The sequence below is a fragment of the Caretta caretta genome, chromosome 27, assembly GCF_965140235.1.
Source record: "Caretta caretta isolate rCarCar2 chromosome 27, rCarCar1.hap1, whole genome shotgun sequence".
Classification (NCBI taxonomy): Eukaryota; Metazoa; Chordata; order Testudines; family Cheloniidae; genus Caretta; species Caretta caretta.
The window spans coordinates 15,419,544-15,480,758 of NC_134232.1; the positions used below are offsets into that span (position 1 = coordinate 15,419,544).

The 61,215-nt window shown below is 58.5% G+C and overlaps 2 protein-coding genes and 1 long non-coding RNA gene across 5 annotated transcripts; all 3 read left to right on the top strand.

Annotated features, from left to right (window-relative positions):
• Positions 1-2,993: 2,993 nt before the first annotated feature.
• Positions 2,994-10,345, top strand: LOC125626729 (uncharacterized). Its single transcript, XR_007353830.2, has 4 exons — positions 2,994-6,320; positions 7,747-7,894; positions 9,130-9,295; positions 10,160-10,345. It is a non-coding gene; the product is annotated as an uncharacterized LOC125626729 (long non-coding RNA).
• Positions 10,346-12,719: 2,374 nt separating this feature from the next.
• COASY (Coenzyme A synthase) lies at positions 12,720-28,086 on the top strand. Of its 3 annotated transcripts, none has more exons than XM_075123529.1 (10): positions 12,720-12,814; positions 15,873-16,541; positions 17,641-17,855; positions 19,109-19,240; positions 20,005-20,194; positions 24,625-24,689; positions 25,540-25,624; positions 26,316-26,413; positions 26,505-26,651; positions 27,390-28,086. In XM_075123529.1, exons 2-10 carry the CDS (start codon positions 15,878-15,880, stop codon positions 27,435-27,437), a joined length of 1,644 nt encoding a protein of 547 aa, XP_074979630.1. In that variant the 5' UTR covers positions 12,720-12,814; positions 15,873-15,877; the 3' UTR covers positions 27,438-28,086. The 3 variants fall into 3 exon arrangements, 2 of the variants coding, with proteins under 2 accessions (XP_074979630.1, XP_048685965.1); XM_048830008.2 differs by lacking the exon at positions 12,720-12,814 and adding an exon at positions 14,163-14,266; XR_007353821.2 differs by lacking the exons at positions 12,720-12,814; positions 25,540-25,624 and adding an exon at positions 14,162-14,266.
• A 4,128-nt stretch (positions 28,087-32,214) lies between these two features.
• On the top strand, positions 32,215-35,097 carry LOC125626716 (coenzyme Q-binding protein COQ10 homolog B, mitochondrial). Its single transcript, XM_048830060.2, has 5 exons — positions 32,215-32,350; positions 32,915-33,073; positions 33,344-33,536; positions 34,151-34,252; positions 34,600-35,097. Exons 1-5 carry the CDS (start codon positions 32,265-32,267, stop codon positions 34,765-34,767), a joined length of 708 nt encoding a protein of 235 aa, XP_048686017.1. The 5' UTR covers positions 32,215-32,264; the 3' UTR covers positions 34,768-35,097.
• The last annotated feature ends 26,118 nt before the right edge of the window (positions 35,098-61,215 follow it).

The window sequence follows — 61,215 nt, forward strand, 5'->3', positions numbered from 1 at the left end:
GACCTTAAAAACCTCTAAGGAAGGAGATTCTACCACCTCCCTGGGTAACGCATTCCAGTGTTTCACCACCCTCATAGTGAAAAAGTTTTTCCTAATATCCAATCTAAACCTCCCCCACTGCAACTTGAGACCATTACTCCTCGTTCTGTCATCTGCTACCATTGAGAACAGTCTAGAGCCATCCTCTTTGGAACCCCCTTTCAGGTAGTTGAAAGCAGCTATCAAATCGCCCCTCATTCTTCTCTTCTGCAGACTAAACAATCCCAGCTCCCTCAGCCTCTCCTCATAAGTCATGTGTTCCAGTCCCCGAATCATTTTTGTTGCCCTTCGCTGGACTCTCTCCAATTTATCCACATCCTTCTTGAAGTGTGGGGCCCAAAACTGGACACAGTACTCCAGATGAGGCCTCACCAATGTCGAATAGAGGGGAACGATCACGTCCCTCGATCTGCTCGCTATGCCCCTACTTATACATCCCAAAATGCCATTGGCCTTCTTGGCAACAAGGGCACACTGCTGACTCATATCCAGCTTCTCGTCCACTGTCACCCCTAGGTCCTTTTCCGCAGAACTGCTGCCTAGCCATTCGGTCCCTAGTCTGTAGCTGTGCATTGGGTTCTTCCGTCCTAAGTGCAGGACCCTGCACTTATCCTTATTGAACCTCATCAGATTTCTTTTGGCCCAATCCTCCAATTTGACTAGGTCCTTCTGTATCCTATCCCTCCCCTCCAGCGTATCTACCACTCCTCCCAGTTTAGTATCATCCGCAAATTTGCTGAGAGTGCAATCTACACCATCCTCCAGATCATTTATGAAGATATTGAACAAAACCGGCCCCAGGATCGACCCCTGGGGCACTCCACTTGACACCGGCTGCCAACTAGACATGGAGCCATTGATCACTACCCGTTGAGCCCGACAATCTAGCCAGCTTTCTGCCCACCTTATAGTGCATTCATCCAGCCCATACTTCCTTAACTTGCTGACAAGAATACTGTGGGAGACTGTGTCAAAAGCTTTGCTAAAGTCAAGAAACAATACATCCACTGCTTTCCCTTCATCCACAGAACCAGTAATCTCATCATAAAAGGCGATTAGATTAGTCAGGCATGACCTTCCCTTGGTGAATCCATGCTGGCTGTTCCTGATCACTTTCCTCTCATGCAAGTGCTTCAGGATTGATTCTTTGAGGACCTGCTTCATGATTTTTCCAGGGACTGAGGTGAGGCTGACTGGCCTGTAGTTCCCAGGATCCTCCTTCTTCCCTTTTTTAAAGATTGGCACTACATTAGCCTTTTTCCAGTCAACCGGGACTTCCCCCGTTCGCCACGAGTTTTCAAAGATAATGGCCAATGGCTCTGCAATCACAGCCGCCAATTCCTTCAGCACTCTCGGATGCAACTCGTCCGGCCCCATGGACTTGTGCACGTCCAGCTTTTCTAAATAGTCCCTAACCACCTCTATCTCCACAGAGGGCTGGCCATCTCTTCCCCATTTTGCGATGCCCAGCGCAGCAGTCTGGGAGCTGACCTTGTTCGTGAAGACAGAGGCAAAAAAAGCATTGAGTACATTAGCTTTTTCCACATCCCCTGTCACTAGGTTGCCTCCCTCATTCAGTAAGGGGCCCACACTTTCCTTGGCTTTCTTCTTGTTGCCAACATACCTGAAGAAACCCTTCTTGTTACTCTTGACATCTCTTGCTAGCTGCAGCTCCAGGTGCGATTTGGCCCTCCTGATATCATTCCTACATGCCCGAGCAATATTTTTATACTCTTCCCTGGTCATATGTCCAACCTTCCACTTCTTGTAAGCTTCTTTTTTATGTTTAAGATCCGCTAGGATTTCACCATTAAGCCAAGCTGGTCGCCTGCCATATTTACTATTCTTTTGACTCATCGGGATGGTTTGTCCCTGTAACCTCAACAGGGATTCCTTGAAATACAGCCAGCTCTCCTGGACTCCTTTCCCCTTCATGTTAGTCCCCCAGGGGATCCTGGCCATCCGTTCCCTGAGGGAGTCGAAGTCTGCTTTCCTGAAGTCCAGGGTCCGTATCCTGCTGCTTACCTTTCTTCCCTGCGTCAGGATCCTGAACTCAACCAACTCATGGTCACTGCCTCCCAGATTCCCATCCACTTTTGCTTCCCCCACTAATTCTACCCGGTTTGTGAGCAGTTCCTAACAGCCAGAAATTTTCTGTTGTGACTGAAGCCACTGACTTTCCTGTTGAAAGATCCAGTGTGGATAGCTTTGAGAAGGTCTCAGATGAAGTGAAAGCTGTTAAGAAAGTTAAAGAGTCCCACTTCGTCACAACCGGTCTCTCCGCTGGGCTCGTTTCCCCAGCGTGGCGCAGGGCACAGGAGTGGAACGGGGAGGTGCAGAGGGCTGTATTTCATTTCTCCTGAGGGCTGGGTGTGACAAAGTGGGACTGTTCTTAATGTTTCCTCTGAATAGTGTGGGGGTGCCTCAGTTTCCCCTAGGCAGTTCTTAAGTATCTAGGTGGTGGGGTAAGGGTGTATGATCATTGCAGAGCCCTAGAGGGCAGGTGTGTGCAGGAGTCTGGACACAGAGAATGGCCAACACCCTGTTTCCTGGCAACTGATGGCCTGGGCCCTTCCCCCCTGCAAGGTGAGAGCTAAAGGGTTGGAGAACAAAAGAATCAGGTGACCTCCTGGCCCAGGAAAGGAACAAAGCCCAGAGGAGGAGGGGCTGGAGGGAGTTTCAGTTTGGGGCTGGCTGGAGACATGGAGTGAGGGGCAGACGTGGTTGTCTGGCTCACTGCCCCCCAAAATGGACCCAGCTGAGGGGTCCTGTTCTCTGCACCTGCAAGCTCTGTGTTAGACCATGTTCCTGTCGTCTAATAAACCTTCTGTGTTACTGGCTGGCTGAGAGTCACGTCTGACTGCGAAGTTGGGGTGCAGGACCCTCTGGCTTCCCCAGGAGCCCCGCCTGAGCAGACTCGCTGGGGGAAGCGCACGGAGGGGCAGAGGATGCTGAATTCTCCGAGGTCAGACCCAGGAAGGTGGAAGCCGGGTGAGCTGTGTGTCCTGAAGACAGGCTGCTCACAGAAAGGCGACTGCCCCAGAGTCCTGACTGGCTTCATGGGGAGCAGTTCCAGAGCATCGCCCAGGGACTCCGTGACACTGGGCCATACGTGGGGGACTAAACACTCCTAGCCCCCCTCCTCCCACAGAGCGGGGCTGGTGCCCGTGGCACGTTCGAGGGGAGAACTGCCCTTTCTGATGCCCCAGAACCAGACTGTCCCATGCAGTATCAATCTCCCCCCATTAAGCTCCCGCTCTCGCGGCTTCTCTCCCTTCTCCAGCCCCCCAACCCATGTCCTGTACGTCATTCCTCCTCTCTTCCCTCTGCCCTTCCTCCCCCATGGCAGCTCCCATCTGCCCCCACATGGGCTTCAGTTCCCCCCACAACCGCCCCCTCTAGGCCTGGGCTCAGCAATGCTAGAGTGATGCTTCCACTGGTGTGTCATGGCTGAACTTCAGCATGACGCACCCCACTGAGGGCCATGGGGGAGCTCACCCTTGGCCGAGCTCTTGTTTCAGGCTCTCTGCAGACACAGGCAGATGTCATGATCACCTTTGAAGGGTTTCTTCGCCACCAGAAGGGCTAGATGCTCAGATTCTGAATATGGGCCCGGGCCACATCACGGCACCAAGCGGGTGAGATGCAGCCTGTGGGCGGCTTGACTGGCAGCCCCGCAGGGGATGATGCTGGAGCTGCCTTCTGTCCGAGGAGCTGTTACACCTGGGTCCTCACCACTCCTGGGCCCTGAAGATCCTGTCGCGCTTCCTGCAAGGAAGGTTCATCGTGTGGGAGCCACAGCCCAGCCCAGCCCAGTGGCATCAGCTCCTCTCGCACCAAGGCTGGAGCTGTCTCTATGGGCTTCCCTGCCTGAGGAATCTGGTGCTGTGCCCTGGGTGGAGAATGGCTGCTCTGCCCCACCCCAGGAGTAGCTGCATCTCCGGAGTCAGTAAAGCACGCGGGGCTCCCGCCGCATGGCAGGTGCTCGGGCAATAGACGGGCTGCTTATTACTGGGCATGTGAGAAGCAGACTCGTGAGCCCCTGGTTCGGAGATGAGCCTGAGCTGGCTCTGAGCGGGTCCCTCTGGCCTGGCCGCTCCACGGGGCTGGGGCTGTTGCTCCTCGCTGTGTGGCTGCGGGGTCAGACTTGGCTCAGGGCAGGCAGTGCAAGGGCCCAGGGGTCATGCTCTGGGATGACTCAGAATTTACCTCAGTGGGTCCCTCTGCCCGGAGGCCGAGCAGTTGTTGCATGGCACCAGCCTGTCACAGGCGGCAGAGCAAACACATCAGCGGGCTGGGGGAGCGGGGTGGGGGCATCCCTCCGGCACCTGCCGCTGCAAGGCAGCGGTGTGATGGCTGGGCACTGTTGGCATGTTCTGCTGCCAGGCAGGCGAGTTATACCAGCCCCAGGCTGGCACATGCAGCAGATGGGCAGGTGCGCTCTACTAAAGCCAGCCAGGCAGTTGCATTACACTCCGGTGAGCCAGGCACCGCAGGCTGGGGTTGGCGCTAACCGAGCACGGTCTGGGCCCCATTCCACGTCAGCTTCAGCCTCTGCAGCGAGGCTCTAGCCACCTGGCGCCCGGCTGCAGCCCTAGTGGCTCACCCCGTCTCCGGCCTCCTGCCCTGGCACTTTCATTTTCCCCCTGCCTGCTGGGGCTGGAGGGGCCGGAGTCACCTGGGTCCTTGAAGCAGCGAGGTGTGGGAGGAAGGTATGGGAAGGCGGGGGCAGGGAGGGATATTCACCAGTCCCTCATTCACCTCCGAGCACTGAAAGTCCTGCCTGGTGCCTTGTTAATGCCCGGCCCGATCATGGCCCTGGCCCGGCAGCCAGGGCTCTCCAGGGATCACAGAGTGGCAGGACCGGGTGAAGCTGTGCTAATCCTGCTGCTGGGCTCGGGCGTGGGGTGGGCTCAGCCAGGACTCCCCGTGCAGACCCGCAAAGAGCCAGAGTGTCCCAGGCCCACTTGTTTGTCTCTTCCACGAGAGGCTGATGCAGGTGAGCAGCCGGGCAGCTAGGGCTGCGTGATTCAGCCCATGGGAGGGGGAAATGGAAACACAAACAACTGCTCCAGGATGGCCGGGCACTCGACCCGCTGGGCAGAGCTGAGCCAGGATGCTTCAGAGCCTCCAAGGGCAGCAACAAAGGCTAGGGATTGGCAGGCCACAGGGGCCAGTCTGAGCTCCTGTGTCCCCCAGGCCAGCGAGTCCCCGCCAGTTCCAGGGGTCAGGTGTGGGCTAGGTTCCCATAAACAGAGACCAGGGTCTGGGGGGTTGGCAGAAGAGGCTGTTCCAGTGCTCTCAGCCCCACCCCCAGCAGGGGCAGGACCTGGCCCATGGGCGCTCTCCTGCTTTTCTTATTGTTTGTCTGTTCTGGGGCCCGAGCCTGGGCCCAGTGCGTTTCTCCCGCAGAACAGCCTTCTCGGGGGTGATGAGTGCCTATACCTGCCTCCGCCCCTGCTCCCGCTGCACCCTGGAGCCATGGCCATTAAAAGGCTCCGGCTCCCTAGAGCAATACAGATGTAACCAGCCCCCTCCCCTTGGGACTGGAACGTTGGGACTGAAGCCACGAGAAAGTGGTCTCAGTCCATTGGCAGAGCTGTGGGGAAGGGGGAGCCCAGGGCTGGGATAACAGGGGTCTGCGGGTCGGGATTGAGGGGCACTAGCAGAGCCGGGGATGGGTAGCTTGCACAGTCCCTGCCCAGCTTTGCCTGGCACCTGCTTGCGCTGTGGGCCCCTCACTTTCACAAGCACCAAATCCAGGCGTTGCAATAAACCAAGTCACGCGGGGCGTGGAGAAGAGGGCAGACCCCCAGCCCCACCTGGGCTCAGGGCTGTGCCCCTCTGCTGCCAGTCTGGCAGGGCAATGGCTACCTGCACCTACCTGGGCAAGGCGTGTCGCGGTGACACTGTCCCCAGAGCCCAGGCTTCCCTGCTCTGGCCTGGGAGGCTGATTTCCCCGTGCCAGGGGACTGGGCGCTCACGTTTTCTGCCTGCTCAGTGAAGGAGCCTGTGACCAGCTCCTATTCAGCCTGAGCGTGGAAGATTAACTGCAAGACCTCCCCATCGCTGTCCTCCCAAAGGCCAACACCACTTGCCTGGCGAACAATACCTGTCCACCCACCACCCACTGAGAAGGAGGAGGAAGCTTGGCGGGGTGATGGCTCCCTCTTTTCTGACGTACCCACTGGGAACGCGGGGTTGTATATAAGGAGGGGACGCGCTGCCTGCCTGACACTTCACTCAGCAGCCAGGACAGCAAGCGCCAGGAAAGAGCAGAGGTAAGTGCCCTCTTTGTGTGTCCAATTTGTAATGGGGACAGAGCGCACCCGAGTACCACGCTCCCCTAGGAAAGGACGGCAGGGTGGGGGACTCCTGGAACCGGCTCTATCAACCCCGCAGCAGTGCTCAAATTACAGGGGGGCCGGGTCGCCTGGCTGCTTTTTGGGGCTACCTCATTGCTGTCTCATGGCCCCGTCCTTCTCACCACTGTTCCAATCAAAGCAAGCTGCTTGACATGCAGGGCCCCCCTGCTTTTTCCCCTGAGCTGAATCTGCCTGCTGGCTGCAGGGTTTAGCAAAGACTCTGTGCTTAGGAAACTTTAGGACTTTTTCCCACTAAAAGGCTCCAGGAGGAGATGCTGAGAACTCGGCAGCCCCTCACACAAATCACATCGCTCGGCTGACCTTCATGCAGGGTCTTCCGGGGCAGTGCTGGGGCAAGCTGCCATGCTGAGAGCAAAGCCCACAGCCAGGAAAGGCGGAAGCAGGCAGGTCCCACAAGCAGCCACGGGAGGATAATAATGAAAAAACAGAGAGCTAACACACACCCCTGTTAGGCAGGGGACTGGCCACAGGGATAGCCACTGTCCACCCCCTGTCCATGCAGAGCTGCTCAGAATCGCCCGCTCGCTGCAAAGCTGCTGCCGCTGAGGATGGAATTCCTGCTTGGCAGAAAATGACCGGCCCTTAATGCTCCCCCCAGGCTTCAAAGCCCAGGCTGCAGCCCGAGCCGCAATGTCGAGTCGCACAGCTCTTTTTAGCGTGCTGGCGTGAGCCCTGCTGCCCAGATCTGTGGGTTGTGCTGACATGCCCTGAGGTTCACTCCAGTAACTGCCCAGGTCACCAAGCTGGAAATGCGCTGCCCCACCTCTCCCAGCAGCATCTGGCCTTGCTGCATTTCGGTCCCAGCCCCCTGGTACCAGTGACCGCGCTGCCTGTGGGGTGAACAAATCTCCCCCACGTCAGGGCTGAGTCCCATGTGTGGACAGTGCCTGTGAAGAGCCTGGTGAAAGCCCCTAGCAGGCCCGTGGGTGGCCTGGAGAGGGCCTGGGGCTCATTCTGCCCTAGGTTTGGTTCACTCTGTCCTGTCTGTCTGGAGTAGTGGCCAGAGCAGGGACTTGGAGTCCACTCCCAGAGCTGTCACCATCCGGCTGTGTGACCGTGGGCCTCGCAGGGAGCTGTTCATTCCTGGCTGGGAGGCATTCCAGCAGGGCAAAGGGCTGCTGCTGTTCCTCTGGCTCAGTCCGGCTTAGTAGCACTGCCTCTCCCTGGCAGTGCGAGGATTTCAGTGCCAAGGCTTTTCTCTACCCCTGGGGCAAGTTCCACGCTGCCCAGGCACCCCCAGGAGAGTGATGCTGCTGCTCCAGGCCAGCCTTCGGCTGAGAACCCCCCAGGGTGTAGCATGGCAAGTTCTCTTCTGTTACAGCCAGCAAAGGCTATTTCCAGAGATGAACCTGATGCTTCAAGTCACCTTCCTTGGTCTCCTGTCCCTGCTGGTGCAGGGCTGGGTTCAGAACCGATCCCTGCAGAGTGAGAGATGGAGCATGCTGGACCTGCCGCAGAACAGAGAACTGGTGAGCTGGGGGGCTGGTCTCGCTCCTAGATCAGGGGGCTGAGGCTGTTTGCACATGGCATTCCCACGATGCCGGAGCTGAGCTGGGCTGGAAGCGGCTCTCACTACCACCGGGGGGGGGTGGGAGGGGCGTGGAAAGGCTTTTGATGAATAACTGATCACGTCTCCCTTGTAGCTGTTATATGGAGGAGCGGGGGGGGGGGGGGGGAGTGTCTCTTTCTTTTCCATAACACAGGCTTGGGGAGGGGGCGGCTGGGATCGAAGGCAGCGAGATACCTCTGCGGTGAGGTTACATTAGCCAAGCCCTTGAGAGGGGCCTCGGCCTTTCTCTGCCGTCTCTGGAGCTCAGGAAGTTTCATTTCAAGTGCCCATTAGGGCCTCACTAATGAGCCACAATACCGGTGCCAGATGAATTCGCTCTCGCCGCAATGTCTCATGCCACGGCGGGCCCTGCAGGGCCGCCCGGCTCCCGGGCTGCAGGAGGCATTGTCTGGGGGAGCGCAGGTAAAGCCCCCGCCCGGGGAGTCCAGGCTCAATGGGGGCCTAAAAGCAAAGGGTCACGTGCTAACGTGTGTGTCTGTACGAGACAGAAGGGCAAGGACGTGGCCTGTCGCCCTCCCGCTGGGAGCGGATACCGCTCCTCAGCCTGACTGTGCAAGGAGCCCTCTGCTGCTCCCCGCAGGGTCCCCCTGGGAGGCGGCTGGGGGCCCATGCCCTGCGGTGAGAGCACTCTGAGCGTCCCGTCCAGACAAAGCGGGTGAGGGGGGTGCCCCCGGGATCGGAACGGGCCAAGCCCCTTCAGACTCAATGAGAACAGACCCAGATGGCACCTCAAGCCCAGAGCTGTTACCCCTTGGGACGTTCTCCCCGGCGGCCACTGCTGGACAGAGAAAACCACTAACAGAAGGAGCAAGCTAAACCTAAGGGCAGCGCAGCCCCAAACACAGCGAGGTGGAGCGGTATCAGAGCCCTGGGGCTGGCTGTCCCAGGGGAGGTGAGCTCCAGCGAGGCAAGGGGCCTGGGAAGTGGGTTTGTGGGCCTGAGCTGCTCACTTCCAGCAACCTTGCAAAGCCAGGAGCTGCAGGCTGCTCCCTGTTCCACCTGGCGCACCATGTCCAGCCCCTCCTCCCCGGGACTGGGAGCAGCTCCCCGCGGGCCCTGTGGAGCAGGCACTAGCAGTGAGCAGGACCCAGCTTGTTAATGCACCAGCTGACTCAGGCCTGGTTTCCCCCACAGTTCCTAAGTGCCCTGCAGAGCTACTTCAGCAGCAGAGGGATCCACATAGAGAAAACTGGGCCGGCCTTTGTGCTGTCCACGAGGAATCGCAACCTGGGGGACCAGGGAGAACGAGAGCTGGTGGCCCCCGAGAGGGGGGTAGATGACTAGGAAGAGCTGATGGCAGGTAATTGCTCCCTTTCCTTGTCTTTGCTCAGGACCGGCTGGCTTGGCACCGTTAAGACAGACGACGCGGGGCCCCTGTGAGCATCGCGTGGGCAGTTAGTTTTGTCCTCTCTGTCGTGCATTAGCCCGAGTTACCCGAACATCCACAGAGGCAGCGAGGGCTAGTGGAGTGGAAGTGGGACTGGGACCCAGGAGCCAGCAGGTTTATTGTCAGCAGTGTGGCCTTGCGCTTCTGACGGGGATGATGATCCGGGTGGGGCTTCACTCAGCAATGTCTGCAAAGAGCGCTCAGGGTGAAAACCCCAAGCAAGGACTAGGCAGAGTTGGTCCACTGTTTGCTTCCCAGCCATCACATGGTGACTGTTCGAGCCCTGCTCTGCCCCAAGCGTCGGCCCCCGCTCTGCATTGCTTCCCAAGAACCTGCAGTAGAACAGGTACCAAAGTGTTACCCTGGGAGCCCTTAAGATCGACTGGAAGGGAGCCCGTGCAAGGGAGGGCAGGCCCAGGTGCCACACCCACCTTGCCCTGGTGAAACGAAACATGCAAACTTCCAGACCATTTTCATGATCGACCAGGTGCATTGTGGGGGGTTTATGCCTCTGTGAGCTAACAGGCCTAAGCCATTGCTGGAAGCGGAGCCTGGACGAGAGGAGTCTACGTTCTGGTCCGCACACCAGGAGGCAGGATACTGGAGACGATGAGAATAACAGGCTCTATGGGCCTGGGGGGCAGAGCCGGTGCAGAGGGAGCGGGATACCAGGCTCGATGGGACAATGCTCTGTCCCAGTGTGTATGGTAACTCTCTGTTACCCGGCCTTCCGGAGTCTAGCACTGACTGCTTCCCCCTTGGTCCTTTCCTGTTCAGGTGGAGTCTTGGCAATACGATCTCGTCGGCCTCTGAGTACGTCACAGTGATTCACTGACTCTCTCCTGCCGCTGCGCTGCTGTGCACACAAGCCGCACACGCACACGAGTGACCTTTTTACATTTGCTGGGCTCTGCCTGCAATGCTGCGCCGTAGGTTTTGGATTCAATAAATTCTCCTCTCTAACGCTTGTCATGTCACCTTCTTTGTGAATAGCTGCCATTTGGCTGTGTCTCCGCACGTGAGATACCTGCTCCTTCCCCCCTCCCCCGGACCACTCCAGGATTCGGCAAGAAGGATTCACACTGTCTGTCATACAAACAGGAGAATTCAAAATTATGTGTTGAAAAGACAAGACAAGAAATAGCCACCATCCCTGAGCTACCTCCCGGGAGTGAGGAAAGCATTAATATTATACAATGAGAACACTGCTGCATCCTTAAGGATGGAGTAGCCGCCACTCCATCATCACAGTTATCTAATCTACCTACTGTTTATAGTGCACCCATCACCATAGTATCTGGTCACTGCCCGCCTCCCCTGTCTTTCTTGGGGACACCTGGAGCTCCTGCTTCAGCGCTTGAACTCAGAAATTTTGTCTGGCCCTTTTAAAAGTAGGTTTCTTTCGTGTCTTTGCTGCTGTCATGGAAGGACTTAGAGCAGATTCTGCCCAAAGCCCCAGAGAGCACCATCCCTGGGGCAGGTTTCTTCCCCATGCCCCTGCCCGACAGCTTCTGCTGCCTTGATCTCACCCCCTGCCCTGGATAAGCCCTCCCGGGCCCCTGCAGTCAGGAATTCCCCAGGCCGATGCACCGGAGCAGGGCACAGTCCTGCAGCCTGGCATCGCAAGGATGTGACATGGTGCTGCAGAAGAGGGTTATCAGAGTAATTTGGGTTTGTTTCTGTAGTGAGATAAGGAGGTAGGGTGTGCCCGCTGGTACCAAGGCCTGGCCCGGGCCACGCAGGGAGAAGAAATGTCTTCGGAAGCATTAAGAAAGCTGCCCTAAGTGTGGAAAGAAGCGGTTTCAGAAAGGGCTGAGGCCAGGTGGGAAAGGCTGTTCCCAGAGCCTCATCTCTAGGCAGGGACACAGTAGTTAGGGATGGAGAAGCCTCAGCACTCACAGGACTCATTCCCTCAGTGTCACCCACACATCCTGTCCCATCCCGGAGCCCATTCTCCAGCACTACTGGCCTGTTCTGCGGAGAAGCTTCACGCGCCCAACTCCAGGTGGCTGAAAAGCTCCTGCAGGTGCTGTATAGGTCAGCTGCAAGCCCCAGACAACACAGTCGCTTGCCCAAGAAGCTTCTCGGCCTGGCGAAGCGACTCGAGGGCCTTTTCCTGTCTGTAATGCAATGACTTTTGAATACCGGGTCTGATCAATTCCGAAGGTTCAGGGAATGTTCTAAGCACCAATGGGCAGACCCCTGTTGATTTGGGGAAAAACTGGAAAAAGCAAAAGGGGAGAATGGGGAGGGGGGGTCATGGAGCCCTTGGCATCTGGTCAGCAGAGCAGAAAGAAAAGAAATAAGAATAGTGGGAGGAATGGGGGTGCACAACAGCATCCCTGGCATGTGGGAAAGGGAACCCTGGTATGAGGGGCATGGGAGCAGGGAGGCATGAAGAGCCCCTTCCATGTGTCAGAGGGGCAATGGGGGAAGGGAGGGCACCCAGAGTCCCTGGCATGAGGAAGTGGGTGGGGAGAAAGTGCAGGGGGTCCCTGAAGAGAGGAGGGTGACACAGAAGGCGCGTGTGGGGGGGAATGGAGGAATGCAAGGAGCCCCTGGTATGTGCAATGAGTTTGGCTCCAGAAGCAATGAAACAGGTGAGCCTCTAGGTTACCATCGATGCTGTGACATCTAAATGGCTAAAAAATCACGTCTAATGGGGGAAGAACAGGGGTCAGACTCTTGGGGTGGGTTTAGGGTTCCTTGTTGTAGAGGGTGTTTATTTCTGGTCTGTTGGATGGGTTCCCAAGCAAACTGGGGTTCCAGAGCAGGGCTCAAGACCTCCTCTCTTTTTCCGTGGCTAGAGGGTGGATCTCTGAAAGGCAGCTCTTCCATTGTCACAGAGGTAGCTGAGAGTCTCCGTGTCACCTTCTGGGTTTCCAGTGAGTTGTGATCGGTCTGAGCCAAGCACAAGCAGGTTGGTGAGTGTTATAAAAAAGGGCTTATATGCTATTTTATATGAATGTTCAATAAGTTTGTTCTTATAACTTAGCATAAGTGATTTAAGTAGTTGAAGCCTTAGGCTGAGGTCAAGCTGACCTGAGAGGAATGCTGAAGAAGCAGCTTCAAAACCCGCTGAGACTGCCCGTTATCACTGGAGATAAGAAAAAATGCAAGGAGTAGGACTGACTGTCTCCCGGAGCAAATCCAGCACCCGGCAATGGACTGTCCACTCAGCAACAGAACTGTCCAATGGAAAAGAGCAGAGACCCCTACTCAAATTAGGGGATTGGACTTTGGACATGGGCGAGGGCGGTGTTACCAACCGTAGAGGGTATAATTGCTTGCAATTTCTGTGGGGCGGGGTCCCTCTCCGGAGGCACCCAGCTCGAGCTGTATTTCTGTACACCAGTAAAAGATGCCCATGTAGATTGGACTCTGAATCTAGAACTCTGTGGGATCCTAGAGTCGAACCAAGCACCTAGAGGGGTGAGAGCAAGAGCTAATTGTTTTTTTCCCTTAACAGTGAGCTGCAGTGGATCAGCAGGGACCACTGAGCCCAACCGCCACCTCCCAGCCCAGGGTCTGTAAGGCCCTCAGATCCCTAAATGGGTCCCAGGACTCCCATCCACTTGGCAGGGTAGTCCTGGTGATGCTTCGTGACATGGGGGGCATCTTGACACCCTTTTCCCCTACCACTTGCCCTGTCAAGAGCCCCACCCTTAACTTCCACCATTAGCTACTCCCCCTCCAGGTAGGGTGACCACCTTTGTTGGATGGAAATATCACATGAAACATAAGGGACAAAGTTTTATTTTAAGGGACATTGTAGGGAGCCCTGACTTCCAACAGCACAGCATGGGTTGTCCTCCCCAGGGTACATTTCTGCTGCTCTCGCCTACACAAGGCAACTAGCATTTGCTTCAATCCCATGTTTAAAACCCTCCCTGCTGTTATCAGTTTTAATACAGCTCAGTCCATCTTAAAATAAGTGGGGTGATGGGTCACTGCAGGAACCCCTCCCCACCTCTCCCCTTAGCCCCACCCCCTGCAGGAGCCCCGCCCCACCTCTCCCCTTAGCCCCACCCCCTGCAGGAGCCCCGCCCCACCTCTCCCCTTAGCCCCCCCCCCTGGCAGCAACCCCTCCCCACCTCTCCCCTTAGCCCCCCCCAGCAACCCCTCCCCACCTCTCTCTCCCCTTAGCCCCGCCCCCTGCAGGAACCCCTCCCCACCTCTCCCCTTAGCCCCGCCCCCTTCAGGAGCCCCGCCCCACCTCTCCCCTTAGCCCCGTCCCCTGCAGGAGCCCCGCCCCACCTCTCCCCTTAGCCCCGCCCCCTTCAGGAGCCCCGCCCCACCTCTCTCTCCCCTTAGCCCCGCCCCCTGCAGGAGCCCCGCCCCACCTCTCCCCTTAGCCCCGCCCCCTGCAGGAGCCCCGCCCCACCTCTCCCCTTAGCCCCGCCCCCTGCAGGAGCCCCGCCCCACCTCTCCCCTTAGCCCCACCCCCTGCAGGAGCCCCGCCCCACCTCTCCCCTTAGCCCCACCCCCTGCAGGAGCCCCGCCCCACCTCTCCCCTTAGCCCCCCCCCCCGGCAGCAACCCCTCCCCACCTCTCCCCTTAGCCCCACCCCCTGCAGGAACCCCTCCCCACCTCTCCCCTTAGCCCCGCCCCCTGCAGGAGCCCCGCCCCACCTCTCCCCTTAGCCCCGCCCCCTGCAGGAGCCCCGCCCCACCTCTCCCTCGTGAGCCCGCCTCCATGCCCCCCGGAAGTCGCGCCCCCTCTCGCGAGAGCCCGGGGGTCAGAGGTCGCCCGGAAGGTCGATAAAATTGTTCCTGTAAACGGAGATTTTAAAAATGGCGACGACACACTTCCGGCGGGCTGGGGTAGCGCTTCCGGGTCAGGCGCGGGGCGGCGGCGAGAGGCGGACCCTGGCCCGGCCGCTCGGTGAGTGAGCGCGGCCCCGCCCCCGTGGCCCTGTCCCCGCTGGGGGGGCGCGTTACCCAGCATCCCCCGCGGCCTCCCCGCCTGCCGCCCCCCTACCGGCTGGTCACCCCGAGCGGGGCCTGAGCCGCCCCCCCGGGCCGGGCCGGTTGGGGCGGGGGGCAGAGTGGTGGGGGAGACGGGGGGGCGGGGAGCAGAGGGTGGGGGAGATGGGGGGGCGGGGAGCAGAGGGTGGGGGAGATGGGGGGGGTGGGGAGCAGAGTGACAGAGGGTGGGGGGGACGGGGGCAGTGAGGCGGGGGCGGGGGGCAGAGGGTGGGGGAGACGGGGGAGCTGGGGGCAGAGTGACAGAGGGTGGGGGGGACGGGGGGGCAGGGGGCAGAGTGGTGGGGGAGACGGGGGGGTGGGGAGCAGAGTGACAGAGGGTGAGGGGGACGGGGGCAGTGAGGCGGGGGCTGGGGGGCTGGGGGCAGAGTGGCAGAGGGTGAGGGGGATGGGGCAGTGAGGCGGGGGCTGGGGGTAGAGGGTGGGGGAGACGGGGGGGCTGGGGCAGAGGGTGGGGGAGATGGGGGGCGGGGAGCAGAGTGACAGAGGGTGGGGGGGCGGGGAGCAGTGAGGCGGGGGTTGGGGGGGCGGGGAGCAGAGTGACAGAGGGTGGGGGGGCGGGGAGCAGTGAGGCGGGGGCTGGGGGCAGAGTGGCAGAGGGTGGGGGGACGGGGGCAGGGGGGCTGGGGACAGAGTGGCAGGGGCAGGGGGCAGAGTGGTAGAGGGTGGGGGGACAGGGGCAGTGAGGCAGGGGGCTGGGAGCAGTGTGGTGGGGGCAGGGGGGATGGGAGCAGAGTGGCAGAGGGTGGGGGGGACGGGGGCAGTGAGGCAGGGGCTGGGGGGCTGGGGGCAGAGTGGCAGAGGGTGAGGGGGACGGGGGCAGTGAGGCGGGGGCTGGGGGTAGAGGGTGGGGGAGATGGGGGGGCTGGGGGCAGAGTGGCAGAGGGTGGGGGAGACGGGGGGGCTGGGGGCAGAGTGGCAGAGGGTGGGGGAGACGGGGGGGCGGGGAGCAGAGTGACAGAGGGTGGGGGGGACGGGGGCAGTGAGGCAGGGGCTGGGGGGCTGGGGGCAGAGTGGCAGAGGGTGTGGGGACGGGGGCAGTGAGGCGGGGGCTGGGGGGCTGGGGGCAGAGTGGCAGAGGGTGGGGGGGACGCGGGCAGGGGGGCTGGGGACAGAGTGGCGGGGGCAGAGTGGCAGAGGGTGGGGGGACAGGGGCAGTGAGGCGGGGGCTGGGGGCAGAGTGGCAGAGGGTGGGGGGACGGGGGCAGTGAGGTGGGGGGCTGGGAGCAGTGTGGTGGGGGCAGGGGGGATGGGAGCAGAGTGGCAGAGGGTAGGGGGGACGGGGGCAGTGAGGCGGGGGCTGGGGGCAGAGTGGCAGAGGGTGGGGGGACGGGGGCAGTGAGGCGGGGGGCTGGGAGCAGTGTGGTGGGGGCAGGGGGGATGGGGACAGTGGGTTCTGGGTGGTGAGGCTGGGGGTTAGTGATGCTCAGAGACCAGGTCACTAGAGCTCACGCTTTGCTGTCACCTGCGTAACCCCCTCCCTTGCTCCTGTGTGTCCGTTCCAGGTGCCATGTCTGTCTTCCGCTCCGGCCTGCTGGTGCTCACCGCCCCGCTCTCTGCCCTATCTCTGCGCCTTGTGCCCATCCTGGCCTCGGCCTCCCGGATCGTGGAGGACACGCTCTACATTCACTTACAGCCGGGCCTCAGCTTGACAGGCTCTTCCCAGCCCAGGTCCACGTACGTGCCAGCCACACCCGAGGTCTATAGCCTCATCAACAAGCTGTATGTGGATGCTGACACCCACAGCCACCTCGACGTGCGGGTCCTGCTGACGAACATCCGCAACCAGAGCCTGACGCCACAGTCGCTTTCCTCCGTGCAGAACCTCTCTCACCCGCCCGAGGTGATCCTGACCGACTTCCAGACCAGTGATGGGGGCCAGTACAACCCGGTGAAGCAGCGCCTGGAGCGTTATGCCACCAGCTCTTACAGTTGCAGGCCCAATCTCATCTCTGTGCTGCTGTACCCAGAGTATGAGCCCATGGTGGACGAGAGCGAGCTGCCCCCTTGGGAGCCAGACTTGGATGGCGGGGCCCTGCAGAGTTACAGTGATGTCGTTGTAGGGGGCACTTTCGACAGACTCCATAATGCTCACAAGATCCTTCTGAGTGCATGCTGCCTGCTGGCTGAGAACCGGCTTTTGGTTGGTCTCTCTGACAAGGGTCTTCTGGAGAGTGAGTGAGAACCCTATTCCCAAATTAGGAAGCAAAACCCCAGTTATGCTTGTTCTCCTTGGGCCGTCACTGCTCCAGTCCTTTTGCTCCCGATGGCAGGGAAGGGACCTGTTTGTATCACTCTGTAGCATTTCCCTTGGGCCAGCTTAGGACCAGCCTTCATGGACTCTGAAATGGGTGTGCTGTCTAAGCATCTAGTTTCTTTAAAGGTGGAGTGTGTAAATTGTGGGAAAGGGGAGATGACATGAGAGGATGAAAGGGGAGAGTAGGTTTCACATCAGAGGAGATGTAAAGCACATTTGAACCATGTGGGCACAGTGGTAATTTAGAAGCATCATTTATTAACGAGACCAGAGAGTCATTTAGGCCCAGCAGTTAGGCTTGGTGGCTTTTATGAAGAGATTTTGTAAACCTTCTAATAGAATTAGCAGTGTTTGGTGGTTTGTATTGCTAACCCTTCCCTGGCAGTACTGCGAGCACAAGCAGTAGCCCTGGGTTTGTGCCTGAGAACTGGAAACTGGCCAAAGCTGATAAGTGAGACTCACCAGACTACTCCCACTGCCTGAGCCAAGGTGGAATGTCATCCCTGGTGAAAAGATGAGATGTCTGAATGTCCCAGGGCCATCACTTGTGGGGGAGGGTTGTCATAGTGATTGGTATCTTGCTTGTGTCCCTTGAGCGTGTTTTGCTGTCTGTGTTTTTATGATGGATGCCTCTGAGTTAAATATTCCCTGCCAAGCAGCACAAGGCTGAGTCACTTGTCTGTGCTCACTGCTGCTTTGTGCAGAGATGATGCTCCTCTGATAGCAAACCCAGGGAATTGCAGCAGCAGCATCTTGCCAGAGTGGCTCCTTTCTCCAATGCACAGAAACCTGGGGAGAGCAATGTCCTTCGGGCACTGGGGAAGTGAGGGCTCAATGCACAGAAACCTGGGGTGTGCAATGTCCTTCGGGCACTAGGGAAGTGAGGGCTCAGATCATTCTAGAGATTGCTAAAGCCTCTGTTGGCCCCTCCTTTAACTGTCACTATTTGCTGCTAGCTCTGGGTGCGGGGAGCTGCACACTGTTGCTTCCTCCCTGTTTCTTCCCTTCCCTTCCAGATAAGATGCTGAAGGAGCTGATCCAACCATATGAGCAACGAGCGGAGAAGCTCTGTGAGTTCCTGGTGGACGTGAAGCCCTCTTTGCGTTATGACATTGTGCCTCTGGTAGACCCCTATGGCCCATCGATAACGGACCCTGACCTGGAGTGTATAGTAGTCAGTGAGGAGACCCGCAAGGGAGGGGTGGCCGTGAACAAGAAGAGACTTGAAAATGTAATGCCTTTAAAGCTGACCTAGCGGAATACACCCCCTCCTGCTATTCATTCCTTACTTGTGTGGCGAAATCTGGTGGCATTGAAAGTGAGGGCCTGGGAGTTCTTGACAAAGCCAGGCATGGGCAGCAGGTGCTGTGCAAGCACCCCAGTTTGACAGTTCCTGTGAACACTAGTCCTGATCTGCACTCCCCCTGCTGTTCCGGGCCTGGGCTTCCTCTCCCCTCCCCACCCCCCCCAACTCAACTCTGCCAATGCCCCTCATGTGCTGGCTGTCCTTCCTGACTGTGTTGCGAAGGGAGGGTGCAGCTGTTCCAGAGGAAAAGAGTGAAAACTCAGATAGCTGTGAGCGAAGAGTGCAAGGGATAGATGGGACCAAACAGTTTATTGCGTTCTGTTCTCCTCTGAGCTCCACAGAGATGGCCCCTCCATGGCGGGGACCCTGCCCCTTAAGGGCAGCCCCAGTCTGGGGGAGGATGTGGCTGTACCTCTTCACTGGGGTTGGCCTTCTGCAGAAACCTCCCCCAATCTGTGACTCATGCCATGAGGTATAAAGCCCTGCCCCTCCAGCCATACCCCCTCGGGAGCAGTGCGGGAAGCTACCCAAGGGGGACCCTTTCCTCCTGTCATCTCTTCTCACTGGTTGAGCAGGAGCACTCCAGTGATGCACCTGGGAGCTCAGCAGTCCCCGTTGAGGCTCTCTTTCTCTGTCCACTGTCATGTGTAGGAACTGCCAGCCCCATCAGATGGGCCCTGGGCCCAGCTGGGGATTTCTGTCTCCAACAGCAGCTGGTGCCCAGTGCATGAATCCCCTGAATGGACAATTCTGGAATATCCTGCCCCAGGGGAGCTCTCTCCTGGGCCAAGGCAGTTACTGGTTGGCCTGGCCCAAAGGATAGTAGGGGAGCTGTGTCCTGTAGGTGGAAAGTGGCTCCTGATTCCTAGAGACCCTCCCCTTCTCTGGCTGCTGCTTTCACGCCTGACTCCAGAGTCCCTTTCTGTCATCCCAGTCCTTGCCCAGCAGTGGCTTGTAGCACTGCCCAGTCGCAGGCAGGTGGGGACTAATCAGTGAGAGGCAGCAACCTCCAGCCTCCTTGCAGAACCGCCCACGTCCTGGCTGACTGCAGAGGGCTTCCAGAGCTTGGTGTGAAGACACTGCCTTCACTGTGACTCTGCTTGGGGGCTGGTCTAACTGAAGGGCTGCTGGTGGCTCTCCACCTTCTGACCGCGCTGTGCTGCACATTCTGTTTGCAGGGGCTCTCCGAACTGGCCCTCCATGAGATCCTGCTGGTTAAAAATCCCAGGCATGGAGAGAATGAAGAGGAAAAGATCAGCTCCTCCAGCATCCGGCAGAGGCTGCTCGGAACACTGCTGCAGCCACCACAGGTAGGATGGCACAGTAACTTGGAGGCTCTGCAACAGTGACTCCAGTCTGATTGCCAAGTGCCCTCTGGCTTGTAGGGCTTTGTGTGGCTTCTAGCCCTGGGGAGAGGCACTGGTCTACTTGACCTCCAGTGAGTGGGGACCAGAAACAACAATGGCTCCCCCCCAGGAGAGGGGTGACACAAAGGCAACAGAGCTCAACCGCATGTCCTGGGTCAAATAACAAGGACAGCGATGAGAGTAGGGACATAGAGACAACACAAGGGGGCACCGAGCAGAGGGCCTGGACAGGGCCCTTTGCTGGAGTCAGCTGGCACTGTCCAAAAGAACTCGGCCCAGCTGCCTGCCTGAATGAGTTCTGGGGGAAAGGGCCCTGTAACTGCATCCTCCTGGACTGACCTGATGCCAGAAGGAGGTTGACGGTGACATTCCCGGGCTTAGTTTGGATCCTGTGACTGTAACTAAACACAGGGAGAAGTGCAGCCGGATGTTGAGTGGGTTTTGGAGGAGGTGTGGCAGCCTGGTGTGGTGGACACTGGGGTGTGCCGGGTCTCCCTTTCAGGGGCATCCACGGAACATACCAAGACCAGACCATGTCTCTACTCATGGTCCCAGGGAGGAGCTGTCAGCTTGCATCAGCTTTCACATCCTTCCTCAGAGCTCGTGGGGAGTCACGATCAGGGCCTCTTCCCCCCAACCCTTCCTGCCCCCCCCCCAGCGCTGAGTAGCATTGGAATCTTCTGATGCTGTAACTCTTCTTTGCGTAGAAAGACCCAGCCCGGCCTTCTCGCCCCTATGTGATCGGTCTGACTGGGGGAACTGGAAGTGGGAAAAGTTCCATTGCCAGACACTTGGAACACCTGGGAGCTTTCCGCATCGATGTTGACAAACTTGGCCACGAAGCCTATGCCCCCGGTGGCCCTGCATATGAGCAGGTGGTGGAGGAGTTCGGGAAAGGTACAGCCAGCAAATTCTGCATGGAACGCCGGGGCAGCAAGGGTTATGGGAACACATCTGAGTTCCAGATCTCTCCCTCCTTTGGTTTGGGAGCAGTCAGTGTACCCTGTACTTCCCCAGCTAAGGCAGATGTGGAGAGCTAATGTCTGAAAGTGAAGTGCTGGAGCTAGTTTTCTTATCCACTGACCCCTTTGGCTGTAAACAGCACCCATGGTTATTTGCCCTGGACCCAGGGTGTTCGCTGACTTGTGCTTCCCTGTACTGGGTATTCGCTGCAACTGAAGCAGGAAAACACCAGGCCAACTAGAGTTTGTCTCTTGGCTGACTCATCCCTAGGTGGTGTCTCAGAACCAAACAAACAGCTCTTTGGGATACAGAGGATGCTCCTGGCAGAGAGCTCTTTTGGTAATAGGTTGATTTGGAAGCCTAAACTGCTTGGTAGGGACCCTGTAGGACAAGGGCACCCAAGCTTCAGTGATCTAAGGACTGTGTTGCAAGCAGAGTTGTGGGAGCACAAAGGCTGCCGGTGACTGGCAGAAAATAGTGCCAGCTGCAGGTGCCCTCTTCCTTAGTACAGAGGTCCCAGCATTCAGTGCTCCTGCTCAGCAGCTCTCAACCTTTCTAGACTCCTGCACCCCTTTCAAGAGTCTGATTCGTCTTGTGGACCCCATAGTTTCCCCTCACTTAAAAACTCACAAAATCAGACATACAAATGCAGCAGTTTCACAGCACGCTATTACTGACACATGGCTGACTTCCTCATTTTTACCATATAATTATAAAATAAATCCATTGGAATTTAAATATTGTACTTACATGTCAGTGTATAGTATACAGAGCAGTATAAACAAATCGTTGCCTATGAAATTTTAGTTTGTACTGACCTCACTAGTGCTTTTTATGTAGCCTGTTGTAAAACTAGGCTCTAGGTGAGTTGATGGATCTCCCAGAAGACCTCAGCGTACCCCCAGGGTATGTGTACCCATGTTTGAGAACCACTGATCTAGTTTGAGCCAAGCAGAATGTGCTTCGTTTAAAATGAAACCTAGCATATTGGTCTGTAGCATTTTTTGGCCTTGCCTCTGTATTAAAGATGAGAGCTATGCTGTGCCATGAGCATGTTGGCCACCTGCTGCTTTAAAAGTGACCTGAAGGTGAGGAGAAAGGGACTTAGAGATGGGCCTGTGTCACGGAGTCCCTGGGCGATGCTCTGGAACTGCTCCCCATGAAGCCAGTCAGGACTCTGGGGCAGTCGCCTTTCTGTGAGCAGCCTGTCTTCAGGACACGCAGCTCACACAGCTTCCACCTTCCTGGGTCTGACCTCAGAGCATTCAGCATCCTCTGCCCCTCCGTGCGCTTCCCACAGCGAGTCCGCTCAGGCGGGGCTCCTGGGGAAGCCAGAGGGTCCTGCACCCCAACTTCGCAGTCAGACGTGACTCTCAGCCAGCCAGTAAAACAGAAGGTTTATTAGACGACAGGAACATGGTCTAAAACAGAGCTTGCAGGTGCAGAGAACGGGACCCCTCAGCTGGGTCCATTTTGGGGGGCAGTGAGCCAGACAACCACGTCTGCACTTCACTCCATGTCCCAGCCAGCCCCAAACTGAAAACCCCCTCCAGCTCCTCCTCCTCTGGGCTTTGTTCCTTTCCCTGGCCAGGTGGTCACCTGATTCCTTTGTTCTCCAACCCTTCAGCTCTCACCTTGCAGGGGGGGAAGGGCCCAGGCCATCAGTTGCCAGGAAACAGGGTGTCGGCCATTCTCTGTGTCCAGACCCCTGCACACACCTGCCCTCTAGGGCTCTGCAATGATCATACACCCTTACCCCACCCCCTAGATACTTAAGAACTGCCTAGGGGAAACTGAGGCACCCCCACACTATTCAGAGGAAACATTAAGAACAGTCCCACTTCGTCACATCTCTCCCCCCTTCGAGATCGAACTGAGCGGGGTCACTTTAGCCGGTGACCTGGGGAAGTTCGAAGCCACCAACGTTCCCATGGATGCCCCAGCATCTCTCCCATTCCTTGGTAGGAGTTACACCAGGCCCTTCCAGTTTCACGCCCTCCCTTAGGTCAGGGGTGGTCGATAGCACTCGCAGGCCGCATGTGGGAAGGTTTATGCAGCCCATGCCCTTTGGCCACCCCAAGAATGTCTCCCCATTGACCATCACCTTCTGCTCCCACTGGAGGTCCGGGGGGGGCTGGCCCCAGGAAACTCCACACAGACATATAGGTTGGGGTCAGGAGTGGGAGCCTGTCCACATCCCCAACCATCTGGCTGACGGAGTCTATGGCCTTGGGACCCAGCAAGGGAACTAGACACCGGGGCTTTTCCGCAGGGTCCCCTTGGTTCAAATCGCCAGCCTGCTCAAAGGCAGTGAGGTGGGCATCCACATGCCACCCCTCCTTAACCAGGGGCAGCAATTTAGTCTCGAGGTTCCCTGCGGAACTGGCCCCCCGGGATCTATCCCCACTCACCCCGGGGAGGTCCCCTAGGCCTCTCCGCTCCCCCACCGCCAGTTCATGCTGCTGCTGCTTCTGCAGCTCTTTCTCGGGCTCTCGCTGTCTCCCAGGGTCCTCTTGCTCTCTCAGACTCAGCTCCAATCCCGTCCGTCTCGATCCCCCGATGGGGAACCCGATCGTGAAGACCCTCGTCTGGTCGGGGACAGGAGTCTTGGGGATGCCTGGCTCCCGCTTCAGCTGCTCCCAGATCCTGCTATAGCCCCAGTTGGGGTCAGGAATCTGTTCCTTAGAGCGGTCATCCTCCTCCAGCTGCACGATTAACTCTGCTTTGGTGAACTTTCCAACGCTCAACCCTCTCTTTTTGCACAGGGTTACAATGTCCTTCTTAAGGAGACGGTGAAAGGCCATCACTCCGCTCCTCCCAAGTTGTTGTGGACTCACAGGCCCGTGTGTTCTCGGCTCCCCACGGTTTCCAGGGAGAACCCCTAGTGTGCCAGCCCTTCTCGAGGTCACCACCTCTTTGCCAGGGTCGAGCTGCAGACTCCTCCGCCCCTTGGACTGCTCGCTGCAATCCCCAGGGGAACCCTGTTACTGCACAGTCCTTCTCGCTGGTCACACACTCCCAGGGGTTAACCGCCCCCCGAAACCGCTCCTCTCTGAGCCTTCAGCAGGCCTGGTCCTCGGCAATCCCCCTTCGTGTTACTGCTCCCCAGTCACTTACTGCAGGAAGCGCCATCCACGGGGTGCAGTACATCCCACCGCTGCCACCAGTTGTCACGGAGTCCCTGGGCGATGTTCTGGAACTGCTCCCCATGAAGCCAGTCAGGACTCTGGGGCAGTCGCCTTTCTGTGAGCAGCCTGTCTTCAGGACACGCAGCTCACACAGCTTCCACCTTCCTGGGTCTGACCTCGGAGCATTCAGCATCCTCTGCCCCTCCGTGCGCTTCCCACAGCGAGTCCGCTCAGGCGGGGCTCCTGGGGAAGCCAGAGGGTCCTGCACCCCAACTTCGCAGTCAGACGTGACTCTCAGCCAGCCAGTAAAACAGAAGGTTTATTAGACGACAGGAACATGGTCTAAAACAGAGCTTGCAGGTGCAGAGAACGGGACCCCTCAGCTGGGTCCATTTTGGGGGGCAGTGAGCCAGACAACCACGTCTGCACTTCACTCCATGTCCCAGCCAGCCCCAAACTGAAAACCCCCTCCAGCCCCTCCTCCTCTGGGCTTTGTTCCTTTCCCGGGCCAGGTGGTCACCTGATTCCTTTGTTCTCCAACCCTTCAGCTCTCACCTTGCAGGGGGGGAAGGGCCCAGGCCATCAGTTGCCAGGAAACAGGGTGTCGGCCATTCTCTGTGTCCAGACTCCTGCACACACCTGCCCTCTAGGGCTCTGCAATGATCATACACCCTTACCCCACCCCCTAGATACTTAAGAACTGCCTAGGGGAAACTGAGGCACCCCCACACTATTCAGAGGAAACATTAAGAACAGTCCCACTTCGTCACAGCCTGTAAGGTTGTCCAAAAATCTGTTGTCTTTTCCATAAGAAATTCAGGTCTCGGTGGTGCCTGGTGACGTGCTATGTGGAAGCTGAGCAGTGGAGGCGGGGGAGAGATTCTTAGGGAGATCATTGAGCTGTTTTTAACTGCTGTTGAATTCTGCTGCCTAATGAACCATACATAGGGAAAAAGGACACTTCCGGTAAAGTGAGAGACCTCCCACTCCGTAGCTGTGCCCTCCGACAAGCTCTCCAGCTAGAGCAGGGAAGACTGGACTTGACATTCCTAATGTTCTCAAGGTGAAGGAAAAAGGCCTTTCCTGCCCTCTCTACACTTTAAAGAAGCCCAGGGTTTGAAACCTTGTTTGCAGTTCCCTTTAAGGGAATGCCAGGCAGAGACACCATTCAGCAGCCCCTGCTTCCCCAGTGCTAGAGCTCTGAGTCCTTTTTTCCTCTTGCTCTTTGTCTTCCAGACATTTTGAATGAAGATGGGACAATTAACAGGAAAATCCTTGGGGCCAAAGTGTTTGGAAACCAGGTAAAACCCGCCCAGCTCAGTGTCAATATTTCCCCTCTCCTGTCCCCGCTGCTGCCAAGGCTTTGGTGTCTTCTGCTCCGTGCTTCTGCTGCTCCCTTCCTCGGCTCCCGCAGGCTGTTTTTTCTCTAGTGTGAAGGTGTTGGTGGCGCTGGAGACCTGGATCCCCTTTGCAGCACAAGCCGCCTACCAGGGGAGACCCACTTCCAGGGCAACATCTCCCAGTGTTGGGCTAAGCGCTGGTGTAGATGTGGCCCAGGCTGATTGACCCTCTGTGTCCTGGGGTTTCCCTGAGCAGAGTTAGCCAACACGGTGATGGGAATGGACCACTGGTCCGCTCCTGTGCTCCCCCTTTCACTAGCCAGACCAACAGTGGGAGATTAGCCACCCTGGGTTTTGAGCTGAAGCTGAGGTGTGGAAGGGGAGTTCAGTCTCCATGACCTTGTCGCTTCTTGGCTTGTCTGAGTCAGAGCCCTGTGTGGACACCTTTCTGCTGAGGCCTGGACTGCAACTCCCACTTCCCCAGCTTCCTCTGTTACATCGTGATAGATCCTTGCAAAGCGCCTCTCAGCTGAGCTCTTGCAGTGACTGAGATCAGGCTACTGCTGATGGAGCAGCTCAGAGAATCTGTTCCCTGCAGGGCAGGAAAGAGGAGGAGAGCACCTTGCTTCCTAGTGCAGCATCACCATCTTCCATTGGGGGCTAACCTAGCCAGCTGGAAACGTGGGGCCCTGGGGGGAGGGGGCAATAGGGATGCTTGTGGGCGACTCCCCTTGCTGGGTTACCCAGGAAATTTGTCACTTGATCATATTTGAAAGCAAGTAACTGAAGTCCAGCCATGTGCCCTTGCTAGGAGCAGTTAAAGTGTCTCACAGACATCGTGTGGCCTGTGATCGCTGAGATGACAAAGAGGCAGCTGAATGAAGCGGCAGTGCAGGGTGAGCGTGATCTTCCCCTCTGAACCCAAAGGGGACTGGGACACATCATCCTATTGCCACCGTACAGTCCAGAGACCCTGGGTACCTGCTGTCCTAAGCCCCAGCCTGCAGCTGCATCTGTTTCCTGATCAGCCTCGAGCTCTTAGGTTTTCCCAGCTCAAACCTTTCTGTGCTTTACTGGGAGCTCGTCCACTGCATCTCGGAGCCTTTGCTCCCTGCAGTTGGGTAAGTGCCAGGGGCCAAACTGCTGCCAGACTTGGATGGGAGCCTTTGCATTAAATGGTTGGATACTCTGCCGCCATCCCTTTCCAGAGAAGGCCATGGGTGCATTTGTAATACCATATCTCAGCAGCGAGGGTGTTGCATGTGTTTTCCCTAGGAGAGAATTCCTCTAGCTTCCTGGGGAAATGGAACGCCCCTGGAGCATTGCTAGCCTGACAGGCATTTTCCTGGAGATGCTCCCGTGGCCTGGCCCAGCCTGTGTGCACATGCTAGGCAGGAAACAGTCTGGGGCCTGCTGCTTTCTCTTCTGCACGGGGTTCTCTTGCTCTGCGGTAAGATGTCTGTGCTGCCACTTTGCAGGAACTTGTGCCATTTCAGGCTTGCTTGGATTGGCTTGTATAAACAGCCCCAGGGAACAGTGCGTGCTTGTGGTTCCCAGGCACTCACGGGGAAGGGCCTTGTTCCACAGGTAAAGCGGTGTGCGTGCTGGATGCTGCAGTGCTGCTGGAGGCTGGCTGGACAGACATGGTCCATGAGGTATGGATGGCCAGCGTCCCGGAGAAGGAGGTAGGCGACTCCCTCCCCCAGCCGTTTGCTGTTAGTGATTGGCTCCTCATGTGACCGCGTGGAAGTGAACGTCCCCACTTGGTCTTTTCAGGCCCTGCGCCGCATCATGGCCAGAGATGGGCTGAGTGAAGAGGCTGCTCAGAACAGGCTACAGAGCCAGCTGAACAGCAGCCAGAGGGTGAAGCAGTCCCATGTCGTGCTGTACACCCTCTGGGAGCCGGAGGCAACCCAGAAACAGGTGAGAGCCCAGGGTCTGCCCGGCTGGGGATCCAGGAGTGCTTGCTGTCTTGCCTAGGACAGGCCAGCAGGGATGGAGGGGAGCCGCTGGGGTCCATCCCTGTGGCAGAGATGCAAACCCTACCTAAACTGCAGCTTCAGCCGGGCACCTAGATACCATGTGGTTAGGTAAGAATCCTGCCTATGCGACCCTAGAGCCTTGGACAAGCTGCGTTCCCACGGCTCGCCCTATTATGATCAGGTCGGGTGGGAGCGTTGTTCTGCTCTAGTGTAAATGGGGCTTAAGGAGTGTCTGGTCCCTACAGCGGGCTCAGATAAGGAGCTAGGGATCTTCTGTGTCCCTCTCCCCATGGAAGAGCTATGGCTGCTGGGTCTCTTTCCTTCCCAGGGTGAGGGTCGTCTCCTTGAAAAGCCGTGCATTCTGGTAGATACCCAATTGCAGCATTAGCTCAGCGGAATCAGGGGTTAGTGGAGTGGCCAGTGAGACCCCCCCCAAATCCTAGTCTGTGCTGCGGCCAGCCCTGGCAGAGCCGCCCCACCGGTGGGTCATGAGTCCTAAACAGCCTGAAAGGAGTGAAAGGTTTTGGGCCTTTGTGCATACTGCGCTGTAAGTGGAGATCACGCCTGTCCCTGCGCCAGTGCCCTAGTAGGCTGTGCCCATCTCTGCCCTGGCACAGCTGCATTTGGTGCCCTTTTTTGCTGCTGTCCCTGACTTACTGTCCCATGTTTGTTCTGGCAGGTGGAGAAGGCCTGGGCCCTCCTGCAGCAGCGCATCGGCCGAGACTAGAGTCTTGGGACCTGGTGGCTTTTCCTATCGCTCCCGTCTCATCTTCATGCACAGCCAGACTGGGAATCACAGCACTGCTGGGTCCTGCTGCCAGGGCTGAGTGCCTGTGCGTTTGACCCGGCTGTGTATCTCACACCGTGTTCTAGCATCCCACGTCGTCAGTCAGCAGGGCACAGTTCAGGTCTCAGCTGGGTGGTTAAAATGGCTCGTCTGGTGTGGAGGGGAAGGGGCTGGGGGCAGAGACGTCCTGCTTTACTGCTGCCAAAGGCCCTGACCAAGAGGCAGTACCCTGCTGCGGGAACAAAGGGCAGTGAGGGGCAGCATGGGCACAAGCCAGGAAGGCACCAGCAGCACTGGCCTGATGTGACCGGTGTCCCCTGCACCCTCTGAGGCTGCAGTCTCAGAGGAGCCAGAGAACACTGCCACACAGCACGTCCCGGGGGGAGGCCCAGCTCCATTTGCCACCCTAATCATCTTTGGGTTACACTGTGTGGAGTGGTGACATGAGCGCAGTCACCCCCCTTGTATGATCAGTATTGTTCGATTGTCCCCCTGTCTCAGTGGATGGGCCGCCGTGGTATGGGTTGCCAGAGCTGGGCCGTACTGTGTACCCTGCAGGCATGTGCCAGTTAAAGGTCCGGTTTGCGCAGTCTGTCTCCGTGTGGTAATTGTTCTGCCAGGCCTCTTTCTTCTGTTCGCCTCGAGCCCAAGGGCCTGTCCCCAGGCAGGCTGCGTTTGTGCCGGTGGTCTAAGGGAAAGCAGCTCTTCCCACCGGGGGGAGGAAAGTCCTGTTGGCTTGCGATGGGAGCTTCACTAGCCCTCAGCTGTCACTCCGTGCCATGCAGGCTCCTGCGCTAGTGGCCGGGACAGCTGTGTCCACAGGTGCTGAGCCCTGGGCCAGCACCAGACCGGAGGCCTGTTGAACTAGGGGGACCCCGGAGGGCTTTTCCCATTCTTTGAGCAGTGCCAGCAGTGCAGTAGGAGCCCCTCGGATGTGGTGCTGCCATCACCAGTCCTTGCAGCAGGAGCTTTGCCAATGGGCTGGAATCTGCAGGGGCTGAGTTTGTGTTCAGTGTCATGCCCAGCGTGTACTCCTGGCTCTCTCTCAGCCCTGGATATGGCTTAGGTGCTCAGCTTGGTGCTTGAGGGGCGAGTCTGTACGGTGCCCTAACCAGCCAGCTCTGAATCCTGCATTAGTCCAGCCAAAGTCTCCCAGGACCTGCCCTTCTGTGCCTAGCAGTAGAGTGCTGATTACACCCAACGGACAGCACCAAAGCAGCTTGCAGGATCCGGCCCCGGCCCCGGCTGCTGTCTGTGGCTATCAGTAACCGAGGCGCTTAAATAACTTTAAAAAATAGACCTTGCAGTTGTGCCAGGTGGCCAGCGGAGGGAGCTGCTCATTCACCCGGTGATCAGCACTGCCCCACTGAGCAGAGGGCCCTAAATTACATGCCACTCTTGCTGGTGCTAATGATTTGAGAATCATTTTACTCCCCCTAACACCTCTAGTGCAAGGCACATGTTAATAGGTCCAGCGGGTGATGCATGTTTATGGGCACATGAAGGCAAAGCTGATGGCAGAAGAACACAAGGCAGAAAAAGATCTTGGATGGACGAAGAGGTCTCCTGGGTGGATCAAAAGGACCATTCATCCCCCAAGAGAGTAGCAGGGGGTCGTTCAGAATGGGCTGCAATGGGTGCAAATAATCAAGATGCCACGTAAGAAGCAGCACCTCTAATCTCCCCTTGTGTGTTCCTTGGTATGGGGGCAAACATTCCACCGCCCAGGCAGAACCCAGAAGAGCTGCCCATCCTCCTCCTCCTTCCCCCCCCACTTGTAAGTCACTCACAGAGTAGATACAATTCCTCTGGCCAAAGACCAATAGAGGGAAGACGTGCCCCCACTCCCTTCAGCGTCTGAGGGTTTGTCTACATGGGAAGGAAAGTTATACTGGTTTAAGCCAAGGTGTGAATTTAAAGGGATCATGGAACTGGAAGGGACCTCAAAAGGTCATCTAGTCCAGTCCCCTGCACTCAAGGTAGGATTAAGTATTATCTAGACCATCCCTGACAGGTGTTTGTCCAAACTGCTCTTAAAAATCTCCAGTGCTGGAGATTCCACAACCTCCCTAGGCCATTTATCCCAGTGCTTCACCATCCTGACAGGAAGTTTTTCCTAATGGCCAACCTAAACCGCCCTTGCTGCAATTTAAGCCCATTGCTTCTTTTCCTGAACTCAGAGGTTAAGAAGAACAATTCTTCTCTCTCCTCCTTGTAACAACCTTTTATGTACTTGAAAATGGTTCTCACGTCCCCTCTCAGTCTTCTCTTCTCCAGACTAAACAAACCCCATTTTTTCAGTCTTCCCTCATAGGTCATGTTTTCTAAACCTTTGATCATTTTTGTTGCTCTTCTCTGGACTTTCTCCAGTTTGCCCACATCTTTCCTGAAATGTGGTGCCCAGAACTGGACACAATACTCCAGTTGAGGCCTAATCAGCGCGGAGTAGAGCGGAAGAGTTACTTCTTGTGTCATGCTTACAACACTCCTGCTAATACATCCCAGAATGATGATTGCTTTTTTCCAACAGTGTTACACTGTTGACTCATATTTAGCTTGTGATCCACTATGACGCCCAGATCCCTTTTCGCAGTACTCCTTCCTAGGCAGTCATTTCCCCTTTTCTGTGTGTGCAACTGATTGTTCCTTCCTAAGTGGAGAACTTTGCGTTTGTCCTTATTGAATTTCATCCTATTGACTTCCGGGCCATTTCTCCAGTTTGTCCAGATCATTTTGAATTTTAATCCTGTCCTCCAAAGCACTGGCAGCCCCTTCCTGCTTGGTATCCATAGTTGTAACCGTATAGTGACACCATGCCCCATCCTTGTGGCCACTCGAGTCCCGGGTACCAGTGCCTTTTTTCAGTGTTGCTTATGACATTTAGGCAGGGCTTTAAGTTAACCTGAAAAAGTCACTTGGATAGTGGACTGTGAGGGTCCATGTGGAGTTATACTGGTATAACTGGTCAAACTTTCCCATGCAGACAAACCCTGAGCTGACTGCTCCTTACTGGGCGGGAGCGGGCTTGCGGTTCACACTCTTTTCAGCCCTGCAGTAGATCAGGCTGTTTCTCCTCCAGCAAACCTATTACTCTTCCCCCCAAGCTGTGTTCTGGTCACAGAAGCTTCATCTCTGAGGGTCGGGTGGGTCTATCGCCAAGGGGTCAGTGAAGGAAACATCCCACCCTACTGTCTCTCAGCTCTTGGTGATTTACAAGATGCCCAGAGGGGTAGCAGAGCTGAGTGATACTGAGTTTCAGCCCGGCCCAGCCAGCAGGCCCAGCCGGGGCCTGTCCCTTTTGTCTCCAGCCAAGGGGAACATGGTTTCCCTGATGCTGGCTGCAGAGTGGCAGCAGTGGAGGGTTTCAGACTGGCTCCCGGTGCTGCTGCTGCTCTTCCCTGGAGAGATTCCTGCCCTTGGAGCTTGTGGAGACGCCTCATGAAAACCTCAGCTGGAATTTCACTGTCAGACTGCAGTGAGCAGGCTCTTTCCTTCCCCAGGCCCGAGTCTGCTGCAGCTACGTCACGGAGGGAGAAGCCAAGGACACTGGGCCGGGAGGTCTGGCCAGGCTGTTTGTCCGCAATCCCCGCTCCCTTGGACTGGCCTACATAGGTGGAGTGTGAGTCATCTGCAGCGGAAGCCAGGTTGTAAAGTGTCTGTTACACAACCAACCCTCGCGCAGGGTTTAGCGGGGAAAAACCAGCTGGGGCTGGGGCCAGCTCTGCGCCCCTGGAGATCAGCTTGGAGTTTTGCCTAGGCCTCTAGGTTCCAGGGCCGTAAAGACAGCAATTGTGTCTCATTCCTGCCCCCGGGGCGAGAGCTGGGGTGGGAAATGTTCCCTGGGTCCAGTCTCGCTGCAGCCCTAAAAGGAGCCCTGGTGTTTGCAGGCAGCTTCCTCTCTAATTCGCCCCTTGTATTCACACACTAACCCCCACCCCCACTCAGCGAACACAGGACTCGCACCCATGACACAGTTCCATCTCTGGCCTAGGGCTGGACCCAGGCAGCACCAGGAAAGGGAGAGTGTCCCCACTTCTTGCCTCAGTGAGCCCATAACTTGCCCTAGGCCCAGACCCCCCCATACAACCATCCTGACACCTACCCCCCACCCTGCTCCCCCATACAGCTTCACTGGGACCCAGACCCCCACCCCACACACCCATCCTGACACCTACCCCCCACCCTGCTCCCCCATACAGCTTCCCTGGGCCCCAGACCCCCACCCCACACACCCAGCCTGAGACCTGCCACCCACCCTGCTCCCCCATACAGCTTCACTGGCACCCAGACCCCCCGTACAGCTTCCCTGGGCCCCAGACCCTGACCCCATACACCCATCCTGAGACCTGCTACCGACCCTGCTCCCCCATACAGCTTCACTGGGACCCAGACCCTGACCCCATACACCCATCCTGAGACCTGCTACCGACCCTGCTCCCCCATACAGCTTCACTGGGCCCAAGAACCCCCATACACCCATCCTGAGACCTGCCCCCCACCCTGCTGCCCCCATACAGCTTCACTAGGACCCAGACCCCCACCCCCCATACACCCATCCTGAGACCTGCCCCCCATACAGCTGCCCAGGGCCCCCCTTGCCCCGGCCCCTCTGCCCCGGACTCCCCCGGCCCCAGGGCGCCCGACTCGGGGCTGTCCCTGCCGCGGCCCCGCCCCGTGCGAGTCCCCCCCGTCACTGGGGCACGGGGCGGTCCCACCGCTCGGGGGCCGGGGCCGGCCGGCGCGGCGCGGCCAGACGAGCCGAGAGCCATGGCCGGGAGCGGCTGCCGGGGAGCCGCGCTCCTGCGGGCGCTGCGGGGAGCTGGGGGCCGCCCGCGCCCCGGGGACGGGACTCGGTAAGGGCCGGGCCGGGCTGCCGGCTTCCCGGTTCCACCGGCCGGGCCGCCAGGAGCCGCCGCCTGGTCCCGGGCCCCGGGGACGGGGCGGCCCCTGCCCGACCCCTCGGAGCGGACGCCCCACGTGGGACCCCCGGGACCGTCCCCTGGTGTCCTGCCCCCCAGCCGGCGCCAGAAGAGCCCCAGTCCTGGGCTGGAGGGGGGCCTGGGGGCCAGTCCTGCCCTGGGGGGGCTCAGTCCTGCGCTGGAGGGGGGTCTGGGGGTGGGGGGGCCAGTCCTGCCCTGGGGGGGCTCAGTCCTGGACTGGAGGGGGGCCTGGGGGTGGGGGGGCCAGTCCTGCCCTGGGGGGGCTCAGTCCTGCGCTGGAGGGGGGCCTGGGGGTGGGGGGGCCAGTCCTGCCCTGGGGGGGCTCAGTCCTGCGCTGGAGGGGGGCCCAGTGCTGGGGGGGGCTGTGGCGGTGATTCCCCGGGGCGGAGCTGTCCGGGGTTGTCTCCACACCAGTGAGGCTGCCCTGCCCCCGGGATGTGCGCTCACCCCCCCTGTACCCGGCCTTCTGCGTTTCAGGTATTTAAGTTCCTGTGGGATCCTGGCCACACCGCAGGCCCCCAAGCGGCCGCCCGTCGCCCCGGTGTGGGTGCCGCAGCCCCCGGCACGGACCTTCCTGAACCTGGCGGCCCCGCTGGGCGCCCGGCGGATGGAGTACGCGGAAGCGCGAGTGCTGGGGTGAGTCGCTCCCGTCGGGCCGGAGTGTGTTCAGCGTGTGAGCCCCCAGCGCCCCAAGGGGGGCTTGGCCCAAGGGGCTGGCAGTTGGACTTGTCTCCGGTGGGCAGTGGCAGGGGCCTGTTGCCCAGGGACGGGGGTAGGGTGCAGGCCAGTGGCTGAGTTCCCAGCCTGACGACCCCCTCGCCAGGTGCTCTGCACGTTACTCTGTGAAATGTCACCCCCCCCCCCCCGGCACCTGCTGACGGGTGGCTCGTCTCCCCTCTCTTCCAGCTACTCGATGGAGCAGATGTACAACGTGGTGGCCAACGTGGAGAGCTACCAGCTCTTCGTGCCATGGTGCAACCGCTCCAAGATCCTGTCCTGCCGCAAAGGGCTCACGCGGGCAGAGCTGGAGGTCGGCTTCCCGCCCATCGTGGAGTGCTACGTCTCTGAAATCTCCCTGACTCCCCAGCACCAGATCCGGGTAAGGGGCCACCAGGGAACTGGGGTTTGTGGGGATGCCCAGGGCCAGACACCCGGGGCTTAGCTGGGAGGTGCTGAGCACTCTCAGCTCGCTACAGGTGCTCGACACTTCTGATAATTGGCCCCAGGCATGTCAAGCCGGGGCACCTAAATTCAGAGACTGGTCTTGGAAGAGGCTGCTGTGGTTCCCAGGCTTCGTGTTCTTGTGGCTGTGACCCCGACTGTCCCATTCTCATCACACCCCCACCCCTCATGCTGAGGCAGCAGCTGGGCTCCGAGGAGCCCCAGGGTTGTATCTGGCTCTGAGCTGCGTGGGTCCATTTCCAGGCAGATCAGGGCTGAGGATATGCTGACGTCCCACTAATAAGTCAGTGCTTGGGACAGGTGCCAGATGAGGAACCTCTGTCCAAGCAAGCTGCCAGCCCCAGCCTCTCTACGGATGGGGGCTCGCATGTTACTGCCCAGCGGGTGTAACCCCATTCCACATTCTCAGACTCGTTCATGTGGCCCTGGCTGGGTGGCCCTGGCTCCTGGGTGTGGGTGGGTTGAAATGTATCCTGCTCAGCTGGGAGCCTTGTAGGATGAAGCTGACCCGAGCCACCTTTCCTCCTGCAGGCTGTATGCAGCGACAGCCGCATCTTCAGCCACCTGGAGACGCTGTGGAGGTTTAGCCCAGGGCTGCCGGGGCAGCCGGACACATGCACATTAGACTTCTATGTGAGTATTCCTGTCTGTGCCAATCCCCGAGGCAGCCTGGGCTGGGGGTGGAAGAGGCAGGCTTGACCCTGCACAGAGCATTCCTTCCTTCACGGGGGGTCGCCGTGTGTGGCTAGCGAATGCTTTAGACGGGCCACCCCAGTGATGCTGCAGCCTGCTGCTCTGGCAGGCTGCCATTCTGCAGGAAGTCGAGGGCAGCTGCAATCTGCTGCATCTTCGGGCTGATCACGTGCAGCCGCTGGCTGGGCAAAGCGTGGCAACTCCTGCCCTGGTTCTCAGGAGTACGGTTAATTGCCTGGCCAGAGATCCCAGGGCAGCCCCCGTTAAGATCTGTGTTTCCTTGCCAGGTCTCCTTTGAGTTCAAGTCCATGCTGCATTCCCACTTGGCCAACCTGTTCTTCAACGAGGTGGTGAAGCAGATGGTGACGGCCTTTGAGAGGTGGGCGGAGAAGATGTACGGCCCGCAGACGGCCGTGCATCCCCAGAAGTGTTTGCAGGCAGCCCGCTGCATGTGATGACGCCTCAGGACCAGCATCTCCTGCTGGAATGGGATACCCCTCTGAGCTCAGCTGAAGACTCTGTCTTCATTTCATTCTGTCCAGATTTTTGGCTGGACGCCACCCAGATCCCTTGCTCTATTTATGTCTATTTAACCCACACACCCTGGGGATAAATTATTTTTTTAATCCTTTTTTGTTTCTATTTAATGTTGGTGCCACAAGGACCAAAGGTCCATTGTCCTGATCTATGTGTCTGTTGCAATATCAAATGTTCCTAGACCCAGTGTCCTGTTCTGTTTTTAAATGTTCTGCTGTTAATGTGACCTCAATAAAATTTGGAATGAAGCCTTGTTCTGAACATTTCTTCACCCACCAGCCTCACTTCCGCCTTGGGGCCTTTATCGCTTCTCAGCAGCCTCCTTCCCCAGCTTCTGGGAAGTTAAGTGACTGGCAAACAGGAAACGGAAACTGTCATGGGAACAGGGAGGGGCTGCGGAATCCAGTGTGATCCCAGCTTCCTGTCCACTTCACAGCCGCACACGGAAACTCCCCGGGCCGTGGGTGTATACCAGCTTGGAGGGCGCCTGTGATCTGGCCCTGGCAGCAGCCAGCAGTGGAAGAGTTAAACCCACCCCCACGCTCCGTGGGGAACTGGGACTTTCCCCCAGGGCAGGCCCTGCTAGATGCGCTGCTCTGGTGTAGCCCGGGCTTTGCCCCTGTGCGGCTCACCCGAGGTGCTGCCACGGGTGGGTTGTGTCCCAAATGGCTTTAACCCCGGGCAAGAGAGGGCTGGGGCAGCGGCCCTGACTGACTGAATTATGCGCCCCTTGCTGGGGTCTCTGCATCCCAGCGCATCAGTGTCCAGGCGAATGGCCCGTGCCCCTTGTCTGTCTCCCTGGCCCGGCGTGTTCTGCTGAATACGAAGTGTGGCACAGTGGAGGTGCTGCTGATCGCAGGGGCCCCGGGCCCTGGGCTGGGGCTGGGGCAGGGTGGCTGCAGTGCCCAGTGGGATGGGGTCGAGTCCCAGGGGCAGATTCTCAGACTGATTAAGCTCCAATCCCTCCATGGGCCTGCACCTGCCACTTGCTAATTGGGTTTCTGTGCAGGTGATCCCAGCGGCATGCCAGCAGGTCTGCAATCCAATCACTGGGCCCAGGGCGCTGCTGACAGCCTGCCCCTGAGCTTGGGGCTTGGGCTCAGGTTTCAGAGGCCTTGTCTGGGCCAGGGCTGGCTCTTCCCACAGGAAGGTGGGATATGAGCGGCTGCCCCCTCCTGCTCCACAGAGCTGAGTCCCCTTAGCTGCAGCCCAGCTGGGAGCCACCTGCTCCTTCCTTCCCTATTAGCAGCCAGGTCCCCATGTGGGAGAAGCGAACTGGACCCCCAGCAAAGGAACCTGCGGGGAGCAGCCCCCACCCCTGCCCCTGGTCGCTGCGCGGGGGGAGCCAGGCTCCATGTTCAGGGTCAGGAGGAAAGCACAGAATGTTTTCTCTCTGTGCACTGAGGTGCAGGCAGGGGGAGGGAAGGTCGCCGATTCCTGGTTCACGCCCCCGTCTGCGTCACGGCCCCGCTGTGTTGTGCTGGAACGGCCCCGCTCGAGAGACGCTGGGCCAGGGCCAGGGGCTGCGTGGCCCAGGAATGTTCCTTGTGCCCCCCACAGATCCTGCCACTGGGGTGCTGAGGGGGAGGCTGCCTCGAAATACCTGAATGCCAGGCAGGCCCCTCTGGTGGGAGGCTCTGAGCGGGGAGGGGGGCAGGACACACACACTCTCTGCAGGTGTCTGGTGTTAGCAGGTGAGGATCTGTGAGTGGCTGGGGGTCAGAGTAGGTGGCTCCAGGGGTCCCTCCTGGATGTAGCTAGTATCCACTGTAGGAACCCCCATTAGCCCATGGGCCTGGAGCAGCCCCTTCACACAGGCTGGATTTTTCATCATGAAGCAAATGTCTGCTGCAGACGAGCCAATGGCTGGAGCCGCTGGCCTTTGGGGGTGAGAGCCAGCGGCTGGAGAAGGGTCTGTGTGTGCAACACCTAGCACAAGCGGGGCCTGGTCTGTGAGAGGGGAGCCCTGGGTGCGATTGCTGGGCAGAGAATAGCCCATAGGAACGGGTCAGTGGTGCCCATCAGGGTTCCGGGCTGCTCCCTTTGCAGCCCGCAGGGGAAGCGAGGGCTTGTGCTGTCCACCCGTCACCTCTCAGGCATGTCTCACGGTGCAGCCCCAGCAGGACCGCGGCCTGAGCGAGGCAAAGGGCCTTTGCACCTGTGCCCTCTGCTTCCCCTGGGGCCACGGCCAACGGGGGGCAGGTGACATGTCAGCAGTGGACTTTGTGCTGTCCCTGCCGCCGGCGTCAGGAGGGGCACACCGGGAACAGGAGGTGGCTGTTATCTCGGGGCCGGTTACGCCAGTGGCAGGAATCAACTGCAGCCCCTGGCGTAAGTGGGAGAACATGACGTGCTGTCAGGACCCGGGGGCAAGGGGGCCGGGAGAGGAGCCATGAGGTGCCCTGGGGAATGGGTCGCCCCTGGGGAACTGTCTCCTCTCTGTGGTACTCGCAGCCATCTGACTGGGGGGCTGCAGTGCGCAAGGGGCTGCAGGCAGGAAGTGCACTGAGGTTGGGCCCAGGGCTGTGGCCATGTGGGTCCCAAAGCTGGGAGCAGGTGCAGCCTCCCCCTACTCCAGGCTGTTGCTGGGAGGAGGGAGCCTGTCTGGCAGTGCCATGCCCTGAGCTCTTGGCCCCAGGGTCTGTAGCGGGCGATGGGGCTGCAGGGGCTCCATGTGTGCTGGGGGTCCCTGGTTTACTAGCCCAGTTTCTGACTCTGTCCAGGGGGCTTCTTGGTGGAGGCTGCCGTTGGCGCTGGCTTGACAGCGGGATGGGAGGGGACTTGCCTGACCCCTTTGGCAGAGACTCCCACTGATGCAATGGGAGGGAGGCAGGTTCTGCAGCCCTAGCTGGCTGAATCAACATTGCCCCAGTGCCCCAGGGGTGTGCGTCCCGCTGCCCAATCGCAGCTCATGATTCCTGTGCGGGGAGGTGGGGGGGGACACCCAGTGGGCTCTGCACAGGCTTTGCTGGACAGCACTCGGGGTGGGGGGGGCCAGGGAGCCGGCGAAGGCAGCCAGTGCCCTCTCCTGCTGTAGGGCGCCAGCTGGTCACCCCAGGTGCAGAATTGCCCAAGTGGCCGGGTGCATTATGGGGTGTCGGCTGCTGCTGGAGGCAGGCTGCCAGGCCGCCGGGGAGAAGGGTGGCCTGATCTCTGGCGGGGCCGGGCGTCAGCAGCCCTGGGCATTGATTCCTGGCTCTGAGACAGCGTGCCTCCACGACCTGGGGCAAGTCTCCCAATCCGCCCTGCGCCCCAGGTGCTGCCTGTCCCCACCTGGTGAGGAGAGGGTAAATCCCACCGCTGCTGCAGCTGCGGGCCAGCCAGGTGCCCTGCTAGGACTACGCCCCTTTGCAGGAAGGCCCAGGCTGAGCTGCCTCCCAGCGGCTGTGCGCACAGGGGAGGAATCGCGGTGATTTTCCAGGGGGCTGAGGCTGGCTGGGAGCAGGGAGCAGCTGGTGGCGGGTGAGGCCTGTGGCCCAAGGGCAGTGCGAGAGCCGAGCCCGGTGCCCTGACAGAACCTCCCCAAGTGGCACGGCCGGCTCTGTGGCCTGCGCCAGCCTGGGGTCCTGGCTGGGCTCCCGAGGCCGGGGCTGAGCTCAGGGCCTCGCCGACACTGGGACTTCAGGTGGCGTTTGCCCCGTTACTTCCACGTGCTCGCAGCACGCGCTGTGCCGAGGCCAGGCCAGCTTCCGCAGTGAGGGCTGTGGAGTGCTCATGGCCTGGAGGCGAGTGCCCTGCAGTGCCACATGGGACACCCCCCGACCGGCATGACTCTGGGTCCTGCACTGCAGGGCTCTGGCCAGCCCCAGGCACTGCTGAGTCTCAGCCAGAGCTGGCTCTTCCTGCTGCTGCTGGGAGTGAGACGGTACCGGCAGCGAAGCCCCTGTGGCATCAGCTCATTCTCCCTAGGAGGAAGCAGGAGCCCAGGCTGCGGGTCTCCAGGGACTCAGGCCAGCGCAGCCAGCGGACGGGTGCGGACGGTGCCAGAGGCACGGGAGAGGCTTAGAGCCTGGGCCAAACACCGAGCCTGCTGCAGCAAGCGCTGCCCAGAGCAGGGCCCCATTGCAGGGGCCAGGCAGGAATGCACCAAGGGGCATTTGTGTAGGGGCAGCACCAGCCACTTCCATGATGTGACGATGTGATGCAGCAGGGAGGGGGGACTGTTGACCTGGGAATGTGCCCAGGGGATGGGAGACCTGAGAGCCTGTCACCTGAGCCAGGAGGGGGAGGGGGAGGTAACACCTCTACCCGGGAATGTGAACAGAGGCTACAGGAGGGAGCCTGCTGGGGGGGTTTAGTTTCAGTTTGGGGCTGGGTGGAGGAACACAGGGAACCCCGGGGCTGGGGTCTAAGCTCCCTGCTCCCCCAGGACTTGACTGAGGGGTCCTGGGTGTACCCACAAGCTCTGTTTTGGACTGTGTTCCTGTTGTCCAATAAACCTTCCGTTTTACTGGCTGGCTGAGAGTCTCAGTGAATCCCAGGAAGAGGGGTGCAGGGCCTGGACTCCCCCACACTCCGTGACAACTGGTGGTAGCAGTGGGATGTACTGCATCCCGTGAACGGCGCTTCCTGCTGTAAGTGACTGGGGAACAGTAAAACGAAGGGGGATTGACGGGGACCAGGCGTGCTGAAGATTCAGAGAGAGACAATTTCAGGGGGTGTGATGAAGTGGGACTGTTCTTAATGTTTCCTCTGAATAGTGTGGGGGTGCCTCAGTTTCCCCTATGCAGTTCTTAAGTATCTAGGTGGGGGGATAAAGGTGTATGATCATTGCAGAGCCCTAGAGGGCAGGTGTGTGCAGGGGTCTGGACACAGAGAATGGCCGACACCCTGTTTCCTGGCAACTGATGGCCTGGGCCCTTCCCCCCTGCAAGGTGAGAGCTAAAGGGTTGGAGAACAAAGGAATCAGGTGACCTCCTGGCGCGGGGGGGGGGGGGGCGGGGAACAAAGCCCAGAGGAGGAGGGGCTGGAGGGAGTTTCAGTTTGGGGCTGGCCTGGACATGGAGTGAAGTGCAGACGTGGTTGTCTGGCTCACTGCCCCCCAAAATGGACCCAGCTAAGGGGTCCTGTTCTCTGCACCTACAAGCTCTGTTTTAGACCACATTCCTGTTGTCTAATAAACCTTCTGTGTTACTGGCTGGCCGAGAGTCCCGTCTGACTGTGGAGTTGGGGGGGCAGGACCCTCTGGCTGCCCCAGGAGCCCCGCATGAGCGGACTCGCTGTGGGAAGCGCACGGAGGGGCAGAGGATGCTGAATGCTCCGAGGTCAGACCCAGGAAGGTGGAAGCTGTGTGAGCTGCGTGTCCTGCAGACAGGCTGCTCCCAGAAAGGAGACTTCCCCAGAGTCCTGCCTGGCTTCCTGGGGAGCAGTTCCAGAGCATCGCTCAGGGACTCCGTGACAACTGGTGGGAGCGGTGGGATCTACTGCACCTCGTGGACTGCACTTCCTGCAGTAAGTGACTGGGGAGCAGTAAAAATGAAGGGGGATTGACAGGGACCAGGCGTGCTGAAGATTCAGAGAGAGATGATTTCAGGGGGCGGTTAACCCCTGGAAGTGTGTGACCAGAGAGAAGGACTTTTTCAGTAACAGGGTTTTGTTTGGGGATTGCAGCGAGCGGTCCCAGGGGCGGAGGAGTCTGCAGCTGGACCCTGGCAAAGAGGTGGTGACCTTGAGAAGGGCTGGCACACAAGGGGTTATCCTTGGAAACTGTGGGGAGCTGAGAGCACACGGGCCTGTGAGTCCACAACAACTTGGGAAGAGTGGAGTGACGGCCTGTCACCGTCTCCTTAAGAAGGACATTGTAACCCTGTGCAGAAAGAGAGGATTGCGCATTGGGAAGTTCACCAAAGCACAGTTCATCATGCGGCTGGAGGAGGATGACCGCTCTAAGGAACAGATTCCTGACCCTAAATGGGGCTATAGCAGGATCTGGGAGCAGCTGGAGTGGTAGCCAGGCACCCCCAAGACTCCTGTCCCCGACCAGTCGAGGGTCTTCACAATAGGGTTCCCCATCAGGGGATCGGAGATGGACGGGATTGGAGCTGAGTCCGAGAGAGCAAGAGGACTGTGGGAGACAGCGAGAGCCCGAGAAAGAGCTGCAGAAGCAGCAGGAGCATGAACTGGTGGTGGGGGAGTGGAGAGGCCTAGGGGACCCCCCAGGGGTGAGTGGGGATAGATCCCAGGGGGCCAGGTCCGCAGGGAACCTCGAGACTAAATTGCTGCCCCTGGTTAAGGAGGCGGGGGATGTGGATGCCACCTCACTGCCTTTGAGCAGGCTGGCGATTTGAACCAGGGGGACCCTGCGGAAAAGCCCCGGTGTCTAGTTCCCTTGCTGGGTCCCAAGGCCACAGACTCCATCAGCCAGATGGGTGGGGAGGTGGACGGGCTCCCACTCCTGACCCCAACCTATATGTCTGTGTGGAGTTTCCTGGAGCCAGGCCCCTCGGACCTCCAGTGGGAGCAGAAGGTGATGGTCAATGGGGAGACTTTCCTGGGGTGGCGAGATCCTGGGACAGAGAGAACTTGTCAGGCCCTGGGTGGTGCAGCCTCAGATGCTGAGATGCTGGGTGAGCTGGGTGAGGGTCCCAGGGACGAAGCCCCTTGCCCTGCCTATGGCCCAGATCCCTGTGCAGACCCAGGAGGAGTGGGGCTGGCTGGCCGTTGGGGTGCTCCAGGACACCAGCTGCGAGACCCTGTTGTGGGGTGACTGTGTCTCTTTGGGACAGGATCCAGGCCCTGCTCCGGTAACTGCCAAGGGTTTGAATTTGAATCCAGGGAACCAATCGGTGGAGAGGGAAATGGTCAGTGAAAATGCAGATGACCTGGCTGGCAGCGGGGAGGAGCCTCTAGGCTCAGGCTACCTGCCTGCCTGTAACCAGACCCCTGGGGCTCCAAGCCCCCTTGCACACCGGAGAGGGGGCTCACGCTGGCTCTGATGCAGTGAGGAAAGCAGCGAGCTCGCTGCCTACCACCACTGGGACAGCAAGGGCAGCGCTGAGCACAGTGGGAGCTGAGACCCCAGCTGAGTGGGGGGAGACACAGGCCGGGCAGGGGATCTGTTGGGAGTGGCAAGGTGCTTGGTAAGAAAAGTCTGGATGAGCCTTGGCAGCCTTGTGAGCTGATGGCTGTGTCTAGTCAGCAGGGTGGGAAGGCGAGGAGAGTGGAAGATGAGTGTCCCTGGACCTTACCTGTTAGCTGGGTGGAGAATTGGGACAGTGAAGGAAATGTGTCTGTGTCTGTCAGGGGTATTGACTTGCCTATGGAGGGAGCTACCTTGATCTCCAAGCAGTTGTCTGTGACCAGCCTTGTGTGCTGGGACAAGGGGAATGAGATCCCAAGCTGTGTGTCTGGGAAAGGAGAAAGTGTGTCCGGCTCTTCTTGGTCTGTGGAGCAGAGAGAAGGGGCCTTTCAGCCTGTGACGGTTGAGGGTCGTGCAGTTGTCTCAGAGCTGGTTCTGGATTCAGCTAAAGCCCAGTGTGACGAAGTGGGACTGTTCTTAATGTTTCCTCTGAATAGTGTGGGGGTGCCTCAGTTTCCCCTAGGCAGTTCTTAAGTATCTAGGTGGTGGGGTAAGGGTGTATGATCATTGCAGTGCCCTAGAGGGCATGTGTGTGCAGGAGTCTGGACACAGAGAATGGCCGACACCCTGTTTCCTGGCAACTGATGGCCTGGGCCCTTCCCCCCCTGCAAGGTGAGAGCTGAAGGGTTGGAGAACAAAGGAATCAGGTGACCTCCTGGCCCAGGAAAGGAACAAAGCCCAGAGGAGGAGGGGCTGGGGGGGTTTTTCAGTTTGGGGCTGGCTGGGACATGGAGTGAAGTGCAGACGTGGTTGTCTGGCTCACTGCCCCCCAGAATGGACCCAGCTGAGGGGTCCCGTTCTCTGCACCTGCAAGCTCTGTTTTAGACCATGTTCCTGTCGTCTAATAAACCTTCTGTTTTACTGGCTGGCTGAGAGTCACGTCTGACTGCGAAGTTGGGGTGCAGGACCCTCTGGCTTCCCCAGGAGCCCCGCCTGAGCGGACTCGAGTGGGAAGCGCACGGAGGGGCAGAGGATGCTGAATGCTCCGAGGTCAGACCCAGGAAGGTGGAAGCTGTGTGAGCTGCGTGTCCTGAAGACAGGCTGCTCACAGAAAGGCGACTGCCCCAGAGTCCTGACTGGCTTCATGGGGAGCAGTTCCAGAGCATCGCCCAGGGACTCCGTGACAACTGGTGGCAGCGGTGGGATGTACTGCACCCCGTGGATGGTGCTTCCTGCAGTAAGTGACTGGGGAGCAGTAACACGAAGGGGGATTGCCGAGGACCAGGCCTGCTGAAGGCTCAGAGAGGAGCGGTTTCGGGGGGCGGTTAACCCCTGGGAGTGTGTGACCAGCGAGAAGGATTGTGCAGTAACAGGGTTCCCCTGGGGACTGCAGCGAGCAGTCCAAGGGGCGGAGGAGTCTGCAGCTCGACCCTGGCAAAGAGGTGGTGACCTGGAGAAGGGCTGGCACACTAGGGGTTCTCCCTGGAAACCGTGGGGAGCTGAGAACACACGGGCCTGTGAGTCCACAACAACTTGGGAGGAGCGGAGTGATGGCCTGTCACCGTCTCCTTAAGAAGGACATTGTAACCCTGTGCAGAAAGAGAGGGTTGAGCATTGGAAAGTTCACCAAAGCAGAGTTAATCGTGCAGCTGGAGGAGGACGACCGCTCTAAGGAACAGATTCCTGACCCCAACTAGGGCTATAGCAGGATCTGGGAGCAGCTGAAGCGGGAGCCAGGCATCGCCAAGACTCCTGTCCCCGACCAGACGAGGGTCTTCATGATCGGGTTCCCCATCGGGGGATCAAGACGGACGGGATTGCAGCTGAGTCTGAGAGAGCAAGAGGACCGTGGGAGACAGCGAGAGCCCGAGAAAGAGCTGCAGAAGCAGCAGCAGCATGAACTGGCGGTGGTGGGGCGGAGAGGCCTAGGGGACCTCCCCGGGGTGAGTGGGGATAGATCCCGGGGGGCCAGTTCCGCAGGGAACCTCGAGACTAAATTGCTGCCCCTGGTTAAGGAGGGGGGGGGGTGTGGATGCCCACCTCACTGCCTTTGAGCAGGCTGGCGATTTGAACCAAGGGGACCCTGCGGAAAAGCCCCGGTGTCTAGCTCCCTTGCTGGGTCCCAAGGCCATAGACTCCGTCAGCCAGGTGGTTGGGGATGTGGACAGGCTCCCACTCCTGACCCCAACCTATATGTCTGTGTGGAGTTTCCTGGGGCCAGGCCCCCCGGACCTCCAGTGGGAGTAGAAGGTGATGGTCAATGGGGAGACATTCTTGGGGTGGCCAAAGGGCATGGGCTGCATAAACCTTCCCACATGCGGCCTGCGAGTGCTATCGACCACCCCTGACCTAAGGGAGGGCGTGAAACTGGAAGGGCCTGGTGTAACTCCTACCAAGGAATGGGAGAGATGCTGGGGCATCCATGGGAACGTTGGTGGCTTCGAACTTCCCCAGGTCACCGGTTAAAGTGACCCCGCTCAGTTCGATCTCGAAGGGGGGAGAGATGTGACGAAGTGGGACTGTTCTTAATGTTTCCTCTGAATAGTGTGGGGGTGCCTCAGTTTCCCCTAGGCAGTTCTTAAGTATCTAGGTGGTGGGGTAAGGGTGTATGATCATTGCAGTGCCCTAGAGGGCATGTGTGTGCAGGAGTCTGGACACAGAGAATGGCCGACACCCTGTTTCCTGGCAACTAATGGCCTGGGCCCTTCCCCCCCTGCAAGGTGAGAGCTGAAGGGTTGGAGAACAAAGGAATCAGGTGACCTCCTGGCCCGGGAAAGGAACAAAGCCCAGAGGAGGAGGGGCTGGGGGGGTTTTTCAGTTTGGGGCTGGCTGGGACATGGAGTGAAGTGCAGAGGTGGTTGTCTGGCTCACTGCCCCCCAGAATGGACCCAGCTGAGGGGTCCCGTTCTCTGCACCTGCAAGCTCTGTTTTAGACCATGTTCCTGTCGTCTAATAAACCTTCTGTTTTACTGGCTGGCTGAGAGTCACGTCTGACTGCGAAGTTGGGGTGCAGGACCCTCTGGCTTCCCCAGGAGCCCCGTGTGACGAAGTGGGACTGTTCTTAATGTTTCCTCTGAATAGTGTGGGGGTGCCTCAGTTTCCCCTAGGCAGTTCTTAAGTATCTAGGGGGTGGGGTAAGGGTGTATGATCATTGCAGTGCCCTAGAGGGCATGTGTGTGCAGGAGTCTGGACACAGAGAATGGCCGACACCCTGTTTCCTGGCAACTGATGGCCTGGGCCCTTCCCCCCCTGCAAGGTGAGAGCTGAAGGGTTGGAGAACAAAGGAATCAGGTGACCACCTGGCCCGGGAAAGGAACAAAGCCCAGAGGAGGAGGGGCTGGAGGGGTTTTCAGTTTGGGGCTGGCTGGGACATGGAGTGAAGTGCAGACGTGGTTGTCTGGCTCACTGCCCCCCAGAATGGACCCAGCTGAGGGGTCCCGTTCTCTTCACACCTGCAAGCTCTGTTTTAGACCATGTTCCTGTAGTCTAATAAACCTTCTGTTTTACTGGCTGGCTGAGAGTCACGTCTGACTGCGAAGTTGGGGTGCAGGACCCTCTGGCTTCCCCAGGAGCACCGCCTGAGCGGACTCGCTGTGGGAAGCGCACGGAGGGGCAGAGGATGCTGAATGCTCCGAGGTCAGACCCAGGAAGGTGGAAGCTGTGTGAGCTGTGTGTCCTGAAGACAGGCTGCTCACAGAAAGGCGACTACCCCAGAGTCCTGACTGACTTCATGGGGAGCAGTTCCAGAGCATCGCCCAGGGACTCCGTGACAACTGGTGGCAGAGGTGGGATGTACTGCACCCCGTGGATGGCGCTTCCTGCAGTAAGTGACTGGGGAGCAGTGACACGAAGGGGGATTGCCGAGGACCAGGCCTGCTGAAGGCTCAGAAAGGAGCGGTTTCGGGGGGCGGTTAACCCCTGGGAGTGTGTGACCAGCGAGAAGTACTGTGCAGTAATGGGGTTCCCCTGGGGACTGCAGTGAGCAGTCTCAGGGGCGGAGGAGTCTGCAGCTCGACCCTGGCAAAGAGGTGGTGACCTCGAGAAGGGCTGGCACACTAGGGGTTCTCCCTGGAAACCGTGGGGAGCGGGCCTGTGAGTCCACAACAACTTGGGAGGAGCGGAGTGATGGCCTGTCACCGTCTCCTTAAGAAGGACATTGTAACCCTGTGCAAAAAGAGAGGGTTGAGCATTGGAAAGTTCACCAAAGCAGAGTTAATCGTGCAGCTGGAGGAGGATGACCGCTCTAAGGAACAGATTCCTGACCCCAACTGGGGCTATAGCAGGATCTGGGAGCAGCTGAAGCAGGAGCCAGGCATCGCCAAGACTCCTGTCCCCGACCAGACGAGGGTCTTCACGATCGGGTTCCCCATCGGGGGATCAAGACGGACGGGATTGGAGCTGAGTCTGAGAGAGCAAGAGGACCGTGGGAGACAGCGAGAGCCCGAGAAAGAGCTGCAGAAGCAGCAGCAGCATGAACTGGCGGTGGGGGAGCGGAGAGGCCTAGGGGACCTCCCCGGGGTGAGTGGGGATAGATCCCGGGGGGCCAGTTCCGCAGGGAACCTCGAGACTAAATTGCTGCCCCTGGTTAAGGAGGGGGGGGGGTGGATGCCCACCTCACTGCCTTTGAGCAGGCTGGCGATTTGAACCAAGGGGACCCTGCGGAAAAGCCCCGGTGTCTAGTTCCCTTGCTGGGTCCCAAGGCCACAGACTCCGTCAGCCAGATGATTGGGGATGTGGACAGGCTCCCACTCCTGACCCCAACCTATATGTCTGTGTGGAGTTTCCTGGGGCCAGGCCCCCCGGACCTCCAGTGGGAGCAGAAGGTGATGGTCAATGGGGAGACATTCTTGGGGTGGCCAAAGGGCATGGGCTGCATAAACCTTCCCACATGCGGCCTGCGAGTGCTATCGACCACCCCTGACCTAAGGGAGGGCGTGAAACTGGAAGGGCCTGGTGTAACTCCTACCAAGGAATGGGAGAGATGCTGGGGCATCCATGGGAACGTTGGTGGCTTCGAACTTCCCCAGGTCACCAGCTAAAGTGACCCCGCTCAGTTCGATCTCGAAGGGGGGAGAGATGTGACGAAGTGGGACTGTTCTTAATGTTTCCTCTGAATAGTGTGGGGGTGCCTCAGTTTCCCCTAGGCAGTTCTTAAGTATCTAGGGGGTGGGGTAAGGGTGTATGATCATTGCAGTGCCCTAGAGGGCATGTGTATGCAGGAGTCTGGACACAGAGAATGGCCGACACCCTGTTTCCTGGCAACTGATGGCCTGGGCCCTTCCCCCCCTGCAAGGTGAGAGCTGAAGGGTTGGAGAACAAAGGAATCAGGTGACCACCTGGCCCGGGAAAGGAACAAAGCCCAGAGGAGGAGGGGCTGGAGGGGTTTTCAGTTTGGGGCTGGCTGGGACATGGAGTGAAGTGCAGACGTGGTTGTCTGGCTCACTGCCCCCCAGAATGGACCCAGCTGAGGGGTCCCGTTCTCTTCACACCTGCAAGCTCTGTTTTAGACCATGTTCCTGTAGTCTAATAAACCTTCTGTTTTACTGGCTGGCTGAGAGTCACGTCTGACTGCGAAGTTGGGGTGCAGGACCCTCTGGCTTCCCCAGGAGCACCGCCTGAGCGGACTCGCTGTGGGAAGCGCACGGAGGGGCAGAGGATGCTGAATGCTCCGAGGTCAGACCCAGGAAGGTGGAAGCTGTGTGAGCTGTGTGTCCTGAAGACAGGCTGCTCACAGAAAGGCGACTACCCCAGAGTCCTGACTGACTTCATGGGGAGCAGTTCCAGAGCATCGCCCAGGGACTCCGTGACACCCCGCCTGAGCGGACTCGAGTGGGAAGCGCACGGAGGGGCAGAGGATGCTGAATGCTCCGAGGTCAGACCCAGGAAGGTGGAAGCTGTGTGAGCTGCGTGTCCTGAAGACAGGCTGCTCACAGAAAGGCGACTGCCCCAGAGTCCTGACTGGCTTCATGGGGAGCAGTTCCAGAGCATCGCCCAGGGACTCCGTGACACCCAGGAAGGGAATGGCCCTAAGTTTGTGTCTGCTCGGGAGAATGGCCCTGTAACTAGGTCGCATCTGTGACGAAGTGGGACTGTTCTTAATGTTTCCTCTGAATAGTGTGGGGGTGCCTCAGTTTCCCCTAGGCAGTTCTTAAGTATCTAGGGGGTGGATGTGACGAAGTGGGCCTGTTCTTAATGTTTCCTCTGAATATTGTGGGGGTGCCTCAGTTTCCCCTATGCAGTTCTTAAGTATCTAGGTGGTGGGGTAAGGGTGTATGATCATTGCAGAGCCCTAGAGGGCAGGTGTGTGCAGGGGTCTGGACACAGAGAATGGCCGACACCCTGTTTCCTGGCAACTGATGGCCTGGGCCCTTCCCCCCCTGCAAGGTGAGAGCTAAAGGGTTGGAGAACAAAGGAATCAGGTGACCACCTGGCCCGGGAAAGGAACAAAGCCCAGAGGAGGAGGGGCTGGAGGGGGTTTTCAGTTTGGGGCTGGCTGGGACATGGAGTGAAGTGCAGACGTGGTTGTCTGGCTCACTGCCCCCCAGAATGGACCCAGCTGAGGGGTCCCGTTCTCTGCACCTGCAAGCTCTGTTTTAGACCATGTTCCTGTAGTCTAATAAACCTTCTGTTTTACTGGCTGGCTGAGAGTCACGTCTGACTGTGAAGTTGGGGTGCAGGACCCTCTGGCTTCCCCAGGAGCCCCGCCTGAGCGGACTCGCTGGGGGAAAGCGCATGGAGGGGCAGAGGATGCTGAATGCTCTGAGGTCAGACCCAGGAAGGTGGAAGCTGTGTGAGCTGTGTGTCCTGAAGACAGGCTGCTCACAGAAAGGCGACTACCCCAGAGTTCTGACTGACTTCATGGGGAGCAGTTCCAGAGCATCGCCCAGGGACTCCGTGACAACTGGTGGCAGCGGTGGGATGTACTGCACCTCGTGGATGGCGCTTCCTGCAGTAAGTGACTGGGGAGCAGTAACACGAAGGGGGATTGCCGAGGACCAGGCCTGCTGAAGGCTCAGAGAGGAGCGGTTTCAGGGGGCGGTTAACCCCTGGGAGTGTGTGACCAGCGAGAAGGACTGTGCAGTAATGGGGTCCCCCTGGGGACTGCAGTGAGCAGTCTCAGGGGCGGAGGAGTCTGCAGCTCGACCCTGGCAAAGAGGTGGTGACCTCGAGAAGGGCTGGCACACTAGGGGTTCTCCCTGGAAACCGTGGGGAGCTGAGAACACACGGGCCTGTGAGTCCACAACAACTTGGGAGGAGCGGAGTGATGGCCTGTCACCGTCTCCTTAAGAAGGACATTGTAACCCTGTGCCAAAAGAGAGGGTTGAGCGTTGGAAAGTTCACCAAAGCAGAGTTAATCGTGCAGCTGGAGGAGGATGACCGCTCTAAGGAACAGATTCCTGATCCCAAATGGGGCTATAGCAGGATCTGGGAGCAGCTGGAGCGGGAGCCAGGCATCGCCAAGACTCCTGTCCCAGACCAGATGGGGGTCTTCACGATCGGGTTCCCCATCGGGGGATCGAGACGGACGGCATTGGAGCGGAGTCTGAGAGAGCAAGAGGACCGTGGGAGACAGCGAGAGCCCGAGAAAGAGCTGCAGAAGCAGCAGCAGCATGAACTGGCGGTGGGGGAGCGGAGAGGCCTAGGGGACCTCCCCGGGGTGAGTGGGGATAGATCCCGGGGGGCCAGTTCTGCAGGGAACCTCGAGACTAAATTGCTGCCCTAGTTAAGGGGGGGTGTGTGGATGCCCACCTCACTGCCTTTGAGCAGGCTGGAGATCTGAACCAGGGGGACCCTGCGGAAAACCCCGGTGTCTAGCTCCCTTGCTGGGTCCCAAGGCCACAGACTCCATCAGCCAGATGGTTGGGGATGTGGACAGGCTCCCACTCCTGACCCCAACCTATATGTCTGTGTGGAGTTCCCTGGGGTCGGGCCCCTCGGACCCCCAGTGGGAGTGGAAGGTGATGGTCAATGGGGAGACATTCCTGGGGTGGCGAGATCCTGGGACAGAGAGAACTGGTGTCAGGCCCTGGGTGGTGCAGCCTCAGAGGCTGAGGGCCTGTGTGAGCTGGGTGAGGGTCTCAGGGACGAAGCCCCTCGCCCTGCCTATGGCCCAGATCCCTGTGCAGACCCAGGAGGGGTTGGGCTGGCTGGCCGTTGGGGTGCCCCAGGACACCAGCTGCGAGACCCTGTTGTGGGGTGACTGTGTCTCTTTGGGACAGGATCCAGGCCCTGCTCCTGTAACTGCCGAGGGTTTGAATTTGAATCCAGGGAACCAATCGGTGGAGAGGGAAATGGTCAGTGAAAATGCAGATGACCTGGCTGGCAGCAGGGAGGAGCCGCTAGGCTCAGGCTACCTGCCTGCCTGTAACCAGACCCCTGGGACTCGGTGGGACAGAGAGATGCTCCCTGCCCCCTTGCACACCAGACTGGGGACTCTCGCTGGCTCTGATGCAGTGAGGAAAGCAGCGAGCTTGCTGCCTGCCCCCACTGGGACAGCAAGGGCAGTGCTGAGCACAGTGGGAGCTGAGACCCCAGCTGAGTGGGGGGAGACACAGGCCGGGCAGGGGATCTGTGGGGAGTGGCAAGGTGCTTGGTAAGGGAAGTTTGGATGAGCCTAGGCAGCCTTGTGAGCTGATGGCTGTGTCCAGTCAGCAGGGTGGGAAGGCGAGGAGAGTGGAAGATGAGAGTCCCTGGACCTTACCTGTTAGCTGGGTGGAGAATTGGGACAGTGAAGGAAATGGGTCTCTGTCTGTCAGGGGTATTGACTTGCCTATGGAGGGAGCTACCCTGATCTCCAAGCAGTTGTCTGTGACCAGCCTTGTGTGCTGGGACAAAGGGAATGAGATCCCAACCTGTGTGTCTGGTAAAGGAGAAAGTGTGTCCGGCTCTTCTTGGTCTGTGGAGCAGACAGAAGGGGCCTTTCAGCCTGTGATGGTTGAGGGTCGTGCAGTTGTCTCAGAGCTGGTTCTGGATTCAGCTAAAGCCCAGGAAGGGAAGGGTCCTAAGTTTCTGTCTGCTCGGGAGAATGGCTCTGTAACTAGGTCGCATCCAGTTAGGGTCTATGTAAAATCCCCGAGACCAGACAATTCTGGTGCTTGTATTTTTGCCTGTTGCTAGTGTGTTGTTGGAAAGGGTGGAGCAACTCTGTCTAATCAGGGTGAGATCCTAGCCAGGGCACAAGGAGAGCAGGAAGGTGATGTGATTGTGTTACCTACTGAGGGTGTGGAAACCTGTAGCAAGAAGGAAAAGATTCCTGAACTTGTGTGTGGCAAAGGGAAGGAGAATGCTTCTAACCTTTTATCTAGGAAGTCTGTAAGTTTGCCTGAAAGGGGATTGTGTAGGAATCCGCCTGATGGGCCAGAGGTGATTCTGGATGTAAGGGAGACCCAGAAAGAGTCTGTTGTTGCTCAGGAAAGTGTTCCCCTAGAGCAAGCCCTAGGTAAAGAGGGTAAGAGCAGAATTTCTGGGAGGGGTGAATTGTTGCATAGAAAAGCCCTTGGGAAAGGAATCCTCATGGAGTCTTTGCAAGCAGTTTACTGCAACTGAAGGGTGTGAAAATGATTTAATCAAGAAAGTTTCAGTTCCTAACAGCCAGAAATTTTCTGTTGTGAATGGATCCACTGACTTTCCTGTTGAAAGATCCAGTGTGGAGAGCTTTGAGAAGGTCTCAGATGGAGTGAAAGCTGTTAAGAAAGGTATACCGTCCTATAACCAAGTGGCTGTGTTTGGCCAGCTTGTTGGGGAGACAAGGTTGTGGAGAAAGGGATGTCTCCATGCTAGTTCTGTAAGTGAACAGTATGTGGCCCAGGTCAAGATGGGGGCCCTTAACCAAGAGAGCCCGAATTGCAGCCCTCCAGACTGGAGCTCTGGGAGAAAACCCAATCCCAGTTTGACCCCCTGGGGTTTTGGGGTGGCCAAAGGGCATGGGCTGCAGAAACCTTCCCACATGCAGCCTGCTAGTGCTATCGACCACCCCCGACCTAAGGGAGGGCGTGAAACTGGAAGGGCCTGGTGTAACTCCTACCAAGGAATGGGAGAGATGCTGGGGCATCCATGGGAACATTGGTGGCTTCAAACTTCCCCAGGTCACCGGGTAAAGTGACCCCGCTCAGTTCGATCTCGAAGGGGGGAGAGATGTGACGAAGTGGGCCTGTTCTTAATGTTTCCTCTGAATATTGTGGGGGTGCCTCAGTTTCCCCTATGCAGTTCTTAAGTATCTAGGGGGTGGGGTAAGGGTGTATGATCATTGCAGAGCCCTAGAGGGCAGGTGTGTGCAGGGGTCTGGACACAGAGAATGGCCGACACCCTGTTTCCTGGCAACTGATGGCCTGGGCCCTTCCCCCCCTGCAAGGTGAGAGCTAAAGGGTTGGAGAACAAAGGAATCAGGTGACCACCTGGCCCGGGAAAGGAACAAAGCCCAGAGGAGGAGGGGCTGGAGGGGGTTTTCAGTTTGGGGCTGGCTGGGACATGGAGTGCAGGGCAGACGTGGTTGTCTGGCTCACTGCCCCCCAGAATGGACCCAGCTGAGGGGTCCCGTTCTCTGCACCTGCAAGCTCTGTTTTAGACCATGTTCCTGTAGTCTAATAAACCTTCTGTTTTACTGGCTGGCTGAGAGTCACGTCTGACTGTGAAGTTGGGGTGCAGGACCCTCTGGCTTCCCCAGGAGCCCCGCCTGAGCGGACTCGCTGGGGGAAAGCGCATGGAGGGGCAGAGGATGCTGAATGCTCTGAGGTCAGACCCAGGAAGGTGGAAGCTGTGTGAGCTGTGTGTCCTGAAGACAGGCTGCTCACAGAAAGGCGACTACCCCAGAGTCCTGACTGACTTCATGGGGAGCAGTTCCAGAGCATCGCCCAGGGACTCCGTGACAGTGGAGTAAGGGTGTATGATCATTGCAGAGCCCTAGAGGGCAGGTGTGTGCAGGGGTCTGGACACAGAGAAGGGCCGACACCCTGTTTCCTGGCAACTGATGGCCTGGGCCCTTCCCCCCCTGCAAGGTGAGAGCTGAAGGGTTGGAGAACAAAGGAATCAGGTGACCACCTGGCCCGGGAAAGGAACAAAGCCCAGAGGAGGAGGGGCTGGAGGGGGTTTTCAGTTTGGGGCTGGCTGGGACATGGAGTGAAGTGCAGACGTGGTTGTCTGGCTCACTACCCCCCAAAATGGACCCAGCTGAGGGGTCCCGTTCTCTACACCTGCAAGCTCTGTTTTAGACCATGTTCCTGTCGTCTAATAAACCTTCTGTTTTACTGGCTGGCTGAGAGTCACGTCTGACTGCGAAGTTGGGGTGCAGGACCCTCTGGCTTCCCTAGGAGCCCCGCCTGAGCGGACTCGCTGGGGGGAAGCGCACGGAGGGGCAGAGGATGCTGAATGCTCCGAGGTCAGACCCAGGAAGGTGGAAGCCGGGTGAGCTGTGTGTCCTGAAGACAGGCTGTCAGGGAGTCCCCGGGCGATGCTCTGGAACTGCTCCCCATGAAGCCAGTCAGGACTCTGGGGCAGTCGCCTTTCTGTGAGCAGCCTGTCTTCAGGACACGCAGCTCACTCAGCTTCCACCTTCCTGGGTCTGACCTCGGAGCATTCAGCATCCTCTGCCCCTCCGTGCGCTTCCCACAGCGAGCCCGCCCAGGCGGGGCTCCTGGGGAAGCCAGAGGGTCCTGCACCCCAACTTCGCAGTCAGACGTGACTCTCACCCAGCCAGTAAAACAGAAGGTTTATTAGATGACAGGAACATGGTCTAAAACAGAGCTTGCAGGTGCAGAGAACGGGACCCCTCAGCTGGGTCCATTTTGGGGGGCAGTGAGCCAGACAACCACGTCTGCACTTCACTCCATGTCCCAGCCAGCCCCAAACTGAAACCCCCTCCAGCCCCTCCTCCTCTGGGCTTTGTTCCTTTCCCGGGCCAGGAGGTCACCTGATTCCTTTGTTCTCCAACCCTTCAGCTCTCACCTTGCAGGGGAGGAAGGGCCCAGGCCATCAGTTGCCAGGAAACAGGGTGTCGCCCATTCTCTGTGTCCAGACCCCTTCACACACCTGCCCTCTAGGGCTCTGCAATGATCATACACCCTTACTCCACCCCCTAGATACTTAAGAACTGCATAGGGGAAACTGAGGCACCCCCACACTATTCAGAGGAAACATTAAGAACAGTCCCACTTCGTCACATCTCTCCCCCCTGCGAGATCGAACTGAGCGGGGTCACTTTAGCCGGTGACCTGGGGAAGTTCGAAGCCACCAACGTTCCCATGGATGCCCCAGCATCTCTCCCATTCCTTGGTAGGAGTTACACCAGGCCCTTCCAGTTTCACGCCCTCCCTTAGGTCAGGGGTGGTCGATAGCGCTTGCAGGCCGCATGTGGGAAGGTTTATGCAGCCCATGCCCTTTGGCCACCCCAAGAATGTCTCCCCATTGACCATCACCTTCTGCTCCCACTGGAGGTCCAGGGGGCCTGGCCCCAGGAAACTCCACACAGACATATAGGTTGGGGTCAGGAGTGGGAGCCTGTCCACATCCCCAACCATCTGGCTGACGGAGTCTATGGCCTTGGGACCCAGCAAGGGAGCTAGACACCGGGGCTTTTCCGCAGGGTCCCCTTGGTTCAAATCGCCAGCCTGCTCAAAGGCAGTGAGGTGGGCATCCACACACCCCCCCCCTTAACCAGGGGCAGCAATTTAGTCTCGAGGTTCCCTGCGGAACTGGCCCCCCGGGGTCTATCTCCACTCACCCCTGAGGGGTCCCCTAGGCCTCTCCGCTCCCCCACCGCCAGTTCATGCTGCTGCTGCTTCTGCAGCTCTTTCTCGGGCTCTCGCTGTCTCCCACAGTCCTCTTGCTCTCTCAGACTCAGCTCCAATCCCGTCCGTCTCCGATCCCCCGATGGGGAACCCGATCGGGGACAGGAGTCTTGGCGATGCCTGGCTCCCGCTCCAGCTGCTCCCAGATCCTGCTATAGCCCCAGTTGGGGTCAGGAATCTGTTCCTTAGAGCGGTCATCCTCCTCCAGCTGCACGATTAACTCTGCTTTGGTGAACTTTCCAACGCTCAACCCTCTCTTTTTGCACAGGGTTACAATGTCCTTCTTAAGGAGACAGTGACAGGCCATCACTCCGCTCCTCCCAAGTTGTTGTGGACTCACAGGTCCGTGTGTTCTCAGCTCCCCACGGTTTCCAGGGAGAACCCCTAGTGTGCCAGCCCTTCTCCAGGTCACCACCTCTTTGCCAGGGTCGAGCTGCAGACTCCTCCGCCCCTGAGACTGCTCACTGCAGTCCCCAGGGGGACCCCATTACTGCACAGTCCTTCTCGCTGGTCACACACTCCCAGGGGTTAACCGCCCCCCGAAACCGCTCCTTTCTGAGCCTTCAGCAGGCCTGGTCCTCGGCAATCCCCCTTCGTGTTACTGCTCCCCAGTCACTTACTGCAGGAAGCGCCATCCATGGGGTGCAGTACATCCCACCGCTGCCACCAGTTGTCAGGGAGTCCCCGGGCGATGCTCTGGAACTGCTCCCCATGAAGCCAGTCAGGACTCTGGGGCAGTCGCCTTTCTGTGAGCAGCCTGTCTTCAGGACACGCAGCTCACTCAGCTTCCACCTTCCTGGGTCTGACCTCGGAGCATTCAGCATCCTCTGCCCCTCCGTGCGCTTCCCACAGCGAGTCCGCTCAGGCGGGGCTCCTGGGGAAGCCAGAGGGTCCTGCACCCCAACTTCGCAGTCAGACGTGACTCTCAGCCAGCCAGTAAAACAGAAGGTTTATTAGATGACAGGAACATGGTCTAAAACAGAGCTTGCAGGTGCAGAGAACGGGACCCCTCAGCTGGGTCCATTTTGGGGGGCAGTGAGCCAGACAACCACGTCTGCACTTCACTCCATGTCCCAGCCAGCCCCAAACTGAAACCCCCTCCAGCCCCTCCTCCTCTGGGCTTTGTTCCTTTCCCGGGCCAGGAGGTCACCTGATTCCTTTGTTCTCCAACCCTTCAGCTCTCACCTTGCAGGGGGGGAAGGGCCCAGGCCATCAGTTGCCAGGAAACAGGGTGTCGCCCATTCTCTGTGTCCAGACCCCTTCACACACCTGCCCTCTAGGGCTCTGCAATGATCATACACCCTTACTCCACCCCCTAGATACTTAAGAACTGCATAGGGGAAACTGAGGCACCCCCACACTGTTCAGAGGAAACATTAAGAACAGTCCCACTTCGTCACACAGGCTGCTCACAGAAAGGCGACTGCCCCAGAGTCCTGACTGGCTTCATGGGGAGCAGTTCCAGAGCATCGCCCAGGGACTCCGTGACAACTGGTGGCAGGGGTGGGATGTACTGCACCCCGTGGATGGCGCTTCCTGCAGTAAGTGACTGGGGAGCAGTAACACGAAGGGGGATTGCCGAGGACCAGGCCTGCTGAAGGCTCAGAAAGGAGCGGTTTCGGGGGGCGGTTAACCCCTGGGAGTGTGTGACCAGCGAGAAGGACTGTGCAGTAATGGGGTCCCCCTGGGGACTGCAGTGAGCAGTCCAAGGGGCGGAGGAGTCTGCAGCTCGACCCTGGCAAAGAGGTGGTGACCTCGAGAAGGGCTGGCACACTAGGGGTTCTCCCTGGAAACCGTGGGGAGCTGAGAACACATGGGCCTGTGAGTCCAAAACAACTTGGGAGGAGCGGAGTGATGGCCTGTCACCGTCTCCTTAAGAAGGACATTGTAACCCTGTGCAAAAAGAGAGGGTTGAGCGTTGGAAAGTTCACCAAAGCAGAGTTAATCGTGCAGCTGGAGGAGGATGACCGCTCTAAGGAACAGATTCCTGACCCCAACTGGGGCTATAGCAGGATCTGGGAGCAGCTGGAGCGGGAGCCAGGCATCACCAAGACTCCTGTCCCCGACCAGACGGGGGTCTTCACGATCTGGTTCCCCATCGGGGGATCGAGACGGACGGGATTGGAGGTGAGTCTGAGAGAGCAAGAGGACCCTGGGAGACAGCGAGAGACCAAGAAAGAGCTGCAGAAGCAGCAGCAGCATGAACTGGCGGTGGTGGGGCGGAGAGGCCTAGGGGACCTCCCAGGGGTGAGTGGGGATAGATCCCGGGGGGCCAGTTCCGCAGGGAACCTCGAGACTAAATTGCTGCCCCTGGTTAAGGAGGGGGGTGTGTGGATGCCCACCTCACTGCCTTTGAGCAGGCTGGCGATTTGAACCAAGGGGACCCTGCGGAAAAGCCCCGGTGTCTAGCTCCCTTGCTGGGTCCCAAGGCCATAGACTCCGTCAGCCAGATGGTTGGGGATGTGGACAGGCTCCCACTCCTGACCCCAACCTATATGTCTGTGTGGAGTTTCCTGGAGCCAGGCCCCTCGGACCTCCAGTGGGAGCAGAAGGTGATGGTCAATGGGGAGACATTCTTGGGGTGGCCAAAGGGCATGGGCTGCATAAACCTTCCCACATGCGGCCTGCGAGTGCTATCGACCACCCCTGATCTAAGGGAGGGTGTGAAAGTGGAAGGGCCTGGTGTAACTCCTACCAAGGAATGGGAGAGATGCTGGGGCATCCATGGGAACGTTGGTGGCTTCGAACTTCCCCAGGTCACCGGCTAAAGTGACCCCGCTCAGTTCGATCTCGAAGGGGGGAGAGATGTGACGAAGTGGGACTGTTCTTAATGTTTCCTCTGAATAGTGTGGGGGTGCCTCAGTTTCCCCCTAGGCAGTTCTTAAGTATCTAGGGGGTGGAGTAAGGGTGTATGATCATTGCAGAGCCCTAGAGGGCAGGTGTGTGCAGGGGTCTGGACACAGAGAAGGGCCGACACCCTGTTTCCTGGCAACTGATGGCCTGGGCCCTTCCCCCCCTGCAAGGTGAGAGCTGAAGGGTTGGAGAACAAAGGAATCAGGTGACCACCTGGCCCGGGAAAGGACAAAGCCCAGAGGAGGAGGGGCTGGAGGGGGTTTTCAGTTTGGGGCTGGCTGGGACATGGAGTGAAGTGCAGACGTGGTTGTCTGGCTCACTGCCCCCCAAAATGGACCCAGCTGAGGGGTCCCGTTCTCTGCACCTGCAAGCTCTGTTTTAGACCATGTTCCTGTCGTCTAATAAACCTTCTGTTTTACTGGCTGGCTGAGAGTCACGTCTGACTGCGAAGTTGGGGTGCAGGACCCTCTGGCTTCCCCCAGGAGCCCCGCCTGAGCGGACTCGCTGGGGGGAAGCGCACGGAGGGGCAGAGGATGCTGAATGCTCCGAGGTCAGACCCAGGAAGGTGGAAGCTGTGTGAGCTGTGTGTCCTGAAGACAGGCTGCTCACAGAAAGGCGACTGCCCCAGAGTCCTGACTGGCTTCATGGGGAGCAGTTCCAGAGCATCGCCCAGGGACTCCGTGACAGCATCCAGTTAGTGTCTATGTAAAATCCCAGAGACCAGACAATTCTGGTGCTTGTATTTTGCCTGTTGCTAGTGTGTGGTTGGGAAAGGGTGTAGCAACTCTGTCTAATCAGGGTGAGATCCTAGCCAGGGCACAAGGAGAGCATGAAGGTGATGTGATTGTGTTACCTACTGAGGGTGTGGAAACCTGTAGCAAGAAGGAAAAGATTTGTGAACCTGTGTGTGGCAAAGGGAAGGAGAATGCTTCTGACCTTTTATCTAGGAAGTCTGTAAGTTTGCCTGAAACGGGATTGTGTAGGAATCCGCTGGAAGGACCAGAGGTAATTCTGGATGTAAGGGAGACCCAGAAAGAGTCTGTTGTTGCTCAGGAAAGTGTTCCTCTAGAGCAAGCCCTTGGTGAAGAGTGTAAGAGCAGAATTTCTGTGAGGGGTGAATTGTTGCATAGAAAAGCCCTAGGGAAAGGAATCCTCATGGAGTCTTTGCAAGCAGTTTACTGCAACTGAAGGGTGTGAAAGTGATTTAATCAAGAAAGTTTCAGTTCCTAAGGGCCAGAAATTTTCTGTTGTGAATGGCTCCACTGACTTTCCTGTTGAAAGACCCGGTGTGGAGAGCTTTGAGAAGGTCTCAGATGAAGTGAAAGCTGTTAAGAAAGTTAAACAGTCCTGTAACCAAGTGGCTGTGTTTGACCAGCTTGTTGGGGAGAAGACCCAATCCCAGTTTGACTCCCTGGGGTTTTGGGGTGGCCAAAGGGCACGGGCTGCATAAACCTTCCCACATGCGGCCTGTGAGTGCTATCGACCACCCCCGACCTAAGGGAGGGTGTGAAAGTGGAAGGGCCTGGTGTAACTCCTACCAAGGAATGGGAGAGATGCTGGGGCATCCATGGGAACGTTGGTGGCTTCGAACTTCCCCAAGTCACTGGCTAAAGTGACCCCGCTGAGTTCGATCTCAAAGGGGGGAGAGATGTGACGAAGTGGGACTGTTCTTAATGGTTCCTCTGAATAATGTGGAGGTGCCTCAGTTTCCCCTATGCAGTTCTTAAGTATCTAGGGGGTGGGGTAAGGGTGTATGATCATTGCAGAGCCCTAGAGGGCAGGTGTGTGCAGGGGTCTGGACACAGAGAATGGCCGACACCCTGTTTCCTGGCAACTGATGGCCTGGGCCCTTCCCCCCTGCAAGGTGAGAGCTAAAGGGTTGGAGAACAAAGGAATCAGGTAACCTCCTGGCCTGGGAAAGGGACAAAGCCCAGAGGAGGAGGGGCTGGAGGGAGTTTCAGTTTGAGGGACATGGAGTGAAGTGCAGACGTGGTTGTCTGGCTCACTGCCCCCCAAAATGGACCCAGCTGAGGGGTCCTGTTCTCTGCACCTACAAGCTCTGTTTTAGACCACATTCCTGTTGTCTAATAAACCTTCTGTGTTACTGGCTGGCCGAGAGTCCTGTCTGACTGCGGAGTTGGGGGGCAGGACCCTCTGGCTGCCCCAGGACCCCGCCTGGGCGGGCTCGCTGTGGGAAGCGCACGGAGGGGCAGAGGAGGCTGAATGCTCCGAGGTCAGACCCAGGAAGGTGGAAGCTGTGTGAGCTGTGTGTCCTGCAGACAGGCTGCTCCCAGAAAGGAGACTTCCCCAGAGTCCTGACTGGCTTCCTGGGGAGCAGTTCCAGAGCATCGCCCGGGGACTCCGTGACAGTGGTGTTGGCCGTGTGTGGATATTGGGAGGAGCAGGGAGATGACCCTTTAGTAAATCTATTCCCTGGGACCAGAGCTGGTTCCCCCCTGGAAACAATTCCCCTCTCGGATCAGCTAACCTCTGCCCAGCAAGCTGAGGTCAGGGGGGTGCTGCATCCGTACCGACAGCTGTTTTCCAACCAGCCTGGACGCACTAATCTGACTGTCCACCGGGTTCAGACAGGGTGGCACCCGCCGATAAGATGCTCCTCCTTCCGAGTCACATGGAAAACTGCTCAGGACCTGGAAAGAGAGGTCCGGGACATGCTGGCTTTGGGGGTGATCCAGCCATCGGCCAGCCCTTGGGCCTCGCCGGTGGTGCTGGTCCCTAAAAAGGACGGGTCGGTCCGGTTCTGTGTGGACTATCGGAAGCTCAATGCCATCACTGTATCTGATGCCTACCCCATGCCCAGGCCTGACGAGCTCCTAGACAAACTGGGAGGAGCTCGGTACCTTACAACCAGGGACCTTACAAAGGGCTACAGGCAAGTGCCGCTGGATGCAAATGCCCGGCTGAAATCGGCCTTTATCACCCCTCTGGGGCTCTATGAGTTCCTGACCCTGCCTTTCGGCCTCAAAGGAGCGCCGGCCACCTTCCAGCGCCTAGTGGACCAGCTCCTGAGGGGGATGGAGAGTTTTGCCGTGGCGTATATTGATGACATCTGTGTCTTTAGCCAGACCTGGGAGGACCACGCGTCCCAGGTTAGACAAGTGCTGGACCGACTCCAGGGGGCTGGGCTGACTGTAAAAGGGAGAAGTGCAAGGTGGGGATGGCGGAAGTGTCTTACCTGGGCCATCGGGTGGGGAGCGGCCGCCTAAAGCCGGAACCAGCCAAGGTGGAGGTGATCAGAGACTGGCCCGCTCCCCACACCAAAAAGCAGGTCCAAGCCTTTATTGGGATGGCAGGATACTACCGAAGATTTGTGCCCCACTTTAGCACCATAGCCACCCCCATCACTGAGCTATGCAAGAAGGGGAAGCCAGACAAGGTGGTCTGGACCGAGCAGTGCCAGGAGGCTTTCCGGGCGCTGAAGGAGGCTCTTGTCAGTGGCCCAGTTCTGGCAAACCCAGACTTTGACAAGCCCTTTGTGGTGTTCACCGACACCTCAGACATGGGTCTGGGGGTGGTGTTAATGCAGGAGGATGAAAAGGGGGAGAGACACCCCATCGTGTACCTGAGCAAGAGGTTGCTACCCCGGGAGCAACACTACGCGGCCATCGAGAAGGAGTGCCTGGCCATGGTGTGGGCCCTCAAGAAACTAGAGCCCTATCTCTTCGGGCGACACTTCACCGTCTACACCGACC

Coding starts and splice junctions, on each gene's coding strand:
- LOC125626716 (XM_048830060.2), top strand. CDS start 32,265: ATGGCCGGGAGCGGCTGCCGGGGAGCCGCGCTCCTGCGGGCGCTGCGG. Junction 33,074..33,343: donor GCGGAAGCGCGAGTGCTGGG/GTGAGTCGCTCC, acceptor CCTCTCTTCCAG/CTACTCGATGGAGCAGATGT. Junction 33,537..34,150: donor CTCCCCAGCACCAGATCCGG/GTAAGGGGCCAC, acceptor TTCCTCCTGCAG/GCTGTATGCAGCGACAGCCG.
- COASY (XM_048830008.2), top strand. CDS start 14,176: ATGGCGACGACACACTTCCGGCGGGCTGGGGTAGCGCTTCCGGGTCAG. Junction 14,267..15,872: donor GACCCTGGCCCGGCCGCTCG/GTGAGTGAGCGC, acceptor TGTCCGTTCCAG/GTGCCATGTCTGTCTTCCGC. Junction 26,652..27,389: donor CGGAGGCAACCCAGAAACAG/GTGAGAGCCCAG, acceptor TTGTTCTGGCAG/GTGGAGAAGGCCTGGGCCCT.